The following is a 68,865-nucleotide window of genomic DNA, read 5'->3' as shown; positions in this document are numbered from 1 at the left end:
CCTGGTTGTGCTAACTTCACTCAGCATCAGTTCATGTAAGTCTTTTCAGTTTTTTCTGAAATCTGCCTGCTCATCATTTCTTACAGTACAATAGTATTCCATCACATTCATGTATCAGGCCTTCTTCAGCCAGCCTACCCCTCAATTGATGGACATTCCCTCGGTTTCCAATTCTTTGCCACCACAAAAAGGGTAGCTGTAAATATTTTTGTGCATGTAGGTCCTTTTCCCTTTTTGATGATTTCTTTGGGATATAGACTTAGTAGCTATTGCTGGGTCAAAGGGTATGCATAGTTTTATAGCCTTTTGGGCATAGTTCCAAATTGTTCTCCAGAATGGTTGGATCAGTTTACAACTCCACCAACAATGCTTTAGTGTTCCAATTTTCCCACATCCTTTCCAACATTTAACATTTTCCTTTTTTGCCATATTAGGCAATCTAATAAACATGAGGTGGTACCCCATAGTAGTTTTAATTTTCATTTCTCTAATCAATAATGATTGAGAAAATTTTTTCATATAGCTATAGATAGCTTTACTTTCTTCATCTGAAAACTGTTCATATCCTTTGATCATTTTTCAGTTGGTGAATGGCTTTTCTTATAAATTTGATTAAGTTCTCTATATATTTGAGAAATAAAGGGGGCAGCTAGGTGGCACAGTGGATAAAGCACCAGCCCTGGATTCAGGAGGACCTGAATTCAAATCCAGCCTCAGACACTTGACACTTACTAGCTGTGTGACCTTGGGCAAAGTCCACTTACCCCTCATTACCCTGCCAAAAAAAAAAAAAAGAAAAGAAAAGAAAGAAAAGAAATAAGGCCTTTATCAGAAACACTGGCTATAAATTTTTCCCCCTGCTTTCTGCTTTCCTTATAATCTTGGTTGCATTGGTTTTGTTTGTGCAAGAACATTTAATTTTTTTTTTTGTGGGACACTGGGGGTTAAGTGACTTGCCCAGGGTCACACAGCTAGTGTCAAGTGTCTGAGACTGGATTTAAACTCAGGTACTCCTGAATCCAGCTCTGGTGCTTTATCCACTGCGCCACCTAGCTGCCCCCAGAACATTTAAATTTAATATAATCAAAATGATCCATTTTGCATTTCATAGTGTTCTCTATCTCATCTTTTGTCATAAATTCTTCCCCTCTCCATAGATCTGAGAGGTAAACTATTCCTTCCTTTTCTAATTTGTCTATGGTATCACACTTTATGTCTAAATCATGTAAATGTTTTTGTCTTATTTTGGTATATGGTGTAAGATGTTGGTCTATGCCTAGTTTCTGCCATACTAGTTTCTAGTTTTCCCAGCAGTTTTGTCAAATACTGAGTTCTTATCCCAGAAGCTGGAGTTTTGGGGTTTATTAAATAGTAGGTTGCTATAGTCAATTACTACTGTGTCTTGTGTGCCTAACTTATACCACTCTATTTCTTAGCCAATACCAAATAGTTTTGATGGTTGCTCCTTTATAGTATAATTCTAGATCTGGTACAGCTAGGCTGCCTTCCTTTGTATTTTAAAAATTAATTTCCTTGATATTCTTGACCATTTGTTCTTCCAGATGAATTTTGTTGTTATTTCTTCTAGCTCTGTAAAATAATTTTTGGTAGTTTGATTGGTATGGCAATACTTCTTTCTTATTTTGTGGTTAGATTAATCTAGTTGTGAGAGGGGGAGGTTGAGGTCCCCACTAGAATAGTTTTGTTGTCTCTTTCTTCCTGTAACTCACTTAACTTCTTGAAGAATTTGTATGCTACACCACTTAGTGCATTTGTGTTTAGTATTGATTACTTCATTGTCTATGGTAAGATGCAGTTTCCTTTCTTATCTCTTTTAATTAGATCTGTTTTTGCTTTTGCTTTGTCTGAGATAAGGCTTGCTACCCTGGCTTTTTTTTTTTTCCTTCAGCTGAAGCATAATATATTCTGCTCCAGCCTTTTACCTTCACTCTGTGTGTATCTCTCTGCTTCAGATGTGTTTCTCATAAACAACATATTGCAGCATTCTGGTTTTTAATCCACTCTGCTATCTGCTTCTGTTTTATGGGAGAGTTCATCCCATTCACATTCACAATTATGATTACGAGTTGTTATTTCCCGCCATCCTATTTTCCACCTTGATTATACTTTTCTCTCTCCTTTTACCCTATCCCTCCTCACCAGTGTTTTGCTTCTGACCACCACCTCCCTCTATCTTCCCTTCCTTCTGTCATCCCCACCTCCTTCCCCCCCCCTCTTTTCCCTCCTACTTCTGCCTTGCTTTCTATCAGTGTCCCACCCTTTTCTTTCCTCTTTCCCCTCTTCCTTGTAGGGTAAGATAGATTTCTATACCAAACTGAGTGTGTTATTCCCTCTTTGAACCAATTCTGATGAGAGTAAGGTTGAAACGATGTCCACCCTTCCCTTCTTTCTCTCTATTTTAATAGATATTTTTGCCCCATTCTGCCTCCCCTTTCCTCTTCTCCCAGTACAATGCTTTTTGTCAACCCTTAAGCTTTTTTTATATCATCACATTGAAATCAACTTATACCCCATTCTTAGTCTATGTATACTCCTATCTGCCCTAATACAGATACAGTTCTCAAGAGTTGTAGGTATCTTCTTCCCACATCACACACTTCTAAAAGAGTATTTGCCAAGCCTCCATATTGATTTCCAACAGGCACAGAATACCATGTCTGGTCTAAAGATTTTATTGGCCACATTACACATCTTGTTGAGTAAACTTCTTTTGTTAAATATTATATTCACAAAACATCTTTTGCTAAATGTTTTGTTTACATGTCTCATTTCATCTTTTGTCTCAATTTATTTAAATACATCATTTTCTTCCAACCCCAGGTCTGAACCCCAACCAGACTAACCTGAAAAGAGGTCCTTGGAAAACAGAGTTATCTGTCACTGGACCCCTACTCAGTAAGTCAACAAGCATTTATTAAGCATCTATTATATCCCAGGCACTGTGGTAAGGACTGGGTATATAGAAAAAGGAGAAAAAAACAAAACAACCCCAATAACAACCCGGTGCCTGTTCTCAAGGAGGAATCTAATAGAGAAGATAAGTTGTTCAAACAAACCCCACACAGGATAAATTGTGATCAATCTACAGAGGAAAGGCACTAGAATTAAGGGGGATCAGGAAAGACTTCCCATAGAAGGTGGAATTTTAACTAGGGCTTTAAAGAAGGCAGGAAAGCCAGGAAGCAGAGGTGAGGAAGGAGAGAATATCAGTCTTGGGCGAGAGCCAGTGAAACGCTTGGAGTTAGGAGATGGAGTGTCTTGTTGGAGCAACAGTAAGGAAGTCAGACCCACTGGTTATCTAGGTACACAGAGAAGAGCAAGGGGTAAGAAGAGTGGAAAGGCTGGGAAGGGCCAGGTGATAAAAGGTTCTAGAGAGGAGTTTGTATTTGATGCTGGAGGTGCTGGGGAGCCACTGGAGTTTACTGAATGGTTTGGGGAGAAAAAAGTATCACTCCTAAACCTTCCACCACAGCAGAACCCACTCAAGCTTGAGTTCATACCTCTTAAAAAATCCAGGGTCGGCTCTGTGCCTTGACAAGGCAGGTGGAGGATCAACAACTACAATATTGTAGAAAGTGCATTAGATGCAATGGTACAGAAGAGTTCCAGGGAACTCATGATAGAAGAGGATCTCCAAATCCAGGAAAAAAAAAAGAACTGTGGAGTATAGATCCTTAATGAACCATTACTATTTCTTTGTTTTTGGTGCTGTTGTTTTTCTATTTGAGGTTTTTCGTCATTGCTCTGATTTTTCTCTTATAACATGACTAATGCAGAATATGTTTAATGTTTTATATATATATATATATAAGATATATATATATAATATATATATATAAAACCTATATCAGATTACCTGCTGTCTAGGGGAGGGGGGAGGGAGGGAGAAAAATCTGAAATTGGAAAGCTTGTATAAACAAAAGTTGAGAACTATCTTTACATGTAATGGGAAAAAAATAAAATACTTTATTTTTTAAAAAGTGTATTAGAGAGGTGAGAATGATGGTGAGATGAAAGAGGAAAGACTATTGTTAATGAGGGGGAGACAATCTAAAAAGATGTCCTGAAGGAAGCAGTATTTGAATTGGGTTTTAAAGAAAGGGTAGGGAAGCAGCTAGGTGATGCAATGGATAGAGCACCTGCCCTGAAGTCAGGAGGACTTGAGTTTAAATCCAGCCTCAGATACTTACTGGCTGTGTGACCCTAGGTGAGTCACTTAATCTCAATTGTCTCCAAAAGAAGGAGGAGGAGGATGGGGATGAGGATGAAGATGAGGAGGAGGAGGAAAAGAAAGGAAGGAAGGAAGGAAGGAAGGAAGGATAAGAATTCGGAATTCACTAAGGGAAGAGGTAGAGAGGGAGGACAATTCAGGCACGGGAAAATGTGGCAGAGACTGAAGAGTACAAGACATGCTGTTATGGGGCAGAGGTTGGATTATACATATCAGGGAGACTCCCAGTTATTTTATTCTCCCTTGCAGTAGGGGTAGATAGAGCATTCTGTGAGGAGTTGGGTCAAGGTTCTCTCTGCCTTCAATGACCCTTAACCTCAGACCTCAGCGGTTAGCAAGACTCAGATTTCCTCACCAGGGGCAAGAAGGCTTTCCACAGGGCAGGCATTTGGGAACAGAGAGTACCCCCACCACGATGCTCTTCTGCCCGGTTGCGGTTCAGGTCCCCTATGCAGGTCCAGGTGCTGTTGAGTGCTACACACCACTTGGCATGGTCATGGGTGGCAGTGAAGGCAGGCACAGCTGAGTCAGGGAAGGCCAACTCTACCACATTTAACACATGGAAGGGGCCAGAACAGTTGGAGGGCAACACGTCACTTGTTCTGGGCCAGAACTGGACGAACAGGTCACTTCCCAGAGCTCTGGTTAGCCAGCCCGAGTACAGGTCTGTGGGAGACAAGAGACTTGAGATCCTAGTCTTGACCCTACCCCAAACTGGCCCAAACAGCTGCAAATCTCTCTAGAACTTCCCTTTCTGCATCTATCAAAGGTGTGAACGGCCCTCATGGACTAGGGGATGGGGGTGGGGATCTCTGCTCCACCTGGGCCTCACCATCTTGGAAGTCATTAAACTTGGCGAAGCTCTGGAAGTCAGCCCCCCCTCTCGAGGTGAGGGTTACTCTTCGATTCCAGGGGCCCTTATCCACATGGTGACCTTTTGCAGCATGCAGTAGCTCCGGCAGGTCCTGGGCAAAGGTTCCTTCTAGCCTGTAGTCATATACCTGGGGATAGGTATAGGTCAGCTGTTTGCCTGAAAGGAGGACACCCAGAGGGTAGAAAAGGGAAAAACAGGTTAATTGCCTCCACACTCCCAGAGATCAGCCTTTTTCAAGTCCACAGGCACATCAGTAGGCTCACCAATCTCTTGGAACTGGCTATAAGTGAAGGTGACACAGAGCAGGGTCTGTCCAAACTTCCCAGCATTCGGGGGCCAGCTATAAGATAACTTAGCATGTGGTGGGAATTGAGGGACACTGTGGACCAGCCAGATGCCACCATCCCTGTTCAGAAGAAGCACACCTAAAACAGAAAGGGGAAAGCTCAAACAAAGAGACGAGGAGAGAGGGAGAGAAGCCAGAGTTCCTGGGGTCCCAGAAACTGATGGGGAAGATGAGGAAAACTGCCCAATCGAGAGTTGTCAGTGCTGCCCAGACACTTGCAGGAATGACAGGTAAGGCCAGCTTGGACATGGTTGGGGAAAGTTATGGGTCACCCAGGTCTCAAGGAGAGTGGGAAGGTCAGCCTGGGGCCAGGAACAGGGAGAAGAACAGGTCATTTAAGGACTGGAAATAGAGGCATACATCAATCCCAGATACAGAGACAGAAGATGGAGTCTCACCCTTGGTGTGTCCTCTGTTGGTGCTGTCCAAGCCTCCATTATCTGAGGGTGGCTGGTCATTGTACAGTAAGTAAGCCAGCTAAGGGAAGTGTAAGGCAAAACATGAGCAGGGTACTATGCTAGTTTCCCCTTTGTTCCTAGGCTTTTCTCCCTCAGGTTCCTGGCCCAGGCCCTCACCTCATTCAAGTTGCCTTGGTATAGCTGATTCATGGTCCGCCCCACAGCCCCCTGGGTGCTGTTGATGGATGTGGCACCCTCTCTCCAGCCCCCGCTATTCCCATCTACATACATGTACTTGAGTTCTTTCAAGTTATGGGGCAGGGCAGGTAGCTTGTAGGTCACGAACCTGGGGAGAAGAGAGGGAAGGAGGGAGGGAGAAAGGGTAGCTAGGGAAGAGGTGAGAGAAGTGGTCTGTGTTCAGGGTAGTATTGTAGAATTTAAATCTAAAAGGGAAAATATCTTATTTTGCATAGAGGGAAGAAACTAGTTCCAGGTCATAAAAGCAGGATTAAAACCCAGGTCCTGACTCCAAATCTAGCAACCATTTATACCCTAAAAGAAAGATTCCCTCAAGCACCCCACCCTAACCTTTCTAATCACCATTAAGTCAGAGGGACAGGCCAGAAAGAGGGTGAGAAGATAGGCAGACAGAAGAAGTGGAAAAGATAGAAAGACATGGGCTGTGGTCAGGCCTAGATGGAGGAGAGACAGAGACAGAGACAGAGACAAAGAGACACAGAGACAGAGAGACACAGAAACAGACAGACAGAGACAGAGTCACAGAGAGAGACACACACACACACACACACACACACACACACACACACACACACACACAGAGGCCATCGAGAATTATGGGGAAGCAGAGCTACCATGCGGGATCATAGATTTCAAGCTGAAAAGGACCTTGGAGGTCATTTATTCTCTCCCCTTATATGGGGAAACTGAGGCCCATAGCCCAGAATGTTCTTGCCCAACAACCTCCCAAAAGTGATATTCAGCTATAAACATTCTCTACTCAGCTCAACTGGCTGCTCTCTCCAATTGAAGCCTATGTGTGTGTGGGGCGGGGGGAGGGGGGGGTTGGGGGGAGCCTATCACTCACCAGTCCACAGGCTGTCCGTTGTCCCCATAGCAAGAGATCGAGGCGGCTGCGGCGGCGGCTGGCAGGAGCCCTGCCAGGAGCAGGAGGGCCGTCATGGGGTGAGGAGGTCTGAAACAAGAGAAAAGGGGCATGGCTGTCAGAGGTCGGGTCCCCACAATGCCCACAGTGCCCGAGTTCTGGCAGATCTGAGCGCCAGCCCTGGGTAGAAAGGAAGCTATGGGCCAGCTCTGAGAGGCTCAGCAGTGCGTGTCTGCTGGGAACCGGGGACCGTACCCGAAACCGAGAACAGGAGGCCCTCCCGCGGAGCACAAGACTTGGCCCTGGAGATCTTTCCCACGAACTCTCACTTCCCTAAATCACGCCGGCCCCTTGCAGTCTCTGAAGTGAATGGTCTCCGCCCCAGAGGGGGAGGAGAAAGTTCCAGTACCCAGGGCACGTCCCGGGATCCCGGAATCCCGGTCCCGCGGGCCCAGGGACCTTAAATCGGCGGGGGCAGCAACCGGAAAAGTTTCGGCTTTCCCGGGAAAGCTCCCAACGCCCCCCGCCCCATTCCTGCCTCCGCTGGACTGGCCCGCCCACGACCCGCCCACTGGATTGTCCAGCCAGAGTCTTCTTTTTGATTGGTGGGCGGCCGCTAGGCTATCTCACTACCTTGTGTCTTGGCACTTCCGTTTTTCAGCTGGTAAAATATGACCACTCCCTGCTGGCCCACCTGTGGAACCCACTGCAAGGATCCGGCTACGAAACGTTTTTCTGCCCTTCCGGGGACTGGATGGCCTCCCGAAGCCTCCTAGGGGTGGGGTGGAAAGTTGATCTTTGGCCAGACCTGCTGAGGCTTGGAGGCTTCGCATTTCTCTCCCTTCCAGGCACCTAGACGGGCAGGAAAATCTCGCGATGGGCACCATTTGGGTATCCTTTCTCAACCGGCAAGCGTAGATCTTTGGGACTTTGTGAAGGGAAGAGAGAGTTTAATCATCCCTTCCTCATCACTCTCCTTAGGGGTCTCCTACTTGGGATCTACACCCCCTGCAGTTGTTCCTTATTGCCTATCTGCCTGCCCATGTTCGGTCATGTTCCACTCTTCTTGACCTCATTTGGGGTTTTCTTGGCAAAGATACAGGAATGGTTTGCCATTTCCTTCTTCAGTTCATTTTACAGATGAGGAACTGATGCAAGTGACTTGCCCAGTGTCTGAGGATGGATTTGAACTCACCAAGATTAGTCTTCCTGATTCCAAGTCCAGTGCTCTATCCATTGTACTTAGCTGCCTACTAAAGTTAAAACTCCCTGCTTGGTATTTTAGGGCCTCCACCATCTCATTCCCACACCTACCTTTCATTCTTGTCTCAAATCATTCCCTAGCATAAGGTAGTAGAAAGATCCCTTGAATTTGGAGTCAGAGGCCTGGGACTTAAGTTGTGTCTCTGCTACTTACTAGCTCTGTGATGTGGGGCAAGTGACAACCTCATAGGGTCATAGATTTTTGAGGTAGAAGGAGCCTTTAGAGGTCATTTTATCTCTTTTTATAGATAAGAAAATATGCCTAGAGAAGTAAGATGATTTGCCCAGGGTTACCCAGGTGGCTAAGTTTTAGAGCCGGTATTTTAGACTCTATCAAATACAATGCCCTCCCCCATATACACCACACTTCCTCAACCGAAGATATTTTTGAGGAAGTAGTAAAACTGCTGAACACACAGAACCATCACAAAGTTTAAAGTCTTGAAGTCAGCATTGTAATTTATGCAAAGACAGTGTCATGGAGAAAATGAAAAAACCAAGTTAGTCCTGTACCATTAACACTCAGCTAGGCTCTCAGCTTCTTATCTGTCACTAGCGGTCTTTCCTCCTAGTGAACCTGAAATGAGCTAAGGCCTTCCTGGCCCCATCCACCCATCCCTGGAGTCTGTCCTTCACTTTCAGGATGGAACCCAAGGACAAATAAATAAGGACATTGGGAATGAGTACCTTCCCTGATCCCCTTTGTCACTCAGTAAATGTTTATTAAGCACTTTTTATGTGTCAGGCTGGGGATACAAAAAAGGGAAAAGATGGTTCCTGCTTTCAAGGGAGTCAGAGTCTAATGAGAGAGAAAACATGTACACACCTGTGTACAAACAAGCTACAGACAGGCCATATGACTTCTGTTAATAATGGCTTTCTTGACACTTCACACAATACTTTTAAAAACTATGCTATTTGGGGCAGCTAGGTGGCGCAGTGGATAGAGCACCGGCCCTGGAGTCAGGAGGACCTGAGTTCAAATCCGGCCTCAGACACTTAACACTTACTAGCTGTGTGACCTTGGGCAAGTCACTTAACCCCAATTGCCTCACTAAAAAAAAAAAAAACAAAAAACTATGCTATTTACTCTGTATGACTTGCCTTCTCTGGGCATCCTTAGGTTGGACTAGATGACTACTAATGCCCCTTCCAACTGATTCAACATTTGTGGTATCCTTGCTTCCTCTCTCCCCACCTCCCTCTTATCTATTCCCTTGCTCAGTACTTTTTCCTAAAATAGAAGTCTCACTATGTCTCCACACATCTCCTTCCCCACCCCTCATCCCAACTCAATAAGCCAGTGACTCTTTGTGGCCTCCTGGATCAAATATAAAACTGTCTGCTTGGTTTTTTGTTTGTTTGTTTGTTTGTTTGGGGTTTTTGTGAGGCAATTGGGGTTAAGTGCCTTGCCCAAAGTCACACAGTAAGTGTCAAGTGTCTGAATCCAGATTTGAACTCAGGTCCTTCTGAATCTAGGGCTGGTGCTCTATCCACTGTACCACCTAGCTGCCCCCTGTCTGCTTGGTTTTTTGGTGTTTTGGGTTTTTTTTTTTTGTGGGGAAATGGGGGTTAAGTGACTTGCCCAGGGTCACACAGCTAGAAAGTGTCAAGTGTCTGAATCCAGATTTGAACTCAGGTCCTTCTGAATCTAGGGCTGGTACTCTATCTACTGCTCCACCTTGCTGCCCATGTCTGCTTGGTTTTTAAAGCCCTTCTCAGCCTGGTCCATTTCTACCTTACCAGTCTTCTTACACTTTACTCCACTCAATGAATGCCATGGCCCAGCCATACTAGACACCTTGCTGCTCTTCTTGGCTGTCCCCCATGCCCAGAATGTTCTCCCTTACCACTTCTGGCTCCCAACTTCCCTGGCTTCCTTCAAGATCTAGCTCACCCAGCTTCAAGACCCTGGGGCCAGGGGTAACATCCAAAAGAGACCTTTCTTGGTTCCCCCCAAGCTGTTGTAGCCTTCTCACCATCACCTTCAAGTTACACAGTCTGAACCATGTAAGCAGATGGGTTTTTTGCGTGGTGTCTCACCCATTTGAATCTGGGCTTCTTAAGGGTAGAGACTGTTTTTGCCTCTTTGTACCCCTAGCACTTAGCCTGCCACACAATAGACACTTAATAAATGCTTGTTGACTTACTGATCTAGGATCCTGGGATCTACCTACCATATGATGTCTATGATTTATTATATGGCTAAATGTCTTATCCCACTACTAATTGTGAGCTTCAGCAGAGGCAGGTGCTGCCCCTTGGTTAGGCTTTGTAACTACTCTGGTGTAAGGCTTTCTGCAAACAGAAGGTGATTAATAAATGTTTGTTGAATGACCAAATGAGTGAGTGAATGAATGAATGAATGAATGGAGTCAGGCACAAAGTAAGGCTGGGACATCTTGGCCCAGAGTCTGAACATCCTGCCTGGGACAGTGAGGCATCTGTTGGGATCAGGGTCAGGTCTCCCTTGTCCCCAGCTCTGTTTCCCCACTCTTTGGTCCCCTGTCCCCGATGAAATCAAGTCAGTCCGAATCACTGAAAATTTATCCAAAAACAGCAAGGAGAAAAAGGCAGCTTTACAAAGCAGGCTGTGGGAAGCCCCGCCCAGGACTGTTCGTACACACATGTCAAGGAGCAGGCTAGGGCCAGTGGTGAGGGTGGGCTGGGGAACCTTAACCATTCACAGCAACGGGCTGGTGATCATGGGGGAGGGCAGCTACAGGGTTGGTGGAAGCCTGTGATCAGAGGGGATCCCTTCTGCTGAGCACAATGGGATCTGGAGGAGAGAGGGCAGAGGCATGGAGGCCCCAGCGACCAACAACACTCCCCATGGGTCCAATGCTGGGAGCTGAGGGTGACCCTGCTCAGGCATTGGCTGGTGGTCTCTGGCAGGACATGGCAACCCCTGGGCTGGGTTCAATGTCTCAGTCCATGTATCACTGGTGCTTCTGTTCCTGGGTGCCCTGGGTCTTGGCCAGGATTCTTCTGCCTGTCTCTGGCTTTGGCTCCTTCCATGATCGGGAGTGTGGCTCTGTCCAAGGTCTTAACCTGTGATTCCCTCCTTCTGTGGCCTATTCCAGGCTCTGCCTGGGGCTCCATCCCGTTCTTGGAGGTCAGGCTCAGCCTGTTGGGCCTCACAGGTGGCGCTTCATGTGCAAGGCGAGATGGTCTGAGCGGGAGAAGGCGCGAGAACACAGCTGGCACTGGAAAGGGCGTTGTCCAGTGTGCTTCCGGTAATGCCGGGTCAGCTCATCAGAGCGGGCAACTTCCAGCCACAGTCCTCCCAGGAGCAAGCATAAGGCTTCTCCCCTAGAGCGGGAAGGAGGTAGATCAACCCTGAATAGGGGGCATTGGGGAAGTCAAAAACCTCCCTTAAAACTATTTCTATTTGCCACCCTTGCCAAGGAGATAGATGAGGCAGTGCCAGGACACTCCAGCCCTACCTAGAAGGGAGGTCTGGGGCCTTGTCAATCTGCCTACATACCTGGTTCTCTCCACCCCCAAGTCTTTGAGTACCCATGGGCCTTCCTCTCTAGGTACCCATAGACAATGCTAGTTGAACTGCTGGACGTGGAGACATCACCACCACACACCACACACACACACACACACACATACACACAGTTGTGTCAATGACCACCAAGATGTAGGGACCTTCAAGGAAAACTAGTGACCCCATGTGTCCAATAGACCCATGCCCAATGACCCCAAGGGAACCAACATAGACCCCCCCCCCGCCCAGATATTCCCAGGTATAATCTATGACCTACCCTAGATGCAAAGCCCCACAAGAGAATAGTTATGAACTTCCCTTCCCCCATCAGAGTTTCACAAAGGTTAACCAATGATACTGGATGTAGAGGGCCCTCTCCCTCAGCTCTGGACTAGGCTCTTCCTGTGTGGGTTCTTAGATGGGCCTTGAGGTGGGAACTCTTGGTGTAAGTCTTTCCACAGCCTGGATGTCCACAGGTGTGGGCTGCCTGGCGCTTCCGTGCCCAAGGTCGGCGACTCCGCTTAGGCCTAGTGGCCTCATCCTCTGACTCAGGGGGGGTGCTGGGGGACCCAGGAAGGCCAGGGGCCCTGGCCCAGGGCTAGAACTTGGTCCAGGCTCTCTTCGATATAGCTGGAACCGGGCTTGGTAGTGAGGGGCTGGGTAGAAGGCAGGGTATGAACCCAGCAAGCCATAAGGTGTCATCACTGGAGCAGTAGGCCCAGTATATCCAGCCCCTGGCTGAGGGAATCCTCCCCCGCCATCTCTAAGACTGGAGGCTGAGAATGGGGGTAGCCCTGTCTGGGCTTTGAGACTGGAGCTAGGGCCCAGGGGCAAGGGATTTGCTCCAAAGGGCACTGCCTCAGTGGCTAGGGGCCGAGGGGCTTGAGCAGCCCCAGTTGGGTTGTTCTTTAGGATCCTGGAGCTCAGTGACAAAGCCAGGGCCCTCAGGGAACAGGCCCACAGGGATGAGCTAGGCAGAGCTCTGGCCCTGGCCCTGCCCTGGCCCAGGGAAGTTAGGTGAGGAAGAAATCCAGGTCCCAGCAAGGGTCATCCCCCTCTGCCCCTCTGTCCCCTTCAACTTGCTCGGGCCAGGGTCCTGGGTCCCGATGTTTCCTGCTTCATTTGGTAAGACCAGTGACTGGCACCTTGGAGCTCCAGGTCCTGAGCCTCATCTATTTGCCACCACTGCCAGGGAGAGGAGAAGATGAGGGCAGCGTCAGAGTACTCCATCCCTACTCAGAAAAGAGGTCTGGGGGGCCGTGGCAATCTGCCTGCCCTCCAGTCTAGGAAAGAGTAGGTCAGGCCTCAGGCTCCTGAGAGATATGCTTTCACTTTGTCTCTCCATTACCCAACCCCCTTTATACCCCCAACCACCAACCTGTGGAAGAGAGCATTCCTGGCCCCAGCACTGGAAGCAACAGATAAGACTGTTTCTAGACCCACATATTGAGATGGCAAGGGAGGTGGGGGAGCTGAGAACACGTGGGGCTTAGGCTGGCGGGAAGTCCCAAACTGTGCCTCAGTTTCCCACTTGGGGCTTTAGGGCCTTTTTCCTCCTTCCTTCTACCTTCCCCTGTAAGCAGGTACGAGAAGTAGTCTTGTATAAGCATATTTGCCCACACATACTGTCCCTAGAGGTCATTTAAAGACCCCCCCAAGGCAAAAAGGGGATGAGCTTTTTTGGCAACCCCCCTCTGACTCTGTGAACCATACCCCACCTACCTCGGGGGCTCAGTTTCCCCATAGTCCCATGCTTTATTTATCAAGCTCCCTCCCAGGCTCCTAGACCAAACCCAACCCAAACAAGGTTCATAAGCCCCCAGACAAACCCTACCCATGATCCCACTAGCCCTCTTCCCCTCCCATTCCCAAGTCCTGCCCCCCCTTTCCACCTTGTGGCTCCTGGTCTGTGTGTCCTGCAGGGGCCCCGGCCCCAGGCCAGACAAGTTGCTGATGGTCGGTAAGGGAAGCTCTGCCAGAGAGGCCATCGCAGCAACCAAATTTCTGCCCCCCAAGGTTCAGCCCTCTTTGAGCTCTTCTAGTGTCCAGCTCCATCTGGATGCAGGCTTTGAGGGCTTTGGGATCCTGACAGCTCAGCCCCTCTGCCTGCAGCTGATTGGCTGAGGGTAGAGACTGATAAGGCTTGGGGAGGGCAGCCCCAGGGTCACTATTTCTGCAGACAAACATATCTGTTCCTGGGGCTCATGCTTTCTCCCCCACCCCCTTCAACTTCCTCCCCCCCTGCCACTCTCTGCTTTGTCCACTGCCTGAGCATCAAACCTAGACCCAGGTCAAGGACCCCACCCCCAGCCCACACAACTCAAAGATCTTAACCCACGCCAAGATTTGCCCCACTCCGGGTTTCTGCCTTGTCCAGAGAGGGCCCCACGCTCACACCAACACCCAGTATCTGGGATCCTAGGACCCCAACCACACCCAGGCCAAGTTCTAGGTCAAGGATCTAGACCCAGAACTATACCCTAAGGTGCCATGACTTACCCAGATCTCTAGATCCAGAGTCCCCAAGACCCAGACTTCAAATGCCCAGCTGTCCCCCACACACACTTTAGACCAAGACAGAAGACTCCCATAGATGCAGCATCTAGGATTCTTCATCGCTAGTGCCAAGATTCCTTAGATCTAGGAACTCCTAGGATGACCCTCCTGTCCCTTCCAGGGCCAAACTTAGAACCACACTGGAGCAAGGAGGAGGCTTGGGGACAGAGCTTGGGAGAAGGCCCAAAGGAATCAAACAAAAGTCTTGTCCCATTCTGCCACCACTAGGTCTGGGGCCTGCTAGCCCCTATGTGCCCCCCAGGATGTGGTCAGAAAAGGGAAGTGGAAGTTAGACCTTTCCCTCTAAGTTCTGGACCTTATCAGACCTGGGGGAGGGGAGGGGCTTGGGGTTCCTGGGGCCTCCGGATGATTGTATTATAGGTCTGTGGGTCTTACCCTTAGCCCTTCTGACCTATGGGCTCCCAGAAGACAGGACTGGGCCTCACCTTCTCTGTGTCCCTATTTCTATATGACCCACACCTGCACAAAAGTTGCCAATGAAAGCCTGTTCCTCCAAGGAGCCTGCTTAGATTACAGTGCCCCAGTGGGTGATTCAGGGCCCCCACTTCAACTGGCCCATGTCTGTGACTGTGTGTTTATGCATTTGTCAGGAAGGAGGACAGAAGCCTCTAAGCAGGTACAGTCTCCTCTGTTGCCCTAGGGAGAGAGGGGGTAGGGCAACACCTACCCACTCCTAACCCTTGCCTCTTTATCTAGTCTCTCAGCTGGGCTTGAAGAGCTGGACGGTTGAGTCTGGATGTTCCGCTATCAGTACGTAGGCAGGCCGGGTGGTTCTGATTACATTGAGGGGCCACACAGAGGGATCAGCAGGTGTGGCCAGGCTGGGTGAGAGGGAGTGGGAGCAGAAGGGGAAGTTGACCCTTCACCCCCTGCCCTACCACCCTTCCTGCCCCAGGGTGGGGTTTGTCCCAGAAAGTCCCATCCCTGGTCCTGTCCCTGCAATGACCCCTCTGACCCCCTCACCCCACCCACAGCAGCCCTGATCCCAGCACCTCCTTTCATATGTACATATAGCATAGAGACTGGGCATGAACCCAACAGCCTGAATGGGCCTCAATCAAGACACTGGGCTAGGGGCAGGAACCCTGAGTCAAAGACCCTTCTCTCCCTGTAAAACCCTGCCCACTTATAAAATGAGGGGGTTGGGGACAGGTACATGGCACAGTGGATAAAGCATCAGCTCTGGATTCAGGAGGGACCTGAGTTCAAATCCGGCCTCAGACACTTGACACTTACTAGCTGTGTGACCCTGGGCAAGTCACTTTGCCCCGCAAAAAAAAATTTTTTTAAATGAGGGGGTTATGTTAGAGCAGTGGTGTCAAACACAAATAGAAATGGGAGCCACTAATCTCTAAGGGCAGCATATTGACTTAGTTTTAAAATGTAATGCTATCTATATTCTATTGTATTTTTATTTATGTTGTTAACTATTCCTCAGTTACATGGGGGGGGGGGCAGGGCAATGAGGGCTAAGTGACTTGCCCAGGGTCACATAGCTAGTAAGTGTCAAGTGTCTGAGACCAGATTTGAACTCAGGTCCTCCTGAATCCAAGATCAGTGCTTTATTCACTGAGCCACCTAGCTGCTCCTCCTCAATTACATTTTAAGCAGGTTAACCACATTCTGGAGTACAGGCAAGGCTGGGGGTTTGACAGCTCTGGAATGGTGGGTCAGTAAAGTCACTGATCTTGAAACTGTTTAGGTCTAGGCCTCCAAACCCCCTGTGTTGGGGACACCTCAGGGAGCTTACAGGAGCTCATCGTGATACAGATACATGGTCACATGCATTTACTCCCAATCACACAGAGGCAGAGCACATTCATATCAGTAACATACAAGAACAATTATACCCAGACACACAACATCATATACCCAATCAGTCACACCCACCAACAAAGATGCAGAGAATCCCACACTCATAAGCACATACAACTACAGATTCACAATCTCACACCCAATCATTCAGCCACCAATAACAATAAAATAGACAAGCATTTGTTAGGCATGTCTAAGGCACCCCCTCTTCTCTGTATGTATTCCCCACAACTCTCCTCCCTTCACCACCAAACACCTTGGAATAACTATCTCCGTTCTCTTTATGTCTGATTCCTCATCATTTACTTATTTCTCAACCTCTTGTAATCTGCCTACCAACCCTACAATTCAACTGAAACTATTCCCTTCAAGGTTACCAATGATCTCTTAAATGCTCGATCTGATGGCCTGGTCTCAATTCTCATCCTTTGTTACTCCTCTGCAGCTTGGGATGTGGGTGACTGCCTCCTCTTTCTACATACTCCCTCCTCTCTAAGTTTTTCATAACATTGCCTTCTCATGTTTCTCTCCCTAACTGTCTGACCTGACCACCCCTCAGTTTCCACTGATGGCTTATCAGTCACCTATGCCTTGTTCCCTTACCAGTTGGGCCCTCTAGACATGTCACTCTGGACATTGCATTGACTCTCATGCCTTCAGGTATCAATTTGATGCACATGATTAAAAGGAAACAGTGAGATGCAGGGGAAAGAGTACTACACTCAACATGTTTCTCCACTGTGTCACTTAACTGCTTATTTCTGTCAATCAAACAACAAGCATTTTGGGCTCTTTGTTTTTGTTTTTTGTGCGTTTAAAAAAAATTTCTTTCGGGCCAGCTAGATGGTGCAGTGGATAGAGCACCAGCCCTGGAGTCAGGAGTACCTGAGTTCAAATCTGGCCTCAGACATTTGACACTTACCAGCTGTGTGACCCTGGGCAAGTCACTTAACCCCAATTGCCTCACCAAAAAAAAATTCTTTCTTCTTTCTTTCTTTTTTAAATTTTCATTCATTCATTCATTTACTCATTCATTTTGGCAGGGCAGTGAGGGTTAAGTGACTTGCCCAAGGTCACACAGCTAGTGTCCAGTGTCTGAGGCCAGTTAAACTCAGGTCCTCCTGAATACAGAGGAGCTTTATCCACTGAGCCACCTAGCTGCCCCCTCTTATTTCTTTCTTAAAATATTTTCCGGTTACATGTAAAAAACTTTAACAGTTTAAAAATTTTGAGTCACAGATTCTCCCCTCCCCTCCTACCCCTCCTCCCTCCTTGAGAAGGCAGGCAATTTGATATCCATTTGTCTGTGAAGTTATGCAAAACACATTTCCATGTTAGCTATTCAACAAGTATTTTTTAAGCTCCCACTATGTGAAGCTCCTACTATGTGCCAGGCACTGTGGTAAGTACCTGGTATACAAAAAAAGGCAAAGGCAAAAAACATGGTCCCTTCCCTCATGGAGTTCTGTGTGTGTGTGTGTGTGTGTGTGTGTGTGTGTGTTGGGGGGAGACAATACTTTAGCTTCAGGATTCTATGGAGGGCTAACCTCTCCCTATAGCCAGGAATTCTCCTGAATGCCAATTAAACATCATTGGCTTACTCTTCGATGTCTCCTAGGTTCCCCAAACTCAACAAGTCTAAAACAAACCCTATTAACCTTCCTCTCTAAACCTGACCCTCCTCTGAACTTCCCTTTTTCTGTTGAGTGCACGACTACCCTCCAAACTACACAAGTTCATAACCTTAGAGTCATCTTAGATATCTCCCTCTCTCTCAATACTCCCATACCTGATCATGGCTGAATCCTGTCATTTCTATCCTCATGACATCTCTCACATCTATCCTCTTCCCTCTACTCACACAACTATCACCTTGGTTCAGACCCATACAATCTTTCACTTAGACTATTTCTATATCCTCCTAACTGACCAAAGCTATAACTAGGGCAGAACAATGGGATCTTTTTCCTGGGGCACTAACATAAGCCAGGGAATTATTCCTCCAGCCTTGTTTGTTTGCACTTCAGTCTCCAAACCCAATCCACCACCTACAAATCCCCGTAATTGTGTCATTCCTGTTTCAGGCTGCCTTCCCTCTGCTTTCTCCTTAGGGTTGAGGATCCTGGCTTTGAGACAGAAGATGGTCTCTCTGGGAGATGATCTGTCCTCTCTCTTAGAACAATGGCATCACTGTTTGCTGTCCTCTTTGGCATCACCTCCTTCCCACAAATGAGTTCACTCCAGGTACAAGTGTTTCTGGTTATGCAGCAATATTGTACGATGATCAACTGCAAATGACTTAGCTATTCTCAGCAATACAGTGATCCGAGACAACTCTGAAGGACTTGTGATGAAAAATGCTATCTGCCTCTAGAGAAAGAACTGACGGTGTCTGAATGCAGATCGAAACACACTTCTTTTTACTTTATTGTTCTGGTTTGGTTTGGGTTTTCTTTCACAACATGACTAACATGGAAATATGTTTTGCATGACTGAACACGTATAACCTATATCAAATGGCATGCCTTCTCATGGAGGAGGTGGAGAAGGGAGAGGGACAGAGAATTTGGAACTCAAATTTTTAAGAAACAAATATTAAAAATTGTTTTTACACATAATTAGGAAAAAATAAGCTATTAAATGGGGTGGGGGAGTTCCTGGTTATGGTTCTGCTTATTGATCTCCTGGTTTCCAGCCTTTCCCCTCTTTAATCCACCCACTTTCTATATAATATGCCAAAATAATATTTCCAAGTTTCAGATCTGATACTTCCCTGCTCAATTCAACTCAGCAGGCACCTATTAAATGCCTGGTAGCCACTGGTAGCCACTGAAAAATGCAAAAACAAAAGGAAACTCAATTTCTGCCTTCTAAAAGCTTCCATTCCACAAATACCACTACAACTTCAACCAATCAACGAGCATTTATTGGGGCAGCTAGGTGGCGCAGTGGATAAAGTACCAGCTCTGGATTCAGGAGGACCTGAGTTCAAATCCAGCCTCAGACATTTGACACTTACTAGCTGTGTGACCTTGGGCAAATCACTTAACCCTCATTGCCCCACCAAAAACAAACAAACAAAAAACACCCAAGCATTTATTAAGAACCAGGCAATGGGGACAGAAAGACTAAAATGAGTTTACAGTCAAGGACTTTACCATCTATAGGGAGAAAATGTGCACCCAAAATATGAAATTGAGGAGGAAGGAAGCCTTAATTCAGGTGTAGTCAGAAAATTCAGTTTGATTCAAAACACATTAATGACCCACTAAGTGACAGGCATTCTGCTGGGTGACAGGGATACAAAGAGAAAAATCAAAGTATTTCCCTTCAAAGAGCTTACATTCTACTGAAAGTGTGCCTTAGAAAGTGGGGAAATAATTTTTACAATGAGTATTTTTGATAAAGGCTTAATTTCTCAACTATATAGAGAACTGAGTCAAATTTATAAGAATACAAGTTAATCCCCAATTGAGAAATGGTCAAAGGTTACAAACAGGCAGTTTTCAGATGAAGAAATTAAAGCTATCTATAGTCATATGAAAAAATGCTCTGAATCACCATTGATTAGAGAAATGCAAATTAAAACTACTCTGGGGTACCACCTCACACCCATCAGATTGGCTAATATGACAAAAAAGAAAAATGAGAAATGTTGGAGAAGATGTGAGAAGATTAGAACACTAATGCATTGTTGGTGGAACTGTGAACTGACCCAAACATTCTGGAGAGCAATTTGGAACTATGCTCAAAAGGCTATAAAACTGTATACCCTTTGACCCAGCAACAGCACTACTAGGTCTATATCCCAAAGAGATCATCAAAAAGGGAAGAGGATTTACGTGTACAAAAATATTTACAGCTGTTCTTTTTGTGGTGGCAATTAATTGGAAACTGAGGGAATACTCATCAATGGGTGTGGTAGTGGCTGAAGAAGTCATAGTCTATGAATGTAATGGAATACTATTGTGCTGTAAGAAATGATGAGCAGGCAGATTTCAGAAAAACCTGGAAAGACTTAAGTGGACTGATGCTGAGTGAAGTGAGCAAAACCAGGAGAACACTGTACACAGTAATAGCAATGTTATGTGATGATTAGCTCTTTTCAGCAATGCAATGATCCAAGATAATTCCAAAGGACTCATGATGGAAAATGCTATCTATGTCCAGAGAAAGAACTATGGAGACTGAAGCATACTATTTTCACTTTGGGGTGTGTGTGTGTTTGCCCGCATGCACGTTCAGGCTCTTCCTTTTATTCTGTTTCTTCTTTCACAACATGATTAATATAGAAATATGTTTAACATGACTGCATATGTATAACCTATATCAAATTGCCTGCAGTCTGGGGAAGGGGGGAAGAGGATGGAAGGAGGAGGGAGAAAAATTTGGAAATAAAAATCTTATTAAAAAAATGAATGTTGATGAACAATGTGGAAATATGTTTAATATGATTACAATGTGTAACTTATATCAGATTGCTTGCCAGCTTTCGGAGGAAAGGAAGGGAAAGGAGGGAGGGAGAAAAATCTGGAACTCAAAATCTTACAAAAATTAATGTCAAAAACTCTCTTTACATTGTGTAATTTAAAATTCTAAATGTGGGTTCTAATCTGTCCCCCCAGTTTGGGGGGAAACTGACTAAAATCACTGATAAACAAATTTAGTTTTTTTAAGGGTTTATTGAAAGATAGTAAAAGAAAGAGAAAGATTGAAAACAGAGTTTCTATAACCTTTCAGTAACTTCCGATACTCAAGTCCTCTGCCACCATGATCTCACAGCCAAAGAGACTGAGCTCTCTGCACAGCCTCCTCTTCCTCCTTCCTGTTCCCCTCCCAGAAATGGGAGGTTCTTCAAGCTGATTGGTTCACTGGGCCCCAAAGGTGGTCAAATTTCAAAGTTGTTAGCTTCTGAGAACAATTACTTTCTTAAGTACCCTTAAGTACCAGCCAGACGTGCTTACAATCTAGTAAGTGGTCAATAGTCAGTTCCCTTATCTAATTCAATCAATTTAAATCTGCTGGAGACTTACTGTAGGAAAGCTCCACCATGAGGAGAAGGCCTCTGAGATGTAACGATTGGAATAACGCCACCTGCTGGATACTTACTGTAGAAGAGTTCTGCCCATGAAGCGAAGGTCTTTGACAGCAAGACCAGGAGTCTTTTCTTTGGCATCAGGAAGTGACGCGGACTAGTGGGAGGAGGAAGGAAGAGACTGGCGCTCGGTCTCGCTCTCTTTCCTTTGGACTCTGGTGGAGAGCAGAGCTAGAAATGTGCTCTCCCTTTAATAGATAGGAATCTAGGCCTTTCTCTCTCTTTACCAAATTCTTATTCTCCTTAATAAATGCTTAAAAGTCTAACTCTTGCTAAAGCTTATAATTTATTGGTGACCACTCATTAGATATTTTAGACAGTTTAGCTAGAATTTTAGCCCTTAACAGAGAGCAAGGCCATGCAGCTTTTCTTTGGCATCAGGAGGTGATGTTTGCTTGTGGGAGGAAGAGGGGGCAAGGTGGACGCTCTGGCTCTCTTTCGTGTGGACTCTGGTGGAGAGCGGAGCTAGGAATGCTCTCTCCCTTTAATAGATAGATGAATCTAGGCCTTTCTCTTTCTCTTCACCAAATTCTTATTCTCCTTAATAAATGCTTAAAAGTCTAACTCTTGCTAAAGCTTATAATTTATTGGCAACCACTCATTAGATATTTTAGACAGTATAGCTAGAATTTTAGCCTTTACAACATGTAATTGGAAAAAGGAAAATACAATTTACATTAAAAATAAATCAAATTAACCAATAAAAAAAGTGTGCCTTAGTGAAAATGCTCCTTCAAACACTCTTACTGATAAAGGATACCACAAGGATGGTACTGAATTCGAATTCCCTTTAAGCCATTATCAATGAAGACCATGAGAATGTGAAAATGACTGGGCTAGGGGGCAGCTAGATGGTGCAGTGGTTAAAGCCCTGGCCTTGGATTCAGGAGTACCTGAGTTCAAATATGACCTCAGACACTTGATACTTACTAGCTGTGTGACCCTGGGCAACTCACTTAACCCCCATTGCCCCGCAAAAAACAAAACAAAACAAAACAAAAAAAGAAAATGATTGGGCTAAGCACAGAAACAGAGTATTTTCAGGGCAGAGCCCTCTTCGGAGGTGGCACCTAAGCTGAGGCTTGAAAGAAGATGAGGCTAGCAGAGGCCAAGATGATGCCAACTGACTGCCAAGGTCAGTCAGTTCTTCTTTTGGAATCTTCCAGGCAAAAGCTGTTCCTGGCTATCTTAGTCCATACACCAGATATGTCTTGGTCTGATTTCTACTCTGAAGCTCCAGCCCTGCCTGAAGCAGGGGTAAGGAGTGGGGTGGGAGTCAGGAAACAACCTGGTTCCCTCCCTGGAGCCCCAGCTCAGGAGAGAGAAGAGAAAGGAAGAATTTTTTTTGGTTGTTTTTGTTTTTGTTTTTTTGTGGGGCAATTAGGGTTAAGTGACTTGCCCGGGGTTACACAGCTAGTAAGTGTCAAATGTATGAGGCTGGATTTGAACTCAGGTCCTCCTGAATCCAGGACCGGCACTTTATCCATTGCACCACCTAGCTGCCCCACAAGGGAAGAATATTTTGACAGGAGAAAGGAAGGAAGAGCTTTTTGTCCATGGCTTGGAGCATTTTATGCCATCTCCCTGTTGACACATACTGACTATGTGAGTAACCCTGGGTGGGGTATTTAACTTCTCAGTGCCCCAGGTTACTCTAAAAGTTGCAGAGCAGCTTCTGTTTTGTGTCACTGTCATTCTTTGTTACAAAGTGGAATAGGGGTAGTATTGAGGAGTAACAGCTATCTTTGTTTTCTAAGTATTAATAAATCTTTTAAAAAGGAAAACCAACAAGGAAAATTGAAACAAGAGAGAGCACTGATAGCCAGGGACATCAGGGGAGGCTTCATGAAGGAGGTGCACCTCTGTTGAGCCTTGAAGAAAGGCAAGGATTCTGAAATGCAGAGATAAGGAGAAAGACTTTTCAGCTACAGAGCCCATAAACTGACTGTGCAATGTAGAGTGCTAGGAGATGGAGTGTGTAGTGAAGGGAATGGCTAATTGTCCAATTTGTGAAGGAGTAGAGCATGAGATCAAGCTGGAGAGGTAAAGGAGAGTCAGATCCCCTCAAGAAACCTTTTTTTTAAATTAATTAAGTATTTAATTTTTTTTCCCATTACATGTAAAGATAGTTCTCAACTTTTGTTTATACAAGCTTTCCAATTTCAGATTTTTCTCCCTCCTTCCCCTCCCTCTCTCCTCCCCTAGACAGCAGGTAATCTGATATAGTTTATTTATATATACACACACATAATAACATTAAAAATATTTCTGCATTAGTCATGTTATAGAGAAAATCAGAGCAATGATGAAAAACCTCAAAAGAGAAAAACATCAGCACCAAAAACAAAAGAAATAGTATGGTTCATTCAGCATCTATATTCCACAGTTCTTTTTTTTTTTTCCCCTGGATTTGGAGATCCTCTTCTATCATGAGTTCCCTGGAACTCTTCTGTACCATTGCATTGGTGAGAAGAATATAGTCCATTACAGTAGATCAACACTCAATGTTGATGATACTGTGTACAATGTTCTGCTGGTTCTGCTCATCTCACTCATCATCAGCCCACACAAGACCCTCCAGGTTTTTCTGAACTCCTCCTACTCATCGTTGCTTACAGCACAATAGTATTCCATTGTATTCATATACCACAACTTGTCCAGCCATTCCCCAATTGATGGGCATCCCCTCAACTTCCAATTCCTTGCCACCACATAAAGAGCAGCTATAAATATTTTTGTACATGTGGGTCCCTTTCCACTTTCCATGACTTCTTTGGGAAAAAGACCCAAAAGTGGTATTGCTGGGTCAAAGGGTATGCACAGCTTTATAGCCCTTTGGGCATAATTCCAAATTGCTCTCCAGAATGGTTGGATCAGTTCACAGCTCCACCAATAATGCATTAGTGTTCCAATTTTTCCACAGCTTCTCCAACATTTATTATTTTCCTTTTTTGTCATTTTAGCCAATCTGATAGGTATCAGGTGGTACCTCAGAGTTGTTTTAACTTGCATCTCTCTAATCATTAGAGATTAGAGCATTTTTCATATGGGAATAGATAGCTTTGGTTTCTTCATCAGAAAACTGCCTGTTCATATCCTTTGACCATTTCTCAATTGGGGAATGACTTGGATTCTTATAAATTTGATTTAGTTTCCTATATATTTTAGAAATGAGGCCTTTATCAGAAGTACTGGCCATAAAAATTGTTTCCCAGCTTTCTTCCTCCCTTCTAATTTTGGATGTATTGCTTCTGTTTGTACAAATTTTTTAATTTAATGTAATCAAAATCATCCATTTTGCATTTTATAATATACTCTATCTCTTGTTTGGTCATAAAGTGGTTTCCTTTCCAAAGATCTGATAGGTATACTATTCCTTTCTCTCCTAATTTACCTATGGTATCACCTCTTATGTCTAAATCGTGTATCCATTTTGACCTTATTTTAGTATAAGGTGTAAGATGTTGGTCTATGCCTAATTTCTGCCATACTATCTTCCAGTTTTCCCAGCAGTTTTTGTCAAATACTGAGTTCCTATCCCAGAAGCTGGAGTCTTTGGGTTTATCAAACACTACATTACTAGTGTCATTTACTACTGCGTTTCCTGTGCCTAGCCTATTCCATTGATCCTCCACTCTATTTCTTAGTCAGTACAAGATAGTTTTGATGACTGCTGCTTTATAGTAAAGCTCCAGGTTTGGTACCACTAACCCACCTTCCTGTGAATTTTTTTTCATTATTTCCCTGGATATTCTTGATTTTTTGTTTTTCCAGATGAATTTTGTTATTATTTTTTCTAGCTGTATAAAATAATTTTTAGGTAGTCTGATTGGTATGGCACTGAATAAGTAATTAATTTAAGTAGTATTGTCATTTTTACCATATTAGCTCTGCCTATCCATGAGCAATTGATATCTTTCCAATTATTTAGATCTGATTTGATTTGTATGAAGAGTGTTTGGTAGTTGTGTTCATAGAGTTCCTGGGTTTGTCTTGGCAAGTAGACTCCCAAGTATATTATCTACTGTTACTTTAAATGGAATTTCTCTTTCTATCTCTTGCTGCTGGACTTTGTTGGTCATGTATAGAAATGCTGATGATTTATGTGGATTTATTTTATATCCTGCTACTTTGCTAAAGTTGTTAATTGTTTCAAGTAATTTTTGAGTTGATTCTCTAGGATTCTTTAAGTATACCACCATATCAATCTGCAAGAGTGATAGTTTTGTTTCCTCCTTGCCTATTCTAATTCCTTTTTCTTCTCTGATTACTAAAGCTAACATTTCTAATACAATATTAAATAATAGGGGTGATAATGGACATCCCTGTTTCACCCCTGATCTTATTGGGAAGGCCTCTAATTTATCTCCATTGTATATAATACTTGCTGATGGTTTTAGGTAGATACTGTTTATTATTTTAAGGAAAGCTCCACCTATTCCTAAACTCTCTAGTGTTTTTATTAGGAATGGGTGTTGTATTTTGTCAAAAGCTTTCTCCGCATCTATTGAGATACTCATATGATTTTGGTTGGTTTTCTTATTGATGTGGTTGATTATGTTAATAGTTTTCCTAATGTTGAACCAGCCCTGCATTCCTGGTATAAATCCCACCTGGTCATAGTGTATTATCCTGGTGATCACTTGCTGTAATCTCCTTGCTAATATCTTATTTAAGATTTTAGCATCAATATTCATTAGGGAAATTGGTCTATAATTTTCTTTCTCTGTTTTGCTTTGCCTGGTTTTGGTATCATCACCTTATTTGTGTCATAAAACGAATTTGGTAGAACTCCTTCTTCACCTATTTTTCCAAATAATTTGTATAATATTGGAATTAATTGTTCTTTAAATGTTTGGTAAAATTCACCTGTAAACTCATCTGGCCCTGGGGATTTTTACTTAGGGAGTTCATTAATGGCTTGTTCAATTTCTTTTTCTAATATGGGTTTATTTAAGGATTTTATTTCCTCTTCAGTTAACCTGGGAAGTTTGTATTTTTGTAAATATTCATCCATTTCATTTAGATTGTCAAATTTATTGGTATACAGTTGGGCAAAATAATTCCTAAGTATTGATTTAATTTCCACTTCATTGGTGGTAACATCACCGTTTTCATTTTTGATACTGGTAATTTGGTTTTCTTCTTTCTTTTTTTTAATTAAATTAACCAATATTTTATCTATTTTATTGGTTTTTTTCATAAAACCAGCTCTTAGTTTTATTGATTAATTCTATAGTTTTTTGCTTTCAATCTTATTAATTTCTCCTTTAATTTTCAGGATCTCTAGTTTAGTATCTAATTGGGGATTTCTAATTTGTTCTTTTTCTAGCTTTTTAAGTTGCATGCCCAATTAATTAATCTCCTCTTTCTCTTTTTTATTCATGTAAGCATTTAGAGCTATAAATTTTCCCCTAAGCACTGCTTTGGCTGCATCCCATAGATTTTGGCATGTTGTCTCATTATTGTCATTCTCTTGGATATAGTTATTGATTGTTTCTTGTTTGGCCCATTCATTTTTTAGAATGAAATTATTTAGTTTCCAATTGATTTTCATTCTACTTTTCCCTGGCTGTTTCTTACATGTAATTTTTATTGCATCATGATCTGAGAAGGATGCATTTACTATTTCTGCCTTTTTACATTTGACTATGATGTTTTTGTTCCCTAATACATGGTCAATTTTTGAAAATGTGCCATGTACTGCTGAGAAAAGGTATATTCCTTTCTATCCCCATTCAATTTTCTCCAGACATCTATCATGTCTAACTTTTCTAGTAATCTATTCACCTCTTTCACTTCTTTCTTATTTATTTTTTGGCTAGATTTATCTAATTCTGAGAGGGGGAGATTCAGATCCCCCACTAGTATAGTATTACTGTCCAATTCCTCTTGTAACTCATTTAACTTCTCCTCTAAGAATTTGGATGCTATACTACTTGGCGCATACATATTTAATATTGTTATTACTTCATTATCTATAGTACCTTTTAGCAAGATGTAATTTCCCTCCTATCTCTTTTAATGAGATTTATTTTTGCCTGCGCTTTGTCTGAGATAAGGATTGCTACCCCTGTTTTTTTTACTTTAGCTGAAGCATAATATATTCTGCTCTAGCCTTTTACCTTTACTCTGTGTGTACCTTTCTGCTTCAAATGTGTTTCTTGTAAACAGCATATTGGGGGCAGCTAGGTAGTGCAGTGGATAGAGCACTGGCCCTGGATTCAGGAGGACCTGAGTTCAAATCTGGCCTCAGACACTTTATATACTTACTAGCTGTGTGACCCTGGGCAAGTCACTTAACCCCAATTGCCTCACCAAAAAAAACCCAAAAAACCCAACCCCCCCCCCAGCATATTGTAGGATTCTGGTTTTTAATCCACTCTGCAATTCGCTTCCATTTTATAGCAGAGTTCATCCCATTCACATTCACAGTTATTATTACTGACTATTTCCCTCCATTCTATTCACCTGCTTTGTACTTTCCCCCCCCCTTCTTTTACCCTATTCCTCTTCACCGATGTTTTACTTCTTACCCCTGCCTCCCCCAATCTGCCCTCCCTTTTTATCACCCCCCTCTCTTTTCTTTACCCTTTTCTCCCTTGCTTTTGTCCTCCCTTCTATCAGTCCCCCCCTTTCCGTTCCCCTTTTGCTTCCCTAAAGAATGAGCTAAGTTTCTTTATCCCAATGAACATATATGTTATTCCCTCTTTGAATCAAATCTAATGAGAGTAGGGTTGAAACAATGTTCACCCCTCCTTTCTTTCCCTCTATTGTAATAGGGTTTTTTTTTCACCTCTTCATATGATATAATTCATCCCATTCCACGTCCCCTTTCCTTTCCTCCCCATAGACTCCCTTTTTAACCCCTTAATTTTTTTTGTATCATCACATCAAAGACAATTTATATTTATACTCTCTGTGTAAAGTCCTTCTCTCTGCCCAAATACATTTACAGTTCTTAAGAGTTATGAGTATTGGAGGCAGCTAGGTGGCGCGGTGGATAGAGCACCGGCCCTGGAGTCAGGAGTACCTGAGTTCAAATCTGGCCTCAGACACTTAACACTTACTAACTGTGTGACCCTGGGCAAGTCACTTAACCCCAAGTTTTAAAAAAATCTTAAAAAAAAAAAGAGTTATGAGTATTATCTTCCCATGTAGGGATATAAACATTTTAACCTAATTGAGTAACCTTTTTTTCCCCTCTGTTTACCTTTTTAAACTTCTCTTGAGTCTTGTATGTTAAGATCGAATTTTCTATTCAGTTCTGGTCTTTTCATCAGGAAAGACTGAAAGTCCCCAATGTCATTAAATGTCCATCTTTTCCCCTGAAAGAGAATGCACATTTTTGCTGGGTAATAGATTCTTGGCTGCAATCCAAACTCCTTTGCCTTCCGGAATATCATATTCCAAGCCTTGCGGTCCTTTAATGTTGAAGCTGCCAGGTCCTGAGCAATCCTGACTGTGGCTCCATGATATTTAAATTGCTTCTTTCTGACTGCTTGGAGTATTTTCTCCTTCACCTGATAATTCTGTAATTTGGCTACAATATTCCTTGGAGTTTTCCTTTTGGGGTCTCTTTCAGGAGGTGATTGGTGGATTCTTTCAATGATGATTTTATCCTCTGATTCTATGATATCAGGGCAGTTCTCCTTAATAATTTCCTGGAATATGGTGTCTAGATTCATTTTCTGGTCATGGTTTTCAGGCAGTCCAATGATTCTCAAATTGTCTCTCCTGGATCTGTTTTCCAATGAGGTATTTCACATTTTCTATTTTTTCATTCTTTTGATTCTGCTTGACTGATTCCTGGTGTCTCATGGATTCCTTATCTTCCAACTATCCAATTTTAATTTTTAAGGCATTGTTTTCTTCGATGAGATTATGCACCTTTTTTTCCATTTGGTCAAATGAATTTTTTAAGGCATTGTTTTCTTCAGTGAAATTATGCACTTTTTTTTCCATTTGGCCAGATGAATTGTTTTTTGTTTTTTTTTGCAGGACAATGGGGGTTAAGTGACTTGCCCAGAGTCACACAGCTAGTAAGTGTTAAGTGTCTGAAGCCAGATTTGAACTCAGGTACTCCTGAATCCAAGGCCAGTGTCTTATCCACTGCGCCACCTAGCTGCCCCCGCCAGATGAATTTTTTAAGAAATTGTTTTCTGCAGTCAATCTTTGTGCTTCCTTTTCCAAGCTGCTGATTCTTTTTTCATAGTTTTCCTGTTTTGCTTTCATTTCTCTCCCCATTTTTTCTTCTACCTCTCTGAATTGATTTTTTAAATCCTTTTTGAGGGGGCAGCTAGATGGAGCAGTGAATAAAGCACTGGCCCTGGATTCAGGAGTACCTGAGTTTAGGTCCGACCTCGGACACTTGACACTTGCTGGCTGTATGACCCTGGGCAAGTCACTTAACCCCTATTACCCCACCAAAAAAAATCCTTTTTGAACTCTTCCAGGAAGGCTTTTTGTTCTTGAGACCAATTCACCTTCCCTCGTGAGGCTTCACACGTAGGCAATTTGAGGGTATTGTCCTCATCTGAGTTCATGTTGGCTTCTTCCCTCTTGATACAGAAGCTCTCAATGGAGAGGGCTCTTTTTTGCTTTTTACTCATTATTGCAGCTTATCTATTTATTTTTTAAGTTGAGGTCTGCTCTGGGGGCACCAGGGTCTCTGTTTTGGGCTTCTTGTGCAGAGGTATAGGTGCTGTGTGACCAGCTTTTTACTCTGAGGCCTTTATAGTGTGTGCAGTTCGCCCCCCCCTGCACTTCCTGTCTGAGTGCGCTCGGTCAGGCGCCTGATCCCCCCTGTCCTGTTCGTGGTCCTACAGCTGGCAACTTGCCCTCTTGGCCGGTGCAGGTAGGTTTTTCCACTGTCCTTCTTGGCCACCAGATTTCTGAGCCAGGTTCCAGGGGCCTCAGTTGTTCGGCTGTGGCCCGCGGCTCCTGCTGACTTGCCCTGACCCCCTGGGCGCTGGGCTGCTGATCTGCGCTATGCCTCCCTTTTGCCCGAGTCAGACCGACCTTTTCCTGAAGTCTTCTAAATTATCTCTGGTTGGAAGACTGTGTCTCTCTGTTTCTTTGCAGGTTCTGTAGTTTCAGAATCTGTCCAGAGGCTTGATTTAATGTTCTTTTTGAGGGAACAGAAGGAGAGCTCAGGCAGGCTTGCTGCTTCCTCTCCGTCATCTTGGCTCTGCCTCCAAAACATTCTTTTTTTTTTAATATTCATTCTTTTTGTTTGCTTGTTTGTTTTGTTTTGTTTGGAGGGGCAATGAGGGTTAAGTGACTTGCCCAGGGTCACACAGCTAGCTAGTGTCAAGTGTCTGAGGTTGGATTTGAACTCAGGTCCTGAATCCAGGGCTGGTGCTTTATCCAGTGTGCCACCTAGCTGCCCCGCCTCAAGAAACTTTTGAGGTAATTCCTTCTGTATTAATGGGGAGAATACTCATGTAGATGAGATTATAGAACTCTGTCCCTCACTGGGAGTCACATAACAATGAAATCATAGGCTGAGTTGCCCCTATATCCATTCCTCTTTCTTTATTCTCCAAGGTTCTATTGCAAGCTAGTTCTCAGAGATCTCTGCAGAGGCCCACTATGAATATAGCATATGTAATTTAGGGAGGAAAGGTACTGATGAAAAAGGATTAAAACAATACCAACACATATTTGTGGTCTTTTGTCGTTTAGTCATTTTTCAGTCATGTCCAAATCTTTGTGACCCCATTTGGGGTTTTCTTAGCAAAGATATCAGAATGGTTTGCCATTTCCTTCTTTAGCTCATTTTACAAGTGAGGAAACTGAAGCAAACGTGGTGAAGCGATTTGCCCCGGGTCACACAGATAGTAAGTGTCTGAGGCCAGATTTGAACTCACAAAGATGAGTCTTTGTGACTCTAGGCCCAACACTCTATCCATTGCTCCACTTAGCTGCCCTCAACTGTCTCTTTTTTTACAATTCTAAATCTTCCTGTTCTTTGATCTAGGGGCAGATAGGGTACACAACCTTTTCCCTAATAGTTCAACATCCAGCTACCCTTCCAAGGTCCAGATCACAAATCAAATGCCCTTCCGTGGTCCAGATCAGGTCAGACAAAAATACATTGGTTATGGGGATGGAGTGAAACGTTGAAAAGAAATCTATTAGTAGGTAGGAAGTTAGAGGCTGGACCTATGATTTCAGTAATCTAGGAATGGTAAAGGTCCCCCTGCCAAGGCAGGTCAACAACTTCTCTATGATTTATAGCCTTAAGAAAGTAGCTTAGGGGCAGCTAGGTGGCGCAGTGGATAGAGCACCGGCCCTGGAGTCAGGAGGACCTGAGTTCAAATCCGGCCTCAGACACTTAACACTTACTAGCTGTGTGACCCTAGGCAAGTCACTTAATCCCAATTGCCTCACCCCCCCCCAAAAAAGAAAGAAAGTTGCTTAGAGCTCTGTTGTCAGTGTTGAGTAGTATCTGACTCTCTGTGACCCCATTTGGGGTTTTCTTGGCAAAGATACTACAATGATTTGCCATTTTCTTCTCCAGCTCATTTTACAAATGAGGAAACTGAGGCAAACAGGGTTAAGTGACCTACCCAGCTCCTATGTGTCAGGCTGGATTTGAACTCATGAAGATAGATCTTCCTGATCCAAACCCAGTGCTCTATCCACTGCACCACCTAGTGCCCTAACAAATAATTACAGTTAAGCAAAACAGGGCAAGGCATTCATTAACCACTTCTGACAACATGACTGTAATCCATTACCCCTCAGTCAGTCAGTAAACATTTATTAAACACCTGTTATATGCCAGGCACTGTGAAGAAAAATAGTCCCTGACCTCAAAGAGTTTACAAAAAACACAAAAGGAATCTGGGAGAAGGGAGAAGGAAGCATGGAAGTGGCCGGGGATGGGGTGGGTGGGCATGGTGCATGACAGAAAAATCAGAAAAGTCCCTAAGTATTGTAGCCAAGTGAGAAATAAAATGCTTCATGGAGGTTTTGGAGTTCGTGCCTCCACCCTCCAGGCAGAGGGCCAAAGGCTGATGAGATTTTCCCAATAATAAGTGTGGAGGGAGAGGGAGCTGGTAAAAAAGCCAGAGATGTCTCTTCAAAGTAGTACAGCCAGGGCAGCTAGGTGGTGCAGTGGCCCCGGCCCTGGATTCAGGAGGACCTGAGTTCAAATCCGACCTTGCATACTTGACACTTACTAGCTGTGTGACCCTGGGCAAGTCACTTAACCCTCATTGCCCTGCAAAAACAAAAACAAAAGACAAAAAAGTAGTACAGCCATGAGAGAAATGAGGACTCTCCTGAGAGGAGGGTTCCTCCTCAGCTTTCCTTGCACTATAGCAGCTTGTAGATAGCACAACGGATTCAGAAAAAACTGAATTCCAACCTTGTATCAGATGCTCGTTGCTAGGACTTTGTATTGAAGTGGACCAGTGACAAATTGAGGTGATGCCTCGACTCTCAAGTGAATTGGATTTAAGTGAGGCAGTATTGGGGAAAGTCATTGACTTCACTCTCTCCCCCAGAGTCACTGAAGTCCAGTGACAGGACAAAAGTCAAGATCACCTGGAGATGGCCCAAGATGCAGTGAATGACTGCAGCCTCTTCTATGTCAGACCAAGCTCTAAGCTCACAGAACCTGCTTTAGCCACCTTCATGGCCATTGGAACAAATTGTTGTTATCTGCCCATCCCGCTGAGGGAAAACTTCACATACTTGGGATGGACATCCCCCTAACTCACTGGCCGGATTGAAGACCTGCCAGAACCTGGTTTGGCCCATCCGCCTAAATGGCTTTACTGGAATGTGGCAGCTGCAGAGGGCTGAGTGGCAGATGCACACCAAAGGTAGATGAGCAGCCCTGAAAAGGGCTCAGCAACCCTCACACCAGAGGTGCTAGTCCTCCTTGACCCCCATGCATCCCAGGATGCTTATTATCCTTGTGTTTCTGTTAAGTCACTTGGCCTTTTGCAGCCTTGGTTTCTTCTTTTATAAATGGGAATAAGAGCACCTATCTCACATATATGTATGTATATATGTGTGTATTGTGTGTGTATATATATGTATATATATGCTGGTTGTTATCTTCTTCTTCATCATCATCCTAGTAGTTGTCGATTCAGTTCTGTACCCCTAGGTAAAATGTAAACTGCTTGGGGGCAGCTAGGTGGAGAAGTGGATAAAGCACTGGCCCTGGATTCAGGATTACCTGAGTTCAAATCTGGCCTCAGATACTTGACACTTACTAGCTGTGTGACCTTGGGCAAGTCACTTAACCCCCATTGCCCCACAAAAACAAACAAACAAAAAACGTAAACTGCTTGAGGGTAGGGACTGTTTTGTTTTTCTTGTCTGGGTATCCCCAGGGCCTAGCAGAGTGCCTTGTCCTTAGTAGTAGATGTTGGCAGCTATAGGTGGCACAGTGGATTGAGCACTGACCCTAAAGTTGGGAGGACCAGAGTTCAAATCTCACCTCAGACACTTACTAGCTGTGTGACCCTGGATAAGTCACTTAACCCCAATTGCCTTAAATATCCGGGGCCATCTGCAGTTGGACTTCCTGATGTATATTTTGCCACTGGTCCCATATGGCTCTGGAGGAGAGAGTGAGGCTGGTGACCTTGCGCGGTCCTGCCTTACTTAAATCCAATTCACTGCAACTCATGACATCACTCTGATATCATGGTTCTCTTCCAGAACAAAGGACAACAACAGATGTTGGCGGAATTGAAAGGAACTACGTTAGTCTTACTAATGACCCGCCCTCCATATCACACTGGGACTTGAAATCAATTGTGTCATCCATCTCAGTTTCCCGGAGACTCTCCCTCATCCCGGGAGTTCCGGAGACCAGACTCCACCCCGGGGCGCTTCTGATAAGTGACGGCGGGAGCCTCCAGGTACCGGGGAGAAGGAAAGACCTAGGTGCCAGAGCCCCCGAGCTCCAACCCCAGGAAGGACCTCCCCCCCACCCCACCTTCTTCATTTGCTCAGTAAGGGCCAGGGTCCCTCCTACAGGAGGCAGAACCCGGTGGATCAGGGCAGCCCTCAGCACGCCCCTACATCAGACCAATGAGAATGAGAGTCAAAGGTTACCTATCTCGATGGCCAATCAGAGTGGAGTTCTGCTCTCTGCTCCGGGCTACCTCTCCACGCTAGGCTTGTTAAAGAGGCATATTCAGTCTGCGGCTATGGTTAGGCTTCACCAGGGTAAGGTCAGGCATTGCCCGTTTAAGAAGAGACAATCCCGCCCCTCTCGGGGAAGAGCCGCTTCCATACGGACCAATGAAGAGGCTGAAATGTGTGCCGCCTCCTTCAGACTCTGCTCAACTCTCTCGTGGTCTTTGTCCAGTTCTACACTGACCGCTGAGTCCTGGAGTTGTCTGGTCAGCTCCGCTGCGATTGAGTCGGGGTGGGGGGGGGGGGGTCTTTGTGGGGGTGGGGCGCAGAAGGGAAGGTGTCCGGGACGTTGGCAGGAAGCCCCATCCCCTGGTCTTTCCCTGCTCGGGACTCCAGGACCCATGCTTCTATCTTCCCGTTTGGGAAATGGACCCTCTCTAGAACCGAGTCTCGGGACTTGGGGTGGGGGGTGGGGGGAGAGAGGGAGGGGCGGGTAGGAGATCTGGACCCTGAGCTTCTCCTCTTTCTCCTCCAGGCAGCCTGCCCTCCTCCCCATGGCGCTGAAGGGTGTCTCCGCGTGGCGGCTCCTGAGCCGAATCCACAGCCCAGTCCTGAGCTTGGTGAGAGGCCGAGTCACCCGGAGTGAGTAGGGGCGCGGGAAGGTCGGAGGGTTAGAGCTGGAAAGAAACTTAAGAGATTGCCGAGGCTATACCTCTCCTTTTACAGATGAGGAAACTGAGGCGCAGGGGGGGGAAGGCCCATGGGCAGGGTCGGTTAGTAACGGAGCCAGGATTTTCTCTCCAAGTTCAGTGTCCATGCCATTCCATCCCTGGGATCCAACTCTCCCTTAGCCACTACAGATGACCCCTTACCCTCCACCACTCCCTCCCCGACACTTTTTCCAGATGTGAGAGATCCTAGGGGACCCATACCGGACTTGGCTCCCCGAGGAAGGCGGTGGGACATTCTAAGGAACACTGGGCTTGGATTCAGGACGTGGAGATTCAGATTCTGATCACGCCGCTGGCTAGGTCTATGAACTTGTACATTACTTTTATTCTCCAGCCCGGTTCCTTCTTTATAAAAATGAGATAAGCATAAGTATGTAAAGTCCTGGAGGGCAGAAACTATCTTACTGTAATCTTGGTATTATTCCCCAGAGTCTAGCACAGGTTCTAACAAGTCTGGGAGCATAAGAGACTTCCCTTTGTTAGGACTGGGAATGATATCTTCCTATGGAACTATATAGAATTGCCCTTTGGAGTCCCTTGGAGAAAGGTTTGGTCCTTTGAGCTAGCATATATAAAGGATGGGACCAGGGCAGGGAAGTACTCATGGATTTTATAGGCCAACGTGAAAGGGTGGCTCCTCCCAATACAGTCCACTGGAATGAAAGCCAACCAATTTATCATCCTGTGAACCTTGACTTATCAAAGAGTGTATCCAAAGGAAGATACAATACAAATCCTAGCAGATACTAAAAAACTATTGTTCATCTAGTTGAGTGGGGCAACTTCTGTGATCAATCCCTTCCCCCACACTCGTTCTATGGAATGAATTCTCCTAACCTGGTGGTGGGCAGATAGATTTCAGGGGGCTTGTCATTTTGGATGGGAGAAATATATATATATATATATATATATATATATATATATATATATATATATATATATATATATATGTGAATTAAATAATTAAATAAATAAATATAGTGATGTTTAAAATCTAAATGTGTGGTCCCCTTAAATTAGAAGCTTCAGCACCACTCTTTGGGCATTAAGCATTTATTAAAGCATACTAGGTATTAGAGAAAAAAGAACACTCGGAGTTAAGAAAAGGCCTATCTAGCCTAGAGTTCCAGCGTGGTCTGGTTCTACCTTAAGTGTTCTGCCATGATCCTGCTTCAACCATGAGCAGATCAGAATGTGATGTTCGGTCCCCTGCCCCATCTCTCTCCCACTAGCCTTAACTCCAGTCAGATGTCCAACCCTGACTGAATGCATGGGATGGGAGAGGAGGAGGGAGGATCTGCATGAATAATAGTAGCTCCCATTTCTGTAAACTATTCAAGGTTTACAAAGCTCTTACATAGTGAAAAATAACTCTGGCAGAGAAGCCCTATAGGGAATATCATCCCCATTTCACAGATAGGAAAACTGAGGTTTAGGGAGAGAAAAGTGGTTTGCCCAGGGTAGTACCTTTAGGAAGTATTGCAATCTAGAGACAAAGCCAGGTGTTTCTTCACTCAGACTAGAAGGAGAACATAGCTGGATATGGGTTGAGCAATGAGCAGAGTCTCACTCCCCTTTACCCCTGAGTCCTCCTGTCCTTGCCCCTTCAGCTTCCCACCCCGTCTTCAACTGGCAGGACCCACTTCTTCTGGAAGCACAACTGAAACCTGATGAGATCCTGATCCGCGATTCTTTCAGAGAATACTGCCAGAAAAAACTGATGCCCCGGATCCTCCTGGCTAATCGGAATGAAGGTATTGGTTTTGAGTGAGAGTGAGACCTCAGAGTAGGGTGGCTTTCCTTTAACCCCAAAGGACTCTTTTGTTCTCTCCAATAGCAAACAGGAATGGGGACTGTGAGAAATGAATGTTTCTCTCTTATATTTAATAACTAATTATTTTATTAGGACCAAAGCTTTTCCCCTTTTCTACTTTCTCATCCAGAAACCAACCAGTATGGGAAATCTCTCTTAGAGATTTACCCAGGAGAGCGATTTGGAACCATGCCCAAAAGGCTATACAACTGTCCATACCTTTTGACCCAGCAATACCCCTACTAGGTCCATATCCCAAAGAGATCATCAAAAAGGGAAAAGGACCCACATGTACAAAAATATTTATAGCTACTCTTTTTGTGGTGGCAAAAAATTGGAAATGGGGGGGTGCTTATCTATTGGGGAATGGCTAAACAAGTTGTGCCATATGAATGTGATGAAATACTATTGTGCTGTAAGAAATGATGAGCAGGCAGATTTCAGAAAAACTTGGAAAGACTTAAGTGGACTGATGCTGAGTGAAATGAGTAGAACCAAGAGAACATTGTACACAGTAGCAACAACACTGTGTGATGATCACCTGTGATAGACTTTGCTCTTCTCAGCAATACAAGACAGTGCCAAAAGACTCATGTTGGAAAATGCTCTCCATTTCCAGAAAAAGAACTATGGAGTCTGGATGCAGATTGAAGCATACTATTTTCACTTTTGTTGCTGTTGTTTCTTCTTTATTGTGTTTTTTCTTTTTTTTTTTCTGATTCTTCTCTCATAGTCTGACTAATGTGGAAATATGTTTTAAAAAAAATGCGATTTACCCAGGCCAAGATCTAATCAGACGTAAAATAAATTCTAAGTTTGGGCTAATGGGTATATTCCTGCTCATTGTGTTTGCTCATACCAGTCTGGGGGAAATGTTGATTCTCCCTGTTATCAAGACAGATGATATGGAAATTAATGTCTCTTTGACCAAGGTTTGAGTGACCTAAATCACATACCCCAAGATAGCCCAACTCCAATCAGAGTTGAGTATGTACCCCTCGGGAACACCTCCTCTTTGAAGGGCATATAAACTGTGACCTCACCACCATTTAAGGGTCTTTGGTCTAAGAGTGATGTTCAAATGACCATCCTTTTATTAATAACCTGTTGGCCTTATTAAAATCCCCAGAAACTATGGCTCTTGAACCTTTTTAATCATCACAAGGCCTTGCTGGGGTTGGGAAGTCTGAGTAAAGGGCAGAGAACCTGGAGGCTTTGTCTTTCTCCCATAGGCCTTGGGGGCTCCCCAGAGACAAGATTGGAATCTTTCCTTGGGACTAGGCAAAGAGGAGGGCCTGAAATTGGGCCTTGAGTTTGTCTAAGCATTTATGGACTGTGTCTTCTTATTCTTATAGTATTTCACCGAGAGATCATTTCAGAGATGGGGGAGCTGGGCGTGCTGGGCCCTACCATTGAAGGTAGGTATAAGGTACTTCATACTTAATACAATTATTTATGAAAACTGATTTTCAGAACTGTCATTCATTTGTTTCCACTGATAATTTTATCAGGATTTAGATTGGCAGAATAATCTGTTTTGATTTCAAGTATGTGTACCTATTCTTGGAAGGAGCTAAAGAATTTTAGGTAACTGTGCCCTAATACCATACCATGTTACAGTTTAACAATAATTTATTCCTGGCAAACTGTACCTTTTGATATTATTTTATAGCATCACTCTCTCAAAGAGTTCTAATCTCATCAAAAGTTCTGTTGACTTGCAATTATACAGTTCTTGGGCATTTATATAACCAACATTTCCAGAGCATCACTGCTTCAAGAGAATCTTACCATTACCTTACTAACCAAATAAAGAATACTGCAAGACTGAATCAGAAAATTTAGAACAATATTCACTTTCAAGGAATATCCCTTAAGACATCCCCTACTTTTCCCTAAACTCCAGAATGCAATTCAGATGCTGGACAATATCAAGTTTGGGTAAATATGTGTGCAAGATTACATTTAAACACTGGATTTCTTATTCTGTCATTTTCGGTCGGGCTGTCTACTTCATAAAATCAGCTACTTCCAGGAAACATTTTTCCTTGGAAATTCTGTGTCAGCAAGATCTGTCCTAGACCACTGTCCACAAATTGTTCATTTTGGTCCATTCAAACTCAGTCAGTGAGGGGCAGCTAGGTGGTGCAGTGGATAGAGCACCGGTCCTGGAGTCAGGAGGACCTGAGTTCAAATCCGGCCTCAGACACTTAACACTTACTAGCTGTGTGACCCTGGGCAAGTCACTTAACCCCAATTGCCTCACTAAAAAAATCTCTCTCTTTTTTTTTTTTTTTGGTGAGGCAATTAACTTTTCAGTAATTAGTTCACATGGTGAAAGCCAGTTCAAACCTTATGGAGTTAACCTTATAAACATCAGAACTATAGGAAGAACATCGAATTTAGCTACTTGTAACTTATCTGAAAGTCTGTGGAGTTTCAGTCTTCACACATCATTTTTTCTTTCTATCTTTACCTAGCCCCTGTATGTGGTTTTCTTGGCAGCACTTCTAGAGCGGTTTGTCATTTCCTTCTCCGATTAATAAAGACAATTACTAAAATATATCCAAAACCCGTGTAGTTAGACATTTGTATGGATAGGCATCTGTAGATATTCAGATGGAAGTTGAAGAAACTCAGCAGTTCCCTATTACCTCCAGGAAAAAAAAGTTTATAACAGATCATTTAGGGCCACCATCTTTACTTGGCCTTTTCCATTGTTTTTCACTGGCCCAAACACCAAACTCCTACCATTATTGATGTAATTACAGCTGTCATGAGTCCTTTCAGTCTATACTTTTACTCAGGGAAAACTTTTGAAAGCCAGTTAACAGTCTAATCTTGTTGCTTTCCCTGAAGTTAAGTTTACTAATCCTTAAAAAATGAAAACTTATACATCTTTATCATATCCTAGCTTTATCACAATCCCCTTTTGAGGATACATGTTTTCCCCATATCATTCAGTTAAGATTTAATACTATACAGACAGACTATAAACCAATGAGCAAGGAAATGGCAAGCCTGACAACTGATTTATCTCAGTTGCATAGACTAGGAGGAAGTCAACAATTATTGTCAAATTCAGGACAGTAAAATCAAAACAGTGAAGTCCTGTTTATTCACATTCCATTTTAAGAGAACAGAGGGGGTTGCTAGGTGGCGCAGTGGATAAAGCACTGGCCCTGGATTCAGGAGGACCTGAGTTCAAATCTGGCCTCAGACACTTGACACTTACTAGCTGTGTGACCTTGGGCAAGTCACTTAACCCTCATTGCCCTGCCCCCCCCCCAAAAAAAAGAGAACAGAGATACTTGATGATTATAAGATTAAAATCCACTGAAAAATATTTGCATTTCTCTTGACATTTTCAGAGAAATTTATTCTGAAAAGAGGAAAAATGGTTCTAACAGTATTATTACTATTCCTTCAGGCCTAAGGCTAAAGTCATGAACTCACCTTTCTTAGGTATGCCAGGACAAAATTCCTTGAACTGTTTGATTTCAAGTAAAAGTCATAGATACCTTCTGGAGCAGCCAATCCTGCACCAGAGTTCCACATTATTCACAGGGTGTCATAACAAGGCTCAGAATTACCTTGGTGGGAAATATTCCTGTTCAGAAGGGAAAATTGCTTCAAGAGGATCCTATCATTACCTTCTTAAGACTTTCTTCTCAACCTTCCCAATCATCTATATGCACTGATAATATTTTCCAGCCGTCACTTCCTTTGAGTGGTTCTTGGCGGTTTCTCTTGAACTGTGGAGTACTGGCTTAGCATCAGTTAAACAGTTATATCTGAGATCAAAACTGAGCAAATCAAATTACCACCTCACATAGCAAGTTCCACTCCTTACAATTTAAAGCAAGGTACAGTTGTTTTCATGTGGCAGTAAGTCAGTTAACAATACATAAGAACATTTATCTTTATTGCTTATTAAGTACAAACAAGGTTTTTCCAGAAGCATTCATTCAGTGTCTTTCTTTTCTACTTTCATAAACACATCCTGGTATAAAAATCAGTCATTAGAATTAAGAAAACAATCACATTCTGAAGTTTCACATTTACAGTGAATACATGACAATTCAATCAGAACTCAGAAAAACGCTCACTACTGTTGGCCTAGATGTCTTAAGGTATTGTATATTAACCCCTAGGGTAAAAAGAACATTCCTTTAAGCTGGAATCTTTTGATACTCAGTTAGTTTAAAGATATAACTTCAATACATACTATTCTAGGTACAGTTGTATAATTTTCACAATTAATAGTCAAATCATCATATAAATCACTTCTGTAGTCTAAGCAAACTTGTAAGTCATCTACCACTTTGATTGTCAGTGTTTGTGTTGAAGGAGGGGATCTCACTTTCTCAGTAAACAAATTTACTATTTTAGAATTTATGAATTCTTTATAAGGCTCTTGTTATTCTTACAGCTCCTTCTTTCACAAAGCTGATAAGATTTTATGACCTTGCCAAAGCTGAAGATCCAGAGAAGTTGGCAAGACCCCACATAACTTCACAGATAACGAGAATTTACAGTCTTTTGTACTTTTCCCCTAAATAATTATCATTAGTATTCCTTTTAAAGCAAAATAGAACCAATTAAGTATTTGATGGTTTTATTTAAAACAGAGACAAAACAAATTGCCAGCCAAGTGACATTCTGAATTATGTTATATTTTTAAAAAATTATTCTATCAGTTTTGACATTCAAGAAAAAAATCACCAATTATTTGCTTTCTGACCTAAACAAGCCTTTCCAAGATGGAAAGAAGAGTTAATAGGTGGTTCATAACCACCAGAGAATACTTTAAAACTACAAACCCTATTTGTTTTTTTCTTTGTCCATTTTCTGACTTTTTAAATTTTTTTTTTTTGGTGGGGCAATGAGGGTTTAGTGACTTGCCTAGGGTCACACAGTAAGTGTCAAGTGTCTGAGGTCAAATTTGAACTCAGATCCTCCTGTGCTTTATCCACTGCACCACCTATCTGCCCCCCTGATTTTTTAGTTTAAATTTAAAACTTTTTAATTGGCTTTAGTTCTGTTTATTCTCTAGTTGGTGAAATCACCTTCTTCCCTTATACTAGAATAATAAATCTACCACTTTGAAGGGAAGAGAGTGATCTGCTATTTGTATGTGCCTTAGTACTTAGAGGCTGCAACCCCAAACGCTACAAAAATCTTTAGCCACAATTTGGACATTCACAGTAAATAGATTTCCTTTCAGTTCACAAGTTTGCATTTCTATAAATTGCTGCAAAGGGGAAGAAATCACCTTTCCTCTTAACTCATATCTCTCTTTGCATTCCCATCCTGACCAGTATTAGGAACACAAAGATGAGATTATATCTTTTGAAAAGTTTGAAACTTTCAGCAGAAGAAGGTTCCCACTCTTTCCTGCCTATTCTTTTTTGTTTTTTTTTTTTTTTTCGTGAGGCAATTGGGGTTAAGTGACTTGCCTAGGGTCACACAGCTAGTAAGTGTTAAGTGTCTGAGGCCGGATTTGAACTCAGGTCCTCCTGACTCCAGGGCCAGTGCTTTATCCACTGCGCCACCTTCCTGCCCATTCTTAAGACTGTAGAGCTTGTTTATAAATAGTTTGACATCTTACAGAGAGAAGTTGAATCTTACGGAGTTGAAACATTGCCATTGCTACATGGGGAACACCAGATAGGTCAGATGTATTACAAGGAGGCCACTCCCTTTTTTTTTTTTTTTTTGATAACTCCTTATTTCTCTAAATCTAATTAATGGCTATATTCCTTCAACTTGAGCTTTTTAGGCAAAGTTTATTTCTTAATGCATGGCTGTGGCTTAAGTAACTAATGAAAATTGGCTTAATTCCTCTTATCAAACCAGCATCATTATTGGAGTGGGCACACAACATAGAATCAATTTCTTTAACTCAGGGTTCTTTTCCAGCATGGAGGGCAACTACCCCTTTCCTCCATCTCTCTCCTGAAACTGAAGGCACATCATAACCAAATCAGATGCCTTTTCTCTTGAGAGTTCCAAAAAGCAGGGCAACTAGGTGGCGCAATGGATAAAGCACCAACCCTAGATACAGGAAGACATGAGTTCAAATCCAACCTCAGATACTTGGACACGTACTAGCTGTGTGACCTTGGGCAAGCCACTTAACCCTTGTTGCCATACCCCAACCCCCAAAAAGTGAGAGTTCCAAAAAGGAAACAGGCACATCCAGAGGATGTGCATTTAGGCAGTCTGCAAGAAGAATCCACGATAGTGGTCTTTTTTGTACAGGTAACAAAGTAGTAGCTTTTATAGGTATCTCAAAATAATTCATGCATGATACAACTATTTCCTGACACTTATTTTTCAGAATTGTAATCTAGTTGTTTCTTCATTGGAAAGTTTCTCAGGATTTAGGTACGTTGGTAATGTTGGCTTATCATTGGCAGAACAATTTCTTTAGGTTTGGTTTAAGTATATGTATCTGTTCTTGGCAGGAGTGAAAAAATTTTAGGTGACTTCACCCTAAGACCATACTGTGTTAGAATTTAACCCTCGTTTATTACTAATACCAGATACCAGGAATTGCTTTGCCTACAGCCTGCTGTCCCTCATGCTGGTCAGCAATAGCTGACAGTGAAGTTAGTTGGGAACACATGTAGATTTCAGCCTTTTTAAGAATGGGGGGGGGGGGGCGGCGGCTAGGTGACGCAGTGGAGGACCTGATTTCAAATCCGGCCTCAGACACTTGACACTTGCTGGCTGTATGACCCTGGGCAAGTCACTTAACCCTCATTGCCCTGCACAACCCCCCCAAAAAAAATTAAACAAAGAATTGGGGGACTTAGGGCAGCTACATGGTGCAGTGGATAAAGCACCGGCCTTGGATTCAGGAGGACCTGAGTTCGAATTTGGCCTCAGACACTTGACACTAGCTATGTGACCCTGGGCAAGTCACTTAACTCTCATTGCCCCATCCAAAAAAAAAAGAATTGGGGGACTGGGGATTAGGTCTGAGCCACAGGATATTCATCCCCAAGAGCCAGCCTCTCGGTGATAGGATGACCTATCAGCCCAGTGACTGTTTTCCTCAAGAAGTCTCTGGGGACTCTCAACTCTCTGATGGCCTGTGTCTTTTCTCCTAGGGTATGGCTGTGCTGGGACTTCCTCTGTAGCCTATGGACTTCTGGCCCGGGAACTGGAGCGTGTAGACAGTGGCTACCGCTCAGCCATGAGTGTCCAGTCCTCCTTGGTCATGTACCCCATCTATGCCTATGGCTCTGAAGAGCAGCGGCAGGAGTTCCTGCCCCGACTTGGTGAGAACAGTACATTTGGAATGTGGAACTCATCACTTACCTTCCTGAGCCCACTGACTCTTCAAAACCTCTTCTCTCTTGATTGACTCTGACCCCTTGATCTTCCTAAGGCTTTCTAAACTATTTAGGTCTCCTGAGCTGTCCTCTCCCTCGAACCCTGGTGCTCAGTCCCCATCCTTGGGGCATTTACCTCCCTTGCTGCAAGTCTTCTGGAGAAAAGAAAACAGGGTGATAGGATAGCTGTCTTCAGATATACTAAGGGCTTCATTTTGATCTGCCCCAGAGGGTGGAACTGGGGTTGAAGGGTGGAAGATGCTGAGAGGGGATTTTATACTTGATTTCGGAAGGAACTTCCTAAACAATTAATGTGGTCCAATGGGCTGCTCAGAAAGATAGTTGATCCCCCTCCAGGTTGCTAGAGGTCTTCAAGCAAAGGTTGGGTATCTGATAGAAGGCATTCCTATTCATATTGGGGCTAGATGCTTCTGAGGTTTCTTTTGGCTCAGTTTCCGATTCTACCCACTCTTCAAGGACCCCTGAGTCCCTCCCCAACTGACCTTCTTAAGATCCCTTCCCAGGGACCTTTGGACAAGAAGCAACCTGGTCTAGTGAAAAGAACACTGACTTTGGAGTTAAGAGATCTGGGTTCCATCCCTGGCTGCGTGGCTTTGGACAAGTCACTTAATCTCTCAGGGCTTCGATTTTCCCATCTATAAAGCAAAGAAGTTAAAGGTCCCTCTCATTCAGGTCCCACCAATTCTTTGAGTCTGTGAGACTTGTGACCTACTTCCTTGAGTCTACTAATATTCCTGCAACTTCACGCTCTTCCCACTGTCTGGTTTGGGACTCCAGGCAAATCTTCCTGAGTCTGCTGACCCACCAGGGAATCCTGAGCCCCCTCCCCAGTGATATCCCCCAAAACCTGACCCAAGTTTCCCAGTCTGCTAGCCCTTCCTGGAACCCTTAAGAATCCTCCCTATTAATCATGACCCATAAACTACCTGCTTGATATCAGCTCTGCTGATCCTTGTTCCTACCCCCATTCCCTCCAGGGTTATTGGATTTCACTGGTCCCTAGCTGCTAGTCAGGGCTTTGCAAGTTCTTAGAACTATGGAGAATGCCTGTGAAGTGGGAATCACAGGGAAGTGGTCTGGGGGGGAGGAGAGAAATTCCCAGGGAAAGATGGGGCCTCCGACTTTGGGTTTACTTGTCAGCAAAGGGGGAAATCCTGGGCTGCTTTGGGTTGACGGAGCCCAATCATGGAAGTGACCCAGGCAGAATGGAGACCAAGGCCCGATACAATGCAGCCAGCAAGACCTACACCCTGAATGGCTCCAAGACCTGGTGAGGGGGGAGAGCGGATGGGGGGGGCAAGGGAGGGGGGTCCTTCCTGACTCACATGCTTATCGACTGAATGACCCTGAGCAGACCCTTCTCTTGGATTCTCTAGGCCCTTCTGGCTTCAGATCCTTATCATCCTGTGAAGGCTTGAAGAACAGGGTGGGCGGGTCTTTGGTGGTGGGGGAGAACTTCTTGGAGAAGGTGGTGTCTCCCAAGCTACCTCCTATCCCTTCCCTTAGGATCACTAATTCACCCATGGCTGACTTGTTTGTGATCTGGGCTGTGTGTGAGGACGGTCTGGTGCGGGGCTTCCTGTTAGAGAAGGGGATGCGTGGATTGTCAGCTCCCAAGATCGAGGGCAAGTTTGCACTTCGGGCCTCAGTCACAGGAATGGTCCTCATGGATGATGTGGAAGTGCCAGAGCAGAACATGCTGCCCCGTGTGTCTGGCCTTGCTGTGAGTGACACCAGGGTCAGAACACAGCCAGGCACAAAGGGGTGAGAGGAGGAGGGAGGCTGGGGTGGGGCAGGGGGGGGGGGACCGGTATCCCCAGGCCCTGAAAATGAGAGCTCCAATGATCAAGGGAGATTCAAGGGGTTCGGCACGAGTCAGAAAAAAAGAGCGCTGGATTTAGGGCAAGGGGATTTGCCTTCAAATCCTGACACTTCTACTTCCTGTTTGACATTGGCCAAATCATTTAACTTCCTTAAGCCTGATTCCTCCTCTGTAAAATAAGATTAGATGAGATGATCTTTAAGGTCCTTTTTAGCAGTTCCCTAGTTAAGGATGCTCCAGGTATCCTGTAAAGCCCCTGCCACAGTAAAGCTGCCCGGCCCCTTCTCTCTTTCTGCAGGGCCCCTTTGGATGTCTGAACGCAGCTCGATTCGGCATTGCTTGGGGGGCACTGGGTGCTGCAGAGTTCTGTCTGCACACAGCTCGACAGTATACCCTAGACAGGTAACTGGAGCCGGACCTTTTCCCTTTCCCCTCCTTCCTTCATGCTGGGCGGCACCTAAGGGAGGCTCCAAAGTATAGCAAGTTTCCTGGAGAGGCATGAATGAGCCTAGCCTGGGGGGTGGGGCTGAAGAAAGGCCGCAGGTCAGCTATTGCCCAGAGGTATCTATCATCTTGCCTTCCTCAGCCCATTTCCAGCTGTCCCAAGGCCTGTGGCCTTTTCTGACCTCTGTAATTGTCCTGCTTTTCCTTCCCCTTCTTCCCCTTGTGTATCCAGGAAGCAGTTTGGGTTCCCACTGGCTAGAAACCAGCTCATCCAGAAGAAACTGGCTGACATGCTCACAGAGATCACCCTGGGCCTGCATGCTTGCCTCCAGCTTGGGCGCTTGAAGGATGAGGACAAGTATGGGACTCGGGCCAAGGCTGGGTGCAGGGATAGCCAGGTAGAGGCTGGCTACTTTGGGGCTAACTAGGTCTAGCAGGAAAGCTCTTCAGGGAGCACAATAGGTGAGGGAGAAGAGGCAGTGAATCCATGAAGCACCCATATCCATTTAGCCAGTACGTAAGCCCCCTTGAGCCTAGCACCAACCCACACATCCCTCCTTCCAACTATGTGCTGCTCTCCAAGGATGCCCCCTCTTCTCTTCTCTTCTTTCAGTTCAATTCAAGAAATGTCCAAGGATCCCGTTCTTAGACCAAATCTGACTTCAAGCATCTGAGTAGGGAGCAATAGTAATAATATCTAGCCCAAATCATTGTAATGTGAAACATGCAGTGAACATGACCATAGGACAGGTGCCACTATGGGGATTCAGTAAAGGAGGAAATCACTTCTAACTGGGGAGGGAAAAGAGGGTTTCATGAAAGAGACAGCCCATGACATCAAAGGATGGTTGAGATTTTGACAGGTAGACTAGGTGGTGCAGTGGATAGAGCACTGGCCAGTCAGAAGGACCTGAGTTCAAATCCAGCCTCAGACACTTAACACTTATTAGTTGTGTGACCCTGAGCAAGTCACTTAACCCCAATTGCCTCACAAAAAAACCAAAACACAAACCAAGATTTTGACAGGTAGAGATGAGAGGCAGGGGCAAAGTTTGGATCTAATTAAGGAGATTGTGGGAAACCATAGAAGCTTTCAGTTTCTCCTTCACCAATCTAATCAATACTAGGTGTGTCTGTGTGTTCCAGGGCCAGCCCAGAAATGGTTTCAATGCTGAAGAGGAATAGTTGTGGCAAAGCCCTTGATATCGCCAGACATGCCCGTGATATGCTTGGTGGGAATGGAATTTCTGATGAATATCATGTGATCCGGCATGTCATGAACCTGGAGGCTGTAAACACTTATGAAGGTGAGGAGCCGGTGCTTAGCCATACAGGAGGCCCACTGGCCTCTCTGACCCTGGGCATAGCAGTGAAGTGGGAAGGGAAAGAGACCTGGATTCCAGTCTTAGCTCTGCTTCTGACCTTGGGCAAGTCATCATCACTCTTTGATCTACAAAATCAATGTGACCATCCTTATACTACTTATTTATAGGATTATTGTGAGGATCAAACACGATGTTCTCCACAAAGCATTTTGTGATCGTGAAGTGCTATATAAATGTCAGCTATGGGGGTAGCTAGGTGGCGCAGTGGATAAAGCACTGGCCCTGAATTCAGGAGGACCTGAGTTCAAATCCAGCCTCAGACACTTGACACTTACTAGCTGTGTGACCCTGGGCAAGTCACTTAACCCTCATTGCCCTGCTCCCCCCCCCCAAAAAATGTCAGCTATTACTATTAATGCCTTCATCTGTAGATCTGTCTATAGATGGATATATGGCCCTAGTCTCTTTCTTGAACTGTATCATGAAATGCCATCTGGATGTACCAAAGACATCTCAAATTCAGCATGTCCAAAATAGGGTTCATTATTTTTCCCTCAAAATCCCTTCCTCTTCCAAACTTCTCTAATTCTGTTTAGTGTACCATCTTAGTCACTGAGGTCTGGAACCATGGTGTTGTTTGTTGTTGTTGTTTCTAATAAACATTTTTATTTTTTAAAAAAGAGTTGGGGGGGGGTGCAGCTAGGTGGCACAGTGGATAGAGCACTGGCCCTGGAATCAGGAGTACCTGAGTTCAAATTCGGCCTCAGATACTTACTAGCTGTGTGACCTTAGGCAAGTCACTTAACCCCAATTGCCTCACTAAAAAAAAAAAAAAAGAGTTAGGGGCAGTGAGGTGGCACAGTGGATAGAGCACCAGCCCTGGAGTCAGGAGGACCTGAGTTCAAATGTGGCCTCAGACACTTAACACTTATTAGCTGTGTGACCCTGGGCAAGTCACTTAACCTCAATTGCCTCACCCCCCCAAAAAAAAAAAAAGAGGTGGGAAGAAGCAGTACAGAACTAGAAACAATGGGTCCAAATTTTAGAGAGCAGATCAGTCAGTCATTGTAAAGAAAATAACATACATTATAGTAACATGACAAAATGGGATGCTTTAGAAGTTAGTACATTCCCAATCACTAAAGGTCTTCCAAAAAAGCTAAATTATAACTTGTTTGGGTTTTAAAATTTAATGCTGCATTTAAAAACCAGAGAATTTCTCTATATAAATCAAAACATGCAAAAAATAGAACTGTATATGAAATGATGAATTCTATCTCATACCAGTTGCTCTAAGTATATAATTCTATATTTCATTTTAGAAGTTCTGCTTGTCATGCTATTTGATCTTCCCTTGAGTGAATTTGAAATATTACAATGACCCCTTAAGACATTACTATTACATTATTACTAACTACACCTCCCATTAACCTTCCTTCCTTCCTCCCAAATTAAAAACACAAATGGGGGAGGGGAGGGGAGGGTGGAAAGTTGTAACAATCAAAATTAATCCACACTATGGCCATATCTAAAAATGTTTCTGTTTCCATCTGGTGTCCATCCCTTCCATCTGAAGAAGGGTAACATCTTTAGAGTATTTCCAGGTCTCCTGGAGACTTGGTTCTTTGTATTCATTAGTTTCAAAATTGTTTTCTCTTTATGTTTTCCTCATACTGGCTTAAATTCTTCTGACTCTGCTTATTTCACTTCGTATCAATCAGTTACTACTACCCAGGATTCTATGAAATCACCTCTTATCACTTTCCATAGTCCAATAATATTCCACTACATTCACATATCACCACTTGTTGAACCATTTTCCCAGTTATCTAAGAGGCTATCTAAAAGACCTTAGGTGCTATTTAACTTTGAATCCCCACTTTAGGATAAGGATTTGCATGGTGTTACTTTTTAAAAGTACAGGATAGGGGTAGCCAGGTGGCACTGTGGATAGAGTACTGGTCCTGGAGTCAAGAGGACCTGAATTCAAATCCAGTCTCAAACACTTGACACTTACTAGCTGTGTGACCCTGGGCAAGTCACTTAACTCCAATTGCCTCACCACAAAAAAACACAACAAAAAAAAAAGAGTACACAATAAATTAAACTTCTTAGCTTTCAAAGCTATCCTGTTTGTTTCCTTCTTTTTTTTTTTTAAGTGAGGCAATTGGGGTTAAGTGACTTGCCCAGGGTCACACAGCTAGTAGGTGTTAAGTGTCTGAGGCCGGATTTGAACTCAGGTATTCCTGACTCCAGGGCCAGTGCTCTATCCACTGCGCCACCTAGCTGCCCCTGTTTGTTTCCTTCTCAACTTCCTTCTGTTCTCTGTACATTAAAAAAAAATTCTTCAATGGTCCTTTTTCCTTTTTTTCTTTTGGTAATACTATTGTTAATTCCCCTCTTCCCTTTAAATCCTCCCCCCCAAATAAAGTCAAACTCAATCCTTGTAGCAATTGAGAAAAACAAATCCATGTTCAAAAATGTGTGTTTCATTCTGCACCTTAATTCCTTCACTCTGCATCAGTTGGCACAAGTCTTCCAGGTTTCTATGAAATTGTCACTTTCTAATAATTTAATTTAATTTATATATTTATTAGAAATCATTTTCTAATAGCACGATAATGTTCTGTTATATTCATATGTGGGGCAGCTAGGTGGTAGAGTGGATACAGCCATGGACCTGGAGTCAAGTCTGTTCTCAGACACTTACCAACTGTGTAACCCTGGGGAGGTCACTTAATCCTGTTTGCCTCAGTTTCTTCATCTCTAAAATGAGCTGCAGAAAGAAATGGCAAACCACTCCTGTATCTTTGCCAAGAAAACCCCAAATGGGGTCATGAGGAATCAGACATGACTGAAATAACTGATCAACAATAACATTCATATGCCATAATTTGTTCATCCATTCCTAATTGATGTATCTCCCTCTTTGTTTCCACTTCTTTGCTTTGACAAAAAGAGATGCTATAAATATTTTTTATGTTTTTATGTCTTTTTTCTTCATTCTTTGATATCTTTGATATATGGGGCTAGTCGTGTTACCATTGAGTGTTACACCTGTTAAGCTTAAAATTCTAACTGTGATGTCTAAAAAATCTAATGTGTGGTCACCCTAAATTAGAAGCTTTAGCACCAGTCTTTGGGCATTAAGCATTTATTAAAGTATATTAGGGGTTAGCAAAGAGAAACACGTGGAAAAAGAAAGAAAAGAAACCCGGCTCCCTGCACTTGAAGCTGCTCCTCTCGCCACCTCCAAAGGAAAGGAAAGGAAAGACCTTCTTCCCCCTTCTCTGGAGCAGAAGCCCTCTGCGGGCCCACCCAAGCACAGTCCCTACAGACACAGCTCTAAGCTAATTGGTTGATAGCATTGATAGACAAGACTTACACACCTGAGATGTTCTTTGAAGGAATGAGTCCAGGAATTCTGAGAGATAGAGGTAAGAGGGAATGAGTGGTAGAGATTACAGACCATCTATGACATCACAGAGGCTGGAAATGGAATGTCATATACAAGCAACACCCAATGATAACACTACTAGACCTATACAGGGGGTATTGACTTGTCTTCCCACCATCTGAGTTGGAGCCTTTGCAGCAAAGTATCAGAGATGCTGGTGAATATCAGAATAACAAAACTGGCAAAAGAGGGCTCTAACTTTGTCCACTCTGAGGACAGCTAAAAACAATCTCCTCTCAATTCTCTTTTCTTCAGGTACTCATGACATCCATGCCCTGATCCTTGGGAGAGCTATCACAGGAATTCAGTCATTCACTGCTGGGAAGTGAACCTGTTTTACTTAAGGGCTAAGAATATCCTTCAGAAAGAGTAGTCATTTCATTATGTCAGTATTGATTCCCCAGCTTGTGTTAAGTCTGCTTTTCTGGGGAAGTGGCTGTTACTTTCCTTTCTGGAAGGTGGGGACTGAGATCGAAGAAACTGATTTCTGTACCTCAATGTGCCTTGTTCTAAAATCAGTTCTTCTGTTAAAATGCCAAAAGAATGTGATTGTGCAAACTGTAGCAGTCCCTTTCAATCCACCAACTATTATTAATTTTATATGACTTGGGAAATAGGTGGTTTTGAAATCAGGGGGCAAGAAGAAGAATGAACTTCAGAGCAGCTTCTGTGAAGCTGCCTGATTTATAACTGAATAACTAAGATCTCTCACCCAAACCTAGAATGCTCCCTGGCTCACTAATTCCTCCAGACCATGATGATCACCCATTGATCATTCAGTGTCCTATACTTGGGAACAGACTTGGAACAAGTGCATTAATAAAGACCACATGTTGCTGACCAAAACCGTGTCCATGCTTTTTTGTTCTGAGTAAGAGAAAAGGAGAGTTGCTAGAGAAACAGAAATATTGGGGATCACTTTGTAAGACAGCTCACCATATTAACTAGCGTTCAAGTTTCTCCCAGCATACCCTAGCTATGGTCTGTGTCTTGTTCATTCGAAAGTTTGTGGAAGTTTTTAAAAATAAGAATGGAAATGACTGAAGTCACTCAAGCCTGTTCTGTCCCAGTGTTTAGAAGGTGGAAAGTCGAATGGGAAAGGGATGCTAGGAAGGTTAGGACATTGTGGTGACCAGCAAATGTTCATAATTCACAATTTACCCCACAGTATCCTTGCAAATGAGTTCAATCTACTTGTTTATGTGAGTTTTAACCACCATTCAGTTTTGTACTTTCTGGTATAAGCTGTTTAAAGAGCAAATCACAGCACATGAGACCATATAGACGAAGAGCGTTTATTGTTGTAATATGTGCAATGTTAAACTTCAATCTTAGCTTTGTTCTCATGCTCAGTAACTTACAACTCCTTTCTCAGGTGGTTTTCTTTTCCAGGAACATTGTCATATTTCAGGCTGCACACACAAGTCTTTGTACACAGTTTCCACGGAGTGGCAGACTTGTTTGAGCTCGATTTCTAAACTATTGATCTTTTCCATCTTCTCTGAGAACTCCTGCAGCTTCTCCTGAATGAGCTTGTTATGGTGATCATAAATCTGATACATCCTTTCTTCCAACTTCTCAACCAAATCTGACACCTTCAAAGGCAAAAGTTAAATTAAAGTCTTTTAGGAATCACGCTGGAATAGAAAGGAAATGTTTATTCTGAACAGGCCTTTTCTGTGTTTCTGCAATACTTTCCTCTTACACACAGTAAAAAGCTGCTCTCTTAGGATAATGGAGTAGAAAAAAGCTATTTTTAATCTAAATTTTCAAAAAGGATCAATCCCTATAACAAAGAATGAGCTTCTCTAAGTGGTCAGACTTCTCTGGGTTTTACTCAAGCTCGAAATGTTTTGCCTGGAAAGTGGGGGCTACAGCTGCTAAGCTCAAATAGTAGGAATATGAAATCTGGTACTGAATGTTACCCCTAGCTCATCTTTGGAGAGATAATGATTCTGTTTCTGGCCTATGGGAAAGAACACCCTCTCTCTACCTTAAAGAAAACTCTGAAGCAGCTGACCCCGCCCGACAAACTGTTGTGATTTTACCATAGTCCAAGCAGTTTCTCAAAAGTCTGACACTTCTGGCTAGTTATTACTCGAGGCTTTCTACCTTCATTTTGAGGCTGTCTCTGAAGTTGCTCATAAGCGTGTGGTCCTTCTGCCTGCTTTCATTGATGCTGTCAATCAACTTCTGGGCCCTTTTTTGTAAAGTTTCGATGCTGGCATCCAGAGCTGCAAAGAAACTTGATGTCTTCCCATCCAAGGTTTCAGTGTGGCTGTCTGCATTGGAGACTGACAGCGAAGGGCTAGAAAATCTATGCCTGGATGACAGAAGGGAAAGAATAGAATGCCTGTTCAAGGGGGGAGGGGGGATTAAATGGGGACATATCTCAAGAGAGGGAAGCCAGCATGGTATGGTAGAAAGAGCAGGAGGCCAGAATTCAAGAGACCTAGGTTTAAGTCTTCTCTGCCACTGTGACCTTGAAGAACTCATTTCACCTCTCGAGGTCTCAGTTTCCTCATCTTATAGCTGAGGGAATTGGTCTAGATTCCTAAGACCCTTCTAATTCTGCCACTATGTGACAGTGACACTGGGCACAAATCTAGGGGTGGGGAAGGAATTAAAGGAAACCCTTCAGATTCCAGGGTTTGTCCTATCCCTAGCCTTCCCCTCTGCCCTTTCTTTTCTGCTTTATACCTTGAAATAAAAGAGATTTGTTGTTTTTTTCTTGAGTTACCAATATAAATCATGCTCAAACTGCTCATAGCCAAAAGCCACCCCTATATGAGGAGAGCTATCTCATGATGGTATCTTTCCTTTGACTCAAAGCAAATGTAAGAGGATTGGATTAATTCAGTGCATTCAAATCTGTCCATAAAACAAAAGACCAAATCAGATGTTCCCAGAAATCATGTTTATTTTACTAGCCTCTCCCATGGGGATCTATTCTTTTATATTTAATTTTTCTTAATACTAAGGCAGCTGCATATTAATCAGGATGCTAATTAATCACAAACCTCTCTGTGCCTGCATTCGCCAATTAAGCTTAATAAAGAAAACGAATCCTCTCCTTCTCCATTTCCTTAGTGGGTTCTGTTGAGGTGGCATGGATAGAGTCCAGGGAAGGAAGCCCACACGCAAAGGGCTTTATGTTGACATCCTTGTGCATGTAAGACTGGGAGCTGAGGCTCAATCAATCGCTGCTGCATTAATGTATTCTAGTCTGTCCTCAGGATCTCCTTCAATCCCTAATGCTGTTGGAAGGATTAGGACATCCAGTTCCACAGCCTTGCCTGTGCTGGCATTCCGCCTGCGGAAACAGTGGCGGGAACAGGCCTCAGTAAACCGAGCCATCTGTTAAGGTAAAGTTGTGATTGGCTGGAGGGGAAGCCAGAGAAGCCTGCTGTGATTAGCTTTGTCGCTTTTCACAGAAATACAAGTAAACAATACACATGCCACTTACGAACACCACGGGCAGCAACCCTCAAGAGACATGGCCAGTTAATCAAACATTCGAGGAGGAACAAGACAAAATCTTCAGCTCCAGGCACAATGATGTTCCTCTGAAACACTTCCAGGAGAGGGAGGGAGGCGGAGGAAGGGCCTAGGCATGAGTATGTAGCTTTCCCCATAAAATGTACTAACTACTTAATCATTCTGCTAAGCATTTGATAACTAGGTCCATCCTCTGTTCTAATATAACTTGTTGGGGTTGTGAGAAAAGGTCTGAGAAAACATTCACTGCCTTTTTAAAGGGGATCAGGGCTTAAACTCAGATTCTTAGCATTTCAGAGCTAGAGGGAACATTAGAAATTATCTAGAGATGCAGAGTGGTGGAGTAGAAAGAATGTTAGCCCAGGATAATAAAACCTGACAGCAAGTCCCAGCTCCATCACTAAAAGTCATTTCACTTTGTCATAGCATCATAGCTTTAAGGGACCTTAGAAGTCTGGTCCAACCCCCTATATTTTACAGTTGAGGAAACTGAGGTCCATGGAAGGTAAGTGACCTGTCTGTGGGAAAGCTATCTGGAACTCAAGTCCTATAATTCAAAATTCAATGCTCTCTGCACTGGACCATGCTAAAACTGAACCCAGCTCCTTATAAAAATACAGAACTCTTTCTATCAGTAAGCCCAAAGGCAATCCAGCTTGCTTTCTTCTTCCTGTTCAGTTCTGAATTTAGTAATGTTTAAGAGAAGGGAGTTAGGCCTGGGTACAGAATCTGATCCTTTCATGTGCCTCTTTATGTCTCCTCCTACTTCAGTCACACTAATTCAGGCCATCAGCAGCTTTTGCCTTTATTAGTTGGCCTTCTCCCAACCCCTTCTTCACACTATAGCCCAAGTAATTTTCCTAATGAATTATTATGGTCATGTTATTCCTCTATTACCAAACTTTCATTGCACTTCCCATTTCCTACCAAATAAAGTATAAAATGCAGAGTCTGATATTCAAGGCCCTCCACAATCTGGCTCCAAGTCACCTTTCCAGGCTTATCTCAAACAACTTCTCTTCAGGAACCCTACAATCCAGCCAGGCCAACCACTCTTCATTCCTTGCTTACCTACAGCCCTTTCCCATCTCATACCTTGGATTGTGATCCAGTTCTATTTGTTGCAATCCCTCCCTTCCTTCAAGGCCCCACTCAGCTGGTCTCTCCTTATGAGTTCTTCCCCCCACAACTCCCACTCAAGCTGAAAGTGATCTCTTTTCTCAGAGAGATATCCCTGAAGGTCTCCTTTGCACTTACCTCATTCTCCTCGATATTTCAATGTGCCTTTGTTCTCTTTGGATTGTAAACTCCTTGAGAATAGGGTCATGTTCTATCTTTGTATCATCACTTAATTTAGGATCCTAGGATGAGAGCTGGAACTCAGAGGCCATCTAGTTCAACCTACTGATTTTACAGATGAGGAAACCCAGCTCCTAGCACAGTGCCTGACACTTGGTAGGTGCTTATTAAATGTTGAAGCCCAAAGAGTTAAGGAGATAATGGGATTATAGATTTCAAGCTGACTTAGAAGTCATCTAGTTCAGTACCTGAATTTTACATATGAGAAAATTGAGTCCCAAAGAGGTTGCCTATCATCACACAGATTGTTAAGTGGGAGCACCAGGATTTGAATTCAGGTCTTGTGCCTCCAAATCCAGTATTCTTTTTTTTTTTTAAGTGAGGCAATTGGGGTTAAGTGACTTGCCCAGGGTCACACAGCTAGTAAGTGTTAAGTGTCTGAGGCTGGATTTGAACTCAGGTACTCCTGACTCCAGGGCTGGTGCTCTATCCACTGTGGCACCTAGCTGCCCCAAAATCCAGTATTCTTTCCACTACACCATGATCTCTTGAAACTTTTTTCCAGAATCAGTGACTTAGGAACATAGCTGGAACTAAAGGCCAGGCTTTGGGACTTCTAGCTCTGAGTTCATTCCATTACCCCACTCTCTATGTTCTCTTTTCCTTAACAGAGCATTTTCATAATTTTCAGTTACTTTAACAATGATTCATCATTTTGTAGTACAATGTTGCCTTAAACAATTCTTGCCCCTTCTTTGGCCTGCTATGGACATTTTTTGGGAACAACAGTGAGCATCATTTGGTACCAGGCTTTGCTCAAGGGGGCTCCTTCCAGAGACTGGGCCTGGGAAAGACCTACATTACCAGTTAGTCCTGAAGTACAGACCTCAGTGCAGAATTTGAGAAGTCTCCAGGAATTCTTACCTATCTTGTACCTCGCTGGGTGAGCAGCTTCTTTCCAAATCAGAGAAGATAGAAGGCCCTGGTTGATCCTGTTGCTGATCCTGTTCCTTATTTTTGAGGTCCTGTTCAGACATGACAGTCTATAAAGATGGGAAACAGACTCTCAGAGAAGGAGAGACCTGAGGATACATGACTGCATATTATATTTTGGTCAATAAGTAGTATTAAAGTTGTCCTAACATTAAGGGATACAGATGGTGCCCCTTCCTTGCTCCCCTCCAATCAGACCACTCCAAGGAACTGGGGAAAGGTGTTTAATGACTGCTTTTATTGGGGTTTTCTGTCAGTTCCTTGTTTTGCATGGCATAGAGGAACCAGGGCTAGTTTCAGTGTGATGGGGCAAGGGCAGGGGTCACTTCCTTTCTCAGGTCCAGTCAGGAACAGATCGTCCTGAATTTAAGTTGGGGTCCAGAGACATTTGTTTGAACCCAATTTGTGAATCTGAGACTGCATCACCAGAATGCTTAGGTCTGGGGGCTGCACTGAGGTTAGCTTTGTAGAGATGGGATTGCTGTTTTCCCAGGTTCCCCATAGGAGGCTGTGGTTATTGTTTTGGGGGATGGCCATTACATTGTATCCTGGCTCTAAAAGGGAAAAGTTGGAGCTGTGACTTCTCAGGATGGGGCAAGGACATTTTTTCTGAGCACTTAGACTGGGCCTGGGATTGTCAGCTTTTAAAAAGAAGAGATTTCTAGGTCCTCTGGTTCTGAGATGGGAGCTTTTAGCTTTGGAAGTGGGTGTTATGGCTCACCTGTCTCTGAGGTAGAGCTGAGGTTCTCAGCTTTTTGGGGGGATTAATGCTTTCTGGGATGAGGCTGAGGGTATTAACTTTCTGAGAGCTGAGAATTCTGTACTGCTGACTCTGGGGCTGTCAACTATTTGGGGAGATGAGGATTTTTGGACCCCTGATTCTGGGGCTGACACTTGTTATTTTGGGGGCTATGTGTGTGTGTTTGAGGGTTTCTGGTCTCTTAGCTCCAGAATGAGGTGATCAGATTTCCAGGAAGATAAGGGCCCTCTGGATATGAGGTGGCCAACTTTTGGTGGCATAGGAATTTCTGGGCCTCAGGCTCTGTGGCCTGAGGGACTAACCAAGGGAGATGAGGCTTTGAGTAAGGTTACTGGCTCTTGGTGGGGGGTGGGAGGGAAGAGGGTGAGGCATAGGTGAAGGTCTCTGAGCTTTAGTGGGGTTAATAAGGGTTCAGAGCCCCAACTGCCTGAGACTGTCATCTTTTTTGGGAGGGGGAGTGAGGATTTCATGTCCTCTAGCTCTAGGATTGGGGCTGTTAGCTTTTATAAGGATAGGAATTCCTGCTCCCCTAGGTCCAGGGTAGGATTGTGAGATTTGGGGAGGAAATGAGGGTTCCAACATCTAGCTATTGTGCTGTTAGCTTTGGGGGGTGGGGGTTGCTGTGTGAGAGTTGGAGACATCCAGCTCAGGGGGGCAAGATCCAGCTATCTGAGGAATGAAGGTTTCTGACTCTGGGGCTAAAGCAACTATTTTGGGAGGAAAAGGGTTTCTGGGTCCCTAAGTCTGGGTCTGATGCTATCACTTTTTAAGAAGGGGATTTGGAGGCCTTTCCCTGGCCTGAACCTGACACGTTTAATGGGTTTACAGAGGTTCCCCAGACCTATAGCTGAGGCTGTCAGTTTGGGGGGGGGGGCCCTTCCCTCACCACCCGCGGCTGAGGCTGCCGGCTTTCCTAGGGATGAAGGTCTCGTGTCCTTCCCTGTCTATGATGGGGAGCTTAGAGCTTCGGACCCGTTTCTGGGAGGGGAGGAGGGTTTCAAGTCCTCCCCAGCTTTTGAGGATAAAGGTTTCAGGTCTCCCCCGCCCCCATAGATGAGGTCATCAGCTTTTGGTGGGTTGAAGTTTTCGGGTCCCCTGGCCTGCTGCTTTCCTGTCACACCCCGGCCGCCTTCAGTCAGTCGGTCAGTTTGTCTATCTGTTGGTTGGTCAGTCAGCCCGTCCGTCCTTCCGCTGGGCCGGGTTCTTGTCCCTGGAGGCTCCTTGGATAATGGGGCGCCCCTTGGGTTGGGGGTCGGGGGTCTCGCCCTGGGTCCCGGGGACTTAGCAGCAGGACCGGAGACTAGGCTGAGGACAGAGCGCGTACCCCTCTCGAGGACGCCGCCTTAGGCCTTCCCGCCGCAACCAAGTGCGCATGCGCCCTTGCTCCCTCCGCGCCGCCGCTTGAGCGCCAAGGTTCCTCTGCTCCCTCTTCCCCTTAGTGCGGGGCGCGGCGAGGCTCCCCCGCCCCTCCTTTAGTGTAGCGCGCGCCGCCGCGTGCACTCCAAGGCTCCCCGCCCACTCCCTTACCGTAGTGCGCGCCTCCGCTCCCTCCACGCGCGCGTGCCAAGGCTGCCCCTCCCGTCCCACCCCCACCGCTTTAGTGTGGTGCACGCCTACCCGCTCACCACCTGCCCTCTCGGGTTAGTGCCCGTGAAGGCTGGGCTTCCTTCCCTTTACCCTCGAAAAATGCTTTTCAAAACTGTCCCCCTTCCTCCTTATCCCGGCCCTTTCCTCTGGCCCCACAAGGGGGCGTCCCGTTAAAGGACTAACGGGACTGCTGACCCAATGACCTGGATCAAGTCAGCCCTCTGGGCCTCAGTTTCCTCCTCTGTAAATAGAGGTAGGGCTGGATCCAGCCATAAGTCCTGTGAGTCTTGGTTGGTAAACTATAAAATGGAGGACAGGACTGTTTCTGGTTTTCTCACACTGCAAGCAATGAGCAGAGTTGGAGTGGAAGAAACGTTTGTGGAACTGGAGGCTATCTATAAGGCCCTTTTTATCAAAAATCCAGTGAAAAATTCACTGTAAAGTGCTTAGCTCACGTGGAACACGTAGTAGGCGTTATATAATAGGCCACTGGGTGGCGCCATGGTGCACAGAGCGCTGGAGTCGGGAAGAGAAATTCAAATGCTTCCTAGCTCCTCTTACTGATTCTGTGACCCTGGCCACATGTCCTCAATGTAAAATTGGGATAATGATAGCCTCCTGCCTTTCAAAGTTGTTATGGGGGTAAAATAAAATGATATTTGTAAAGCGTCTGGAACATATGCATACTAGCTATTAATAGCTTTGAAACATTAATAGCGTATAAATACTAGCTATTATTCTATTATATCCTTTTCAATTCAACAAAAACTAAACAATGTGCAGCGCGCGTGCGCGCACACACACACACAAGCAGAAGGTAAGTTCCTAGAGAGAGCAGAGATTATCCCACTTTTAAAATTCTATCTCCACTTTTTTGGGGGGCGGAGCCAAGATGGCAAAGGAAAGACATTAAGCTCACAGGGCTCCTAAAACAATAACCCCAAAAATAGCAATAAAAGAACCCTTGGGGCAGAAAAACACACAAAAATATGGGCTGAGAGTTTTCTCCAGCTATAGATAGATTTCAGGGGGCTGTGCTGGGCCACGAATAAAACCTAACCCCACAATCGGGCTGACACACCAGACACCCACCAGAGGAATTTGCCCCAGTGCCTCTGAATAGGCTACAGCACCGGAGTCTTCTGGAACTGAACAGCTGGCGTGGGCGGGGTAAGTGCAGGGGTGCCAGTGCATTGGGGGGAAGGATTCGACTGTCCCACCCCAGCGGGCAACCAGGAAGAAATCCTGAGCGGTGGGAGACCCAGGTGGGGGAGGGGAGCAGGGGAGCAGTCTCATCAGAAGCTGAGAACCACACCACAGCAAGCTTTGCTGGTTGGTTGCTTAGTAAAGTAGGCCTGAGGTTATCTCCGAACCTGAGAACAGGCCAGGTGAGATTAAAGCTTGCTCCACCTCAACCCAAAACACCTGGGACCCTCTGAAGCTGAGAACAGGAGTGGAGCCAAGAAGCAGGACCCCCACCCCACAGTGGAGAGTTTAAAATCAAATGAAAGTGAGGCCAGGCAGGCTGAGAAGTCCAACCATCCCCCAGGCTATGCTGTAGCTTGAACAGTGTGTCCTGGAAGCAGCACCACACTTTAAGAAGGAGTTAAAAGCCCAGAAATACTAAGCCAAGATGAGTAGGCAGAGAAAGCAAAAGACCATCGAAAACTTCTTTGGGGGTAAAGTAGACCACAATACAACCTCAGAAGAAGAAGATAATAATAGGGTCAAAGCTCCAACATCCAAAGCTTCCAAGAAAAATATGAACTGGTCTCAGGCCATGGAAGCTCTCAGAAGGGACTTTGAAGAGAAAGTAGGAGAAATAGAAAGAAGATGTAGAGAAAAGGAGGAAAGAATGAAAAGGGAAATGAGAGCAATGCAGGAGAGTCATGAGAAAAAAGTCAACCATTTGAAAAGCCAAATGGAAAAGGAGATTAAAAAACTGTCTGATGAAAATAACTGCCTAAGAATTAGGATTGAACAAATGGAAGCTAGTGACCTTATGAGAAACCAAGACACAGTAAAGCAAATCCAATTGAATGAAAAAATCGAGGGCAATGTGAAATATCTCCTTGGAAAAACAGCTGACCTAGAAAATAAATATAAGAGAGATAATTTGAGAATCATTGGACTACCTGAAAACCATGACCAAAACAAAAGCTTAGACACCATCCTTCAAGAGATTGTGAGGGAAAATTGCCCTGATATTCTAGAAGCAGAAGCTAAAATAGAAATTGAAAGAATCCACTGATCACCTCCTGAAAGAGATCCCAAAAGGAAAACCTCCAGGAATATTATAGCCAAATTCCAGAACTCCCAGGTCAAGGAAAAAATACTGCAAGTAGCTAGAAAAAAGGAATTAAAATACTGTGAAGGTCCAATAAGGATAAAGCAAGATCTAGCAGCTTCTACATTAAAGGACCGGAGGGCATGGAATATGATATTCCAGAGGGCAAAGGAACTGGGACTTCAGCCAAAAATCATGTACCCAGCAAAACTGAGTATAATTTTTCAGAGCAAAAATGGAATTTTAATGAGAAAGAGGTCTTTCAAGCATTTGTGATGAAAAAACCTGAACTGAATAGAAAATTTGACTTTCAAATACAAGATCCTGGAAAAGCATAAAAAGGTAAACAGGAAAAGACTTCATGAGGGATATTAAAAGATCAAACTGTTTACATTCCTACATGGGAAGATAATACTTTGAAATCATAAGAAATTCAGGGGCAGCTGGGTGGCGCAATGGATAGAGTGCCAGCCCTGGACTCAGGAGAACCTGAGTTCAAATGTGACCTCAGACACTTGACAATTACTAGCTGTGTGACCCTAGGCAAGTCACTTAACCCCAATTGCCTCACCAAAAAACAAAGTCTTCACAAGAAATTCACAGGAGACAGGGCTGAACTGAATATGAAGGGATGATATCTGTAAAGCATTTATGTTTTGTTCTTTGTAGGGCAGACAGGATGGGTGTCTTATGTCTGGGGCTGGATTTGGGCTTGGGCCTCCTGGGTCCAGGGCTGGTGCTTTGTCCACTATGCCACCTAACTGATCCGTGATGACATCATTAAAATAGGGTTGAGGTGTAGGAGGAATAAACTGGGGGAGGGAGAAGGGGAGATGGTTTGGGGAGAGGTAGTTCACATGAAGAAAACAAGAAGAAAGCTTATAGTGGAGAGTAGAAGAGGGGGAAGGAGTTGGGGAGTGAGTGAACCTTAATATCATCAGAATTGGTTCAAAGAAGGACTAACATACATACTCAAGTAAGTATAGAAATATATTTTTGCCCTGGGGTGGGGAGGGAGGGAAGGAGGGAAGGAAAGGCTAGATTGGGGGAGAGAGCAGTAAAAAGCAAAACACTTTCAAGGAAGAGGAAGATGTTCTGCATTACTGCACCAGTATGACATATTGAATTAGTTGATCTCATAGGGAGGGTTGAGGAGGGAGGGAGGAAAAAAAATTTAGAACACAGAATTAGCTCAGGGACCCTGATCTCATTGGAGTGGGCTCATGGAGGGAATAGCTTTCATACCTAATTGGGAGGAGCCATCTATTTAACCCTGCAGGAAAATAGGAGGGGAAGAGGACAAGGAAGGAAGGGTGGAAAAAGGGAGTGCAGATCGAGGGAGAGGATAGTCAGAAGTAAAACACTTCTGAGGAGGAATAGGTAAAAAGAAGATAGAGTAAATGTCATAGGAAGGGAGTGGGATGGAGGGAAATAGTTATGATGATTGATTATAATGGCAAAATGTATGGTACCTACTTTGCTGGACTTTTATGAAGAAAATTCTCTGTCAAGCTTAAGGTACTATATAAAGGTTATGATGAACAGGATACTATCAGGGAAACCTGGAAAGACCTACATGAACTGAAGCAGAATGAAATGTACTGTATACAAAATAACAGCAATAGTGGGGGATGATCTGCTGGGAAGCATGTGGTTATTTTCAGTAAGGTAATGAATGATCCAATATAACCCTGAAAGACTTATGATGATTGCAGCCCATCTGCAGAGAAAGAACTGATAGTATCTGAAAACAGATGGAAACACATTAAAAATTTTTTTTTCATTTCCTCTTTGACAATTCCTTAATCTGAAGTTTTTCAGTTTTTTACTGTTTTCTCTCACAACTAGCTAATATGGGAATTTTCCCATTACTACTCATGTATAACTTATTTTGAATTGCTTGAGTTCTTGTGGGTGAGGGGTGGGAATGGAGGGGGGAAGAGAAGTTGGAACACTAGGTTTTTTAAAAATTGATGTTAAAATTTTGTTTTTACATATATTTTGGAAAATAAAATATTCAGAATAAAAAATGCAGGTGTTATTAATAAAATTATTAAATTACCCAGAAATTATATCTCTTGAACCTTTTTAAATGCCACACAGCCATGAAAGCAGCTTCAGGTGCTGTAGAGTGCTAAGAGTTTGGTCATCCACTGTATCCTGGGCCATTGCTGGCCATCTTGACTTTTGTCTTGCCACTGGATTTCTATGAGTCTGGAAGAGAAAGTAAGGCCAACACTTTTTGCAACTCTGTCTCACTTAAATCCAGTTCACTAGCAAGTCAAGACATCATCCCCATGATGTCATTGTTCCTCTTAGAAAACAAAGGACAGTGGGGCAGCTAGGTGTCCCAGTGGATAAAGCACTGGCCCTGGATTCAGGAGTACCTGAGTTCAAGTCCAGCCTCAGACACTTGACACTTACTAGCTGTGTGACCCTGGGCAAGTCACTTAACCCTCATTGCCCTGCAAAAAAAGAAACAGAAAAGAAAACAAAGGACAAACAACAAACAGCTGGTAGCTCAAATAGAATTCCATCTGGTGGGCAAGTCAGGTACTGCATTCCCTTACTGGATAATTAATACAGTGACATGCTACCTTTCTACCTGCTTAAGAAAAGCAGGACCTCCAGCAAAAAAAACAAAAACAAACAAACAAAAAACCACCCAAATAAGAAAAGCAGGACCTTAGTCAGTTTGTTCTGCTTGCAGTGCCACAAATGTCAAAGGGATCACACAAATACCCTATGTATCTGAAGTCATCCTTGAAACTTCCCTTTTCTTTAAAGTTTCTATTCCAGATTCCCAGGGGATATCTTATTCATTTTTACATCATAGTGATAGAGGAAGCAAAAAGGGGTTAACAGATACACTGAGGCTTGAGTCCTTATGAATAGTACCTAAGAGGGTTAACAAAGAAACTTAGGTTTATGTTCTTACAGTAACTAGAGGGTTTACTCCCTATCAACCCTCACCATCAACAAAGACAGTAAGTAGAGACCATTAGCCATTAATAGCCATTAATATTCCTAGATGACAGGACACCTAGAAACCATATCTAAAGTAAAGAGATACCAAAAACAGAGAGACCCTCTGGCTCTGACAAGTTTAAGCATGTCTTTAGGAACATGGGCAGAGAGGTTCCTGAGGTTCACCTTATGACATGAAACCCCAAAAACACACCTCCAAGGAAAAAAGTACCTGCCTAGGAGGTTGTCATAGGACCCCAGGAAGTCCAAATTAGGATAAGACCTCCCTAGAACCTCCCACAAGAAGGAGATTAAGATAATGAGGAGATAATCTACTTTTTCTCACTATAAATATAACTATTCTTCTTCCCCCATTTGAGACCTTTCTCCTTTGGGTGCTCTCCCTGTGGTCACAGTATTCCAACAAAATTTGGGAAACAGAGTCACTGAGTCTTGTAATTCTTTGGGACGTCAAATGATCAATTTGATCAATTAAACCTATCCCTATTACCACTTCAATAGTATGAGTGATTGTCAGCTTTTCTCAAGTAGAGAAAAGCCAGGGGAGTTGGAGCAGTATGACTGTGCCTTTGGTCTAACTGTTCCCCTCCCCACATGTGAGGGGAAAAACAATCCTCTTCTCAATAATTCTCAGGAACTCAGCAGCAATGTGACAAAGGCTAGTTTATTTCCTTCTTGTGAAAAGGAGGCACCCTAGTGTGCAGCTAGTGGGTGCAAAGGGGGCTTTCAGGCCCTGTTTTATACCCTAGTCCCTAATGAGAATGGACCTTCCCCTTTTTCATCATTGGTCCGATTACTCAAGGGTTACAATCTACGTACAAAAACTAGCTAATCAGAATGCAGTATTCCCACCCCTCTTCCTTGTATGGGCATAACTCAGGAGTGGACCTTATACTTCCTTATATGGACACAACTCCAGAGTGGACCTTATTGAGACCAGGGCTCCTTGAACCATGTGATTTTGTTAGCCTGAGGGGGAGAAGGGGATCTGAGACCTTTGTGCTACAAAGGGTCAGGAAAAGTATGATTGACTGTTATATCCTCATTGAAAAGAGACAACTACTTATTTTCTCACACCACACAACTGAAATTGCTTCAGATATAGAGTTTTTCTGATACATTTTCTGTAATAATTTTCAACTTAATTAAATTAATTTCCCATTTATTAAACAGAATGTATCTACTAGGGGTTGGGCCCAAGGGGATACAGAGATGAAACAGGGAATTCTTTTCCTTCTAGAATCCAAGAATCTAATGGTGCTGGGAAATGTCTAACATGAATGATAGTAAGTCTTGTATAAGGTTGTGTAACGATTGGAATAACGCCACCTGCTGGATACTTACTGTAGAAGAGTTCTGCCCATGAAGCGAAGGTCTTTGAGGGCAAGACCAGGAGTCTTTTCTTTGGCATCAGGAAGTGACGCGGGCTAGTGGGAGGAAGAAGGAAGAGACTGGCGCTCACTCTCGAGCTCTTTCCTGAGGACTCTGGTGGAGAGCGGAGCTAGAAATGTGCTCTCCCTTTAATAGATAGAAATCTAGGCCTTTCTCTCTCTCTTTACCAAATTCTTATTCTCCTTAATAAATGCTTAAAAGTCTAACTCTTGCTAAAGCTTATAATTTATTGGCGACCACTCATTAGATACTTTAGACAGTTTAGCTAGAATTTTAGCCCTTAACAGTTGGATTAAGATGAGGGAAAAGACAAACTGGTCTAAGAAACTCAGGAAACAAGAGACAACTTTCAAAGGCTCTATGGAGCAGGCAGCACTTGTGTCTGTGAACCTTGACAGAAAGGAAGGATTTGGGCATCAAGGTGATACAGCAGATAGAATGTTGTAGTTGGAATAGGGAAAACCTGAATTCAAATCCAGTCTCAGACATCTACTATCTGTGTGACCCTGAACAAGTGAACTAATCTCTTTTTGCTTTAGTTTCCTCATCTATAAAACAGGTAGAATAATAGCATCTACCTCCCAGGGTTGTGTTAAGGATAAAATTATGTATTTTTAAATACTTCGCAAATGTTAAAGTGCTATATAAATGATTATCATCTGCTTTGTCCACTACACCACCTAGCTGACCCATGATGATATCTTTAGGGTAAAATTGAGGGGTGAGAGGAATGCATGGAAGAGGGGGAAGGGCAGAGGTAGCATGGGGTAAAATCCCACACGAAAGAAACAGGAAAGGGTTTATGGAGTGGGGGAAAAGATGGAGGAGGAGCAGGGCAGTAAATGAACTTTACACTCATGAGAATAGGCTCAAAGACTTTAATCTCATCAGAGTTGGCTCAAAGAGGGATTAACACATGCACCCAATTGGGCGGAGTAATATATTTAAACTAAGCAGTAAACAAGCCTAACACTCATGAGAATTGGCTCAAGGGGGCAGCTAGGTGGTGAAGTGAATAAAGCACCAGCCCTGGAGTCTGGAGGACCCGAGTTCAAATTTGGCCTCAGACACTTGACACTTACTAGCTGTGTGACCCTGGGCAAGTCACTTAACCCCAATTGCCTCACCAAAAAAAAAAAAAAAAGAACAAAATTGGCTCAAGAAGGGAATAATATACACACTTAATTAGGTGGAATAATCTATCTAACCCTGCAGGAAAATAGGAGGGGAAGGGGATAAAGAGAGAGGGGCAAAAGAAGGGAGGGCAGATTGGGGGAGGGGACAGACAGAAACAAATCCCTTTTGAAGAGGGATAGGGTGAAAGAAGATAGATAATAGAGTAAATATCATGGGGAAGGGAATAGGATGGAGGGAAACAGTTAACAATAGTAATCTTGAAAAAGAGAAAAGGGGGAAAATTGTACAAAAAATATTTATAGCAACTCTGTGGTGGCTAAGAATTGGGAATCAAGGGAATGTCCATCAATTGAGGAATGACTGAAGAAGCTGTGGTATATGATTGTAGTGGAATGATATTGAGCTGTAGGAAATGACAAACAGGATGATCCCAGAAAAACCTGGAAAGACTCATATGAACTGATGTATAGTGAAGTGAGCAGAACTGGGAGGACATTGTACATAGTGACAGCAGTATTGTTGGATGAACAATTGTGAATGACTTAACTACTCTCAGCAATACAATGATCCAAGACAATCCTAAGGGACTAATGATGAAGCATACTATCTACTCCCATAGAAAGAACTGATAAAAAGAGCACTTGTGGATTGTACATATATAACCTATATCAGATTGGTTGCTGCCTTGTGGAGGGGGGGAGGAAAGGAAGGGAGAAAAATTTGGAACTCTAAATCTTATGAAAATGAATATTGAAAACTACCCTTACACGTAACTGGAAAAAATAAAATGTTTGTTTAAAAAAAAAGAAAAAGAAAACAAAAGAGAAAAAATGATCATCATCATCATCCTTATAATGGGTGGTAATGTAGCTGGGAAGGGTTGGGATGGAAATACATTCTAGGTATGGGGAAAAGTAGAGGATGAGAACAGGGAGCAAAGAATAATTTAATTTAGCTATAATATATGTATAATGTATGTATTGTGAAATAAATATGCCTAAAGATAAACAGCACTTGATTATGAAGGACTTGAAGGAATTGATGTGGGGTGGAATTAAGGTCAAATTGATCGTGAGTTGTTCCAAAAGAATTACAAGACTCACTGACTCAGTTTCCCAAGTTTTATTGCAATACTGTGAGTGACTACAGGAAGAGAACCAGAATAGTGGAAAGGTATTCCTCTAATAGTGAAAGAAAAGACAGTTATATTTATAGCATGGATAAATTGATTATCAGTCTCATTATAATAATCTCCACCTTTAGGAGGTACAGGGGAGGGCTTATCCTCATCTGGAGTCCCTGGGGTCCTAAGCCAACCTCTGAGGCAGGTACCTTTTTCTGTGGAGGTGTGTTTTGGGGGTTTACATGTCATAAGGTGAATCTGGGGACAAATTTGGCCTTTTCTGCACATATCTCTTTCTGGTTCCCGTGCTTAGTTTCAAAACATCTTCATTTATCATTTATTTCTAGTCTAAGTTTCTATAGCCTGTGGTAAAAAGTAAAAGCTTTTAACAAGTTGGTTAGGATAACTGAAAGACGCCAGTTTTTGAAGGACCACCCTTTCGGGGAGGAGACAGTGACAAACCGCCAGCGTATCTGCTAAGCACTCCACTTCCAGG

The 68,865-nt window shown here is 43.8% G+C and overlaps 4 protein-coding genes across 9 annotated transcripts; 1 reads left to right on the top strand and 3 right to left on the bottom strand.

Moving 5' to 3' along the window:
• Nucleotides 1-2,670: 2,670 nt before the first annotated feature.
• Nucleotides 2,671-7,738, bottom strand: DNASE2 (deoxyribonuclease 2, lysosomal). Of its 5 annotated transcripts, none has more exons than XM_043979061.1 (8): nt 7,627-7,738; nt 6,976-7,083; nt 6,048-6,216; nt 5,871-5,949; nt 5,390-5,551; nt 5,085-5,282; nt 4,608-4,918; nt 2,671-3,319 (listed from the first exon to the last, which is right to left on the bottom strand). In XM_043979061.1, exons 2-8 carry the CDS (start codon nt 7,068-7,070, stop codon nt 3,263-3,265), a joined length of 1,071 nt encoding a protein of 356 aa, XP_043834996.1. In that variant the 5' UTR covers nt 7,071-7,083; nt 7,627-7,738; the 3' UTR covers nt 2,671-3,262. The 5 variants fall into 5 exon arrangements, with proteins under 5 accessions (XP_043834996.1, XP_043834997.1, XP_043834995.1 ...); XM_043979062.1 differs by lacking the exon at nt 7,627-7,738 and adding an exon at nt 7,249-7,530 and having other exon boundaries at nt 6,048-6,256; XM_043979060.1 differs by lacking the exon at nt 7,627-7,738 and adding an exon at nt 7,249-7,530.
• Nucleotides 7,739-10,819: 3,081 nt separating this feature from the next.
• Nucleotides 10,820-13,868, bottom strand: KLF1 (Kruppel like factor 1). The gene is given in 7 exon segments (XM_043975872.1): nt 10,820-11,568; nt 12,155-12,308; nt 12,311-12,634; nt 12,636-12,710; nt 12,712-12,861; nt 12,863-12,937; nt 13,645-13,868. Coding segments are annotated over 7 exon segments (939 nt in total). The 5' UTR covers nt 13,741-13,868; the 3' UTR covers nt 10,820-11,503.
• A 20,655-nt stretch (nt 13,869-34,523) lies between these two features.
• On the top strand, nt 34,524-52,151 carry GCDH (glutaryl-CoA dehydrogenase). The gene is made up of 11 exons (XM_043977431.1): nt 34,524-34,615; nt 34,885-34,991; nt 36,691-36,834; nt 38,249-38,311; nt 44,012-44,182; nt 45,398-45,527; nt 45,764-45,980; nt 46,378-46,481; nt 46,756-46,881; nt 47,670-47,830; nt 51,561-52,151. Exons 2-11 carry the CDS (start codon nt 34,904-34,906, stop codon nt 51,632-51,634), a joined length of 1,278 nt encoding a protein of 425 aa, XP_043833366.1. The 5' UTR covers nt 34,524-34,615; nt 34,885-34,903; the 3' UTR covers nt 51,635-52,151.
• Nucleotides 52,152-52,602: 451 nt separating this feature from the next.
• SYCE2 (synaptonemal complex central element protein 2) lies at nt 52,603-59,412 on the bottom strand. Of its 2 annotated transcripts, XM_043977432.1 has the most exons (4): nt 59,383-59,412; nt 57,027-57,145; nt 53,418-53,628; nt 52,603-52,900 (listed from the first exon to the last, which is right to left on the bottom strand). In XM_043977432.1, the coding sequence occupies exons 2-4, from the start codon at nt 57,137-57,139 to the stop codon at nt 52,706-52,708; spliced, it is 519 nt and encodes a 172-aa protein (XP_043833367.1). In that variant the 5' UTR covers nt 57,140-57,145; nt 59,383-59,412; the 3' UTR covers nt 52,603-52,705. The 2 variants fall into 2 exon arrangements, with proteins under 2 accessions (XP_043833367.1, XP_043833368.1); XM_043977433.1 differs by lacking the exons at nt 57,027-57,145; nt 59,383-59,412 and adding an exon at nt 54,772-54,856.
• Between the last annotated feature and the right edge of the window lie 9,453 nt (nt 59,413-68,865).

This window comes from Dromiciops gliroides, chromosome 1 (genome assembly GCF_019393635.1).
Source record: "Dromiciops gliroides isolate mDroGli1 chromosome 1, mDroGli1.pri, whole genome shotgun sequence".
Lineage (NCBI taxonomy): Eukaryota > Metazoa > Chordata > Mammalia > Microbiotheria > Microbiotheriidae > Dromiciops > Dromiciops gliroides.
Note: the sequence above shows the minus strand (reverse complement) of the source record. Positions and strands in the feature narration are given on the sequence as shown.

What these genes read in the sequence shown, in the direction of transcription:
- GCDH (XM_043977431.1), top strand. Translation starts at nt 34,904, where the DNA reads ATGGCGCTGAAGGGTGTCTCCGCGTGGCGGCTCCTGAGCCGAATCCAC. An exon ending in GGAGTTCCTGCCCCGACTTG is followed by an intron (nt 44,183 to 45,397) that starts GTGAGAACAGTA and finishes TTTACTTGTCAG; the next exon opens with CAAAGGGGGAAATCCTGGGC. An exon ending in CGCTTGAAGGATGAGGACAA is followed by an intron (nt 46,882 to 47,669) that starts GTATGGGACTCG and finishes TGTGTGTTCCAG; the next exon opens with GGCCAGCCCAGAAATGGTTT.
- DNASE2 (XM_043979061.1), bottom strand. Translation starts at nt 7,070, where the DNA reads ATGACGGCCCTCCTGCTCCTGGCAGGGCTCCTGCCAGCCGCCGCCGCA. An exon ending in CAACAGAGGACACACCAAGG is followed by an intron (nt 5,552 to 5,870) that starts GTGAGACTCCAT and finishes TTTCTGTTTTAG; the next exon opens with GTGTGCTTCTTCTGAACAGG. An exon ending in GGAAAGCCTTCTTGCCCCTG is followed by an intron (nt 3,320 to 4,607) that starts GTGAGGAAATCT and finishes CTGTGTACCTAG; the next exon opens with ATAACCAGTGGGTCTGACTT.
- SYCE2 (XM_043977432.1), bottom strand. Translation starts at nt 57,139, where the DNA reads ATGTCTGAACAGGACCTCAAAAATAAGGAACAGGATCAGCAACAGGAT. An exon ending in CCCAGCGAGGTACAAGATAG is followed by an intron (nt 53,629 to 57,026) that starts GTAAGAATTCCT and finishes TCTGTCATCCAG; the next exon opens with GCATAGATTTTCTAGCCCTT. An exon ending in GAGACAGCCTCAAAATGAAG is followed by an intron (nt 52,901 to 53,417) that starts GTAGAAAGCCTC and finishes TTGCCTTTGAAG; the next exon opens with GTGTCAGATTTGGTTGAGAA.